This window comes from Bos grunniens, chromosome 2, assembly GCF_055505025.1.
Source record: "Bos grunniens cultivar Pamir isolate PY7600 chromosome 2, Bosgru_T2T1.0, whole genome shotgun sequence".
Classification (NCBI taxonomy): domain Eukaryota; kingdom Metazoa; phylum Chordata; class Mammalia; order Artiodactyla; family Bovidae; genus Bos; species Bos grunniens.
In genome coordinates this window covers 112,081,675-112,145,943 of record NC_141166.1, presented here as the reverse complement: position 1 = coordinate 112,145,943, position 64,269 = coordinate 112,081,675, and the positions used below count along the sequence as shown (strand labels likewise).

Here is a 64,269-nt window from a genome sequence, read left to right as displayed (position 1 = left end):
GCTTTTCAATATGCCATCTAGGTTGGTCATAACTTTTTTCCAAGGAGTAAGCGTCTTTTAATTTCATGGCTGCAGTCACCATCTGCAGTGACTAATCATCAGAGAAATGTAAATCAAAACCTTGTATGTTAGAACGGGTGTCATCAAGAAGACAAAAGTTGTGAGCATGAAAGGATAAGGGAACCCTTCCTTGTACCCTGTTGCTGGGAGTGTAAATTGGTACAGCCACTATGGAAAACAGTACAATTCCTCAAGAAATAAAAAACAAAACTACCTTAGGACCCAGCGATTCCACATCTGGGTATATATGCAGAGAAATGAAAATAGGATATTAAAGAAAAATATACACTATGTTGACTGCAGCATTATTCACAATAGCCAATATACGGAAACGACCTAAGTGTCCATCAACAGATGAATGGATAGCACAGTTATACAGACATACATACAATGGAGTATTAGCCATAAGAAATGAGGAGTTCCTGCCATTTGTGACAACATGTAGCTAATGCTAAACCTCTATCACGCTATACCTACTTATATAAAGCAATATATAAACATATCAAATCAATACATTGAACCCTGGCCTCCTGCACTGCATGTGGATTCTTTACTGTCTGAGCTACCAGGGAAGCCATTGTACACCTTAAACTTATACAATGTTATATAGTTCGCTATATACGTCAGTAAAAATTTTAAAAATTGTACTCTATTGACTTTAGGAAAAAGCCTAGCACTACCCTTAGCTGCCTCATTTGAGAGGGCCTCAAATCATTTCTGTGCCTAGGCCCCATGTAGCTGTATCCCCATCTGCAGGGCCAATAGGATACGACCACCTGGAGCCCATTTCATTTCAATCTAGGTCATGTTTAAGGTACCTGGGACTCAAACTTCCTGCCTAAACAGCTCAGCTTCCAGGCTCATTTTCCCAAAAATGTAGCCTTAATTTAAGGGTGGTCAAGAGGTGGCTCCTTGCAGGGGGGGACAAAACTTAGGCATGTAGGCTGAAGAACCCACAGATGTTCCTTAGTGGCTATTAAGAGATTGAATGGTGGAAGACGAGGAGAGGAATGGGCTGTGTGCTGGCTCTCCCCTGGCTACCACCTCTGGAGTTCTGAGAAATCAGAAAATTCTAAAATCCAAGCTGCATGTGCGTGTTGTGTGAACATAATAGCTGTCAGCTTGATTTTATAACCTCAAAATATTTTGACCTGTTTCCTCAGGCCCTGCAGATATTAGGGGGAGGATTTAGGAAAGAGAAAGGCAGTGATTGCTAAACAGATTTCAGGCAGAGTCCTTCTTACCAGAGATGTCACAAGGGAGTCCTGATCAGTTGTAGGTAAGTCGACTACTTAAGAGCCACCACCATCTTCAGCCAGTGAGCATTTTCATTCCCATATCTAATCCGTTTCTTCCTGAAGTTTGAGTGAACCAGAAGGACAATAGAAAGTTATAAAATATCTTTATAGGTTCCTCAAAGCCAGAACACTAATCCTATTTCCTCTGTCACGAGGTTATTTCATGGTCCTTTTATGCCTGTGCCACTGTACGCAAGCTTATCTGAATAAAAAACTGATGTGTTGGTAGACTAAGATCATAAACGCAGTGTGGTATAGTGGTTAAGTACACACCTCTATAATAATGTTTAGTTCCTAGATTGTGAGTCAGTTAATGTCCCCAAGCACAGTGACAACATGCTGGACGCGGCTTGCACCAGTGCAGGGAGAGCCCATTACGTGTTTATTTTCCCAACTCCATGTTCAGTGACGTCATTGGTAGTTTGCCGTTGGCCACGGTGGAAATGTTTACTCCACAAATTGTTCAAATTAGTTTCTGTTTTTTAAGTTAGTAATAACAGTAGTTCCCACATTATAGGGGAGCTTAGATAAATGAGAATGTGTGTGTGTGAGAGAATCGTGTACCAAATGCTCAATAAATGCTACCAGTTATTAATACACGGTCAGAATATACTAAAGCCAGAGTTTACAAAGCAAACAAACTTTGGAAACAGGCATATACTTCCACTAAGTATAAAGTGTTAGTACAAGATCTTTGTACTACTGATCTTCCCAGTTCTATTTCTTTGAAACTTATTTCATACAGGTTTTGTGGTCTTTCTCAGTAGAGAAAGCAGGGGGAAGGGAGCTAAGATAAGATTAGACAGTAATCCTAACTGGTCAAGCCAGAAAGCCCTTTGTGGTAAAGCAGAGGTGGTGGTAGAGATCTCTGATTTCTAAAAGCTTGTTTTTAACCTCTAACAGCCAAGAGATAGAACCTACAAACCTGTGGGAGCTATTGAAGAGCAGGTAGTAAAACTGTTGGAAGTTATCATCACCTCCCATTATAACATGCCTCTTATTTGTACAGTGCTTCATTTTTACACAGCCCTGTGAAGTGGGAGATGGGGAAATAAACTTAGATGAAGACATTTGCTCGAATGTATGGTTAACTGAGTTTCAACACAAGTTGACACTAAGTCTAAGACACTGAACTAGAAATACAAATCTCAGGACCCTCATTTTTGAAGGGATTTACCAACCAAACATTAGGATTTAGTTAGTTTCCTCTCAGTTGATATAATTCAAACTAAAGCATAGTATCGTTCATAATTAGCCTTTTAGGGCTTCTGATCTATGTGGATGTATTATTCTAGTTATTCTAACACTGATATTACAGCAGCATCCATTTTGCAACAGAGGATGATGGTCTAGAGAAATGAAAGACTTGCCTAAAATAAGGAGCAGGAAAACCCAGGGATAGTCTTCCATGAAGAATCACACTGTACTCCTTTACCTGATTTTTCAGCACAAAATATACAAGTCCTTTTACTCGGTCAACACAAATTCTACTTAAACTCCTGAGTTTCAGAAGGGCTAAGGCCATTTTTTCTGCCTTTGGAAGATGAAGCATCCTCCAAATCCATCTAATGACCCTCAGTGTACTGACAAATTCATTGATTGTATCAAACATTATTGGAAGTGGGGACAATCAAGAAGGGCATAGTTATTTTACCAAGTATTTGTTATCAAGTCAGATTTTGACTTATTTCTGGAAATCATAACTTGGATATAATGTGACAGCACATATCTGCTAATGAATTAGACAAAAGCTATTCCTGCAAGACTAATTTTAGGGCTTCCTCTAAGCCTGGCAACTACACACAGGTTCTTTAAGACTAAAGCTCCTCTTTCCAGTGACCATCTTCCTACAGTAAGCCCATGTTACTTCCAAGGGGACAGACCCTAGGGAGGAATGGGTACTTCATAAGTTGTAACAGTTGAGTAACTGCTGTTCCCCAGATTTTTGTGGGTGTGACTGACTCCAGGAGGTAGCTGGATCACCTTTGTTTTCTCATTGATTTGAAAAAGGCATTCCACCTCTTCTAAGACTCCAGATATTGCAATCCACATCTGAAACTAACATAAGTGCAAGAGCTACATATTGACTAGAAATTGATTGGGTCTTTTTTCCTACTGGCATAATTTGTAATTTTACCACAGAATGCAGTAAGAGAAAGTACTCCTAGGAAAAGTATCATTAAGGACAATAAATATTTCTCCCTCAGTTCACTGATACTCTTAAACATCTGAGGATTCAAATTGTGATGTGATTTCTTAGAATTAAAAATTTTTTTCTTCAATACCAAGCCACCTAATCCTTAGATTAGCTGGGTTACATTACCCAGATGGCTACATAAAGTGCTCTCTCTCCATTCTTATATTCTTTAAAAAAACAATCCATTATTTGTATGGCACTTCATAATTTACAAGTCTTCACATACATAATATCTCATGTAACCTTCACACAAAGCAAAAATTTTCATCACGTAACAGATGAGAATACTGATCCTTTACCCAGCTGATATTACTGGTAATGGGGAGTATCAGAACTAGAACTTGGGACTTTGAGACCAGTATTCTTTTCTCATATCAAGCCACCCTTAAGTATAAAAGATTCTGTTCCAAAGCATTTCTATTTGTTCATAAAAAGTTTTTTAAAAATCTAGTACAAAAATCCAGAAAGATAAAGTGACTTGCCATCAAAGCCTTACTGGTGGCACACTGATTTCCAGAGTCACACAGTCACATCTCGGCGTGTTCAGCACCACGTAGGTGTGTTCTACACCCTACACAATCACTGCCCTACAGCTTTCCGATCAAATCAAGTACATTACGAGAGAGGCAGGATAATACATTACCACGGACCTGAATACATGACCTCACAAAGTGAAACAGACCTTTCTGAAAGCTTACCTGAGTGCAAGCTGTTCCATCCTCTGACTGGGAACTGGTAATGGAATATTAAGAAGCTAAAACTGAGATTCCTGCTATGAAACTAACAACACAAAATACTGTAATTTTAGAAAAGTTTGTAAAAGATTGCTGATTGGCTACGTTCAAACTATCAGTGGCCGGAAACTACATTCTGAAAATTTAAATACCAGAAATCCATTTTAACTTTTAAGTTCAGGGATTGTGAACATGGAGGGCAGAAGAGAATCTGTACATCTAAATTCCAACAAAAGGTCTGAGAGCACTGGCCTATTGAAAAAGGGTTACAATATGATGACTATTCAAAGCCTTCTAGTTGGCATTCTGGCTAGGATATAGGATCTTTTTCTAAAACATGTTTCTTGTATGTGAAAAGGATTCAAAAATTATACTACTATATATTAAGTGCAAGCAAATTATTACCTTAGGGCATTAAAATTGATTAGTTAAAATAATGTTAATTGTAATCCTCTTCTTCAAAAGAAATCATAAACTTGCTGCTCCCTTCTTGCCTTTGGGGCAAATTTCCTCTTCTTTGGTAGCACTAGAGACCCCCAGTCTGTAAGCCAGATCTCTAAGTAAAGAATTTCCTGCTGCTCCTAAGTTTCTTCAGTTGTGTCTAAACTCTTTGCGACCCCATGGACTGTAGCCCGCCAGGCTCCTCTGTCCATGGGATTCTCCAGGCAAGAATACCAGAGTGGATTGTCATGCCCTCCTCCACGGGATCTTTCTGACCCAGGGATGGAAACTGCATCTCTCATGTCTCCTGCATTTGTAGGCAGGTTCTTTACCACTGGTGCCACCTGGGAAGCACTAAGTAATTTCTTCAGCACATTTTTTAAATGAATAAAAAAGAAGATTCCCAGGTATTTTTCCCAAACCTGTAAGGTCCCTAGTTGCCTAGCAATTAGCAAGATAATAGCAGGAAAGCAAGAACTCCTTTCTTGCCTCTGGCTTGGCAGAGGGGCTGGACCTCAATGGGAATTACCATCCCTTAACTAAATGATCAAACAAGGCAAAGCTTTAGCTTTTTAGCTATAAGCCCAAGATTCAGGCATAATACTGTCACGTTGGGTACTATGTTACATTTGAAATAACTTGGTTCTCACAGCCACTGGAGCAGCTGGATTTGTAACTGAAGCTCTGTTCTCTGCAATGTACTTAATTGTAGTTTTTTCTAATTATGAAATATCACAATGCCAATGCTGAAATACCAGGATTGTGGGAAAGACATTTAAAAAGCATTGCCTGAGGACTTCCCTGGTGGGTCTGTGGTTAGGAATCTGCCTGCCAATGCAGCGGACACAGGTTTGATCCCTGCTCTGGGCAGACTCCACACGCTGTGGGGCAGCTAAGCCTGCGCACCACAACTACTAAGCCCACACGTGTTAGAGCCCACGCTCTGCAACGAGGCGCGACTGCACGAGAAGCCCACACGCTACGCTAGAGTAGCCCCTGTTACCACAACTAGAGACAGCTCTAGGTCTTTATCAAGACCTAGTGCAGCCAAAAATAAATGTTTTTAAAACTCTAAAAAAATGAAAGCGAATGCCTGACAGAACGGAAAGATGAAAAATTATATTCTTCACTCCAAATTTTTATTCACTCATTCAAACACCTTTTCCACGTGGTTCAAGTGGTAGAGGTTACAATTTATTACTACTAGTACAAAACAGAATGAATCAACATTCTTACAATATTGAAAGACTAGGATCATTCCTAAAACTACTTAGCTTTACTTCTTACTCCTAAATTTTAAGTCATCCATTCTTTCAATATGCAATATCTCAGCATTATGGAAACAATGTTTTATATCTAGAGATTTTCTAAACTTTGTAGGGAACTAGATCTATAAACTGGAAGATTTTTTTTTTTTGGTTATTAATACAAAAAAAAAAACACGATTATTTCTGAGGTTTATAAGCTGTCTTCTGCAAAACTGAGTATTCTTCCTCTATTCAAAGGTAACCAACTTCTCATTAGAAAAGAAAATAGCCAAACAACAAACACAAAATAAGAAATTAGCCAGAAAGCTATGGCTTGTTTCCCACTCAGGAAAAAAGTATAACTGGTAACAAATAAGGTACAATTTCTATAAGTGGATATTTTTTAAACTTGTAAGGTTTCCATTTCTAAAACAGAAGAATTGAGACACTTTTCTAAGCAGCTTAATCTGTCAGAAGATTTCATATCAATATTTACACCCTCAGTACTTTGTATTTTGCTTTTACACAGTTAACTTTTATTTATTTATTTTCACAGTTAACTTTAAAAGGCAATTCCTCCTATTAAATTCGTGTTACTAAAAATGTAGGCTAAAGTTAAATGGGTAAAGATAAAGGCCTACACTGTATTTTGGGGGAGGAAAGAAAGTTATTTCCCAAAAGCAAGAACTCTTTGGTGAGAAGTGTTTTTTACTAACACTTACCAATTTTATTCTTTCACAGTTGGATGCATCAACTTGAGTCCAGTGAGCATCTGGGTTTGCCTCATCTTGTGATTTCCAACCTTAATCATAATTGTGTCTTCTTTTTTTGTACTCATTTATACAAATGGAGGGCAAGAATACAGTAACTATTTAGGTGATTACATGAGTTCTATACTAAGACAGTGTGACCCCGCTAAGATTGAATTTTTGGCTCACAGACATTACTACCATGAGGTAACTTATTTGCTGCTGATATATAACAGGCAATTATGGGGTGTAAACCTATGAAAACTGAATATATAAAAATAGAGAATTGCCTGAAGTAATTACAATCAATAATTTTAGAGCTGGAAGGAAATTTAGAAATCATCTAATCTTAACTCCTAGATAAAAAGTCAGATATAAAGACTTAGTTGGCAAAAACCATACTTCTCATGAGTGCCAGAGCTAGAATTTGGGGTTGATATTCCAGGTCAATTATTCCTCACAGTATACAATACTCATAGTTAGGAATAAATTACTTGGAAATGTATTTCCAAACAGACCTTTGTTAGATTAAGAAAATCCAAACAAAAATGTTCAAAATCTGCTATCTATTCTTCATGTTGCTGAATAAATAACAGTTAAACTTTAGAAGGACAAAAGGTCAAGGAACTAGACAACTTAAAGTGAATAAATTCAACATCTGAGCATAATCTTTTTCTCTAGTCCTGAAACAGGTTGATTTCAACACAAATTCTTAGAATATTTGCCACTTAACTTTCAGGCTTATAGACAAAGTTGTAACAGATCTCAAGATGTGGAGTTGATTCAATGACAAAAACTGAATTTGAGCACTTTCTTTCATAGCTACTACAACCACAAAATCAATTTCTCTCAAAGGAGGTTTCAGTCTCAGAGGGTTCACATATAATCTCAATTAGCAAAAACAACAGGCAGCTTTCTGTTTATTCTTTATGCCATATCTTAGATGGGAAGAAAAAGGGAGTGAAACAAAAATTAATCTAGAAGAAATTTTTTCACTTAGATTACCTAGACATCAGCTCATAATGAACTGGGAGATCTATAGTATACTGTATGGTAATTTAAGGAACAAAGCTTTCCAGGACTTGAGGTAGCTGCTTACAACAGGAGCTTAAAGCAAGATGAAGACAGGATACCTTATGAGAGAGACAGAATTTAATAACATTTTAATTGCAAGGAGTAAATCAAAATGAAAATTTGAAAAGTTAAAGCATATTTGTTTTTATTTATAGACAGTTATCACAAGAATTGTAAAGAAAAAGAGAGTATCAGAATGGAACTGGATAGTTTTCATGCTATAGCTAAGAATAAACAATGTTCCTACATATTATGGTTAGTGAGCACATTATCAGTATAACAGTGAATCATGGTTATTTAAAAATATGTGGACCATAATCTGTGCTTTAGAAATAACTGTATATAGTGTTATAAGCTGAAAAGACGTCAAAAGAATACCAAATATACACCTGTGTATAAGAATTCAGTAAAGGTTGCATTCTGTAAAGTCAATCAACTGTATTAAAAATGACACAAATTCAAAACAAAATGCATGTTATATAAAAAAGGACTTTGTAAGACTTGCTTGCTGCATTAAATCCATAGTTTAATCCACGAAATTTCCTTTTAATTATCATTTAGACAGAAGCATGCAAATAGTTCTAGGATCTACTTCGAGTCTTCCCCAAATCCACTAAGGCTACATATTCTCTCTTCAGGAGCTAAGCAGGTATTCGGGTAGCTGCTTCCTCCTCTGCATCCGCTCGGTTTGCGTTAATTTCTGCAAGTGTTCGGCCAAACCGTGCCCATTCATCATTTCGGGGGACAGCAATCTGCTGTGAAAAGAAATACAATGCTTTATGTACACTGAAATAAAAGATCATCTTACCCACTATTTTTCAGTGTTTTCAAATAATTTTTCCATTAAAAAGTAATAATTGACTTGAATGTCCCTTCCATAATTACAGCTACTATACCAATAATTTATAACATTTCAAAACAAAAGATAGTGTTTGAGAAGTGTGTTGTGACAGCCTCAGAAATGATTTTGCTATTATCAGCATCTGTGCAAGAGAGAATGACATGATGCTCTTTAAATATAACTCCTATGCACTATCTCATGGATTTTCTGGTGAGCAGGAAGGAATTTCTGAAGAATTTTTACTTCTTGCACATGAGTATGAAATAATTTTTGAAACATGGTTCATAAGAGGCTGATTTCTTGTTTAAGTATTTTTGTTTGGAGTATAAGATAACCTTTCTTGATGTATCTTAAACCTTTCGTCAAAAGGTATGCTGCTACTTACCAATTCAGTGACACATCAATAGTAAAAGGGGAAAGGACGCTTGGGATATATTTCCCTCACTGAAGCAGTTCAATAACCAAAAATTTTTGACAGCTGTCATTATAATATTGGAGGAATCTAGTATGCCATATACGGAGAAGGCAATGGCACCCCACTCCAGTACTCCTGCCTGGAAAATCCCATGGATGGAGAAGCCTGGTAGGCTGCAGTCCATGGGATCACGAAGAGTCGGACATGACTGAGTGACTTCACTTTCACTTTTCACTTTCATGCATTGGAGAAGGAAATGGCAACCCACTCCAGTGTTCTTGCCTGGAGAATCCCAGGGACGGGGGAGCCTGGTGGGCTGCCGTTTATGGGGTCGCACAGAGTCGGACACGACTGAAGAGACTTAGCAGCAGCAGCAGCAGCAGCAGCAGCAGTATGCCATATTAGGGCACAGAGCATTCGGTGTGGCAAATGGATGTGCCTGCTTCTAAATCTACTGTACGACTTTAGACTAGATGGGACAGTGATACCCAGTATTGTAGCTCCCAGACAAATGTGGCTATTTACATTTAAATTACTTAAAATGAAATAAAACTGAAAATTCAGTTATTCAGCTGTTCTAGCCACATTTTAAGTGTTCAGTAGCCAAATCTGGCTAATGGCTACCATGTTGGATGGTGCAGATACAGAGTAATTCCATCTATGCAGAGAATTCAACTGGCTGCTCTACATGATCCAATTTACCTCTCTCCAGATGTAGTTGCTAGAGGCTGTGGGATTTCCAGACAGGATGGAGAATCATAAGGCACAGCAAAAGAAAAGAGTGACTAAGGCACTAGCCAGGGCTAAAACATGAGGATACCACTCCCGAGCACTGTGCACAGTCAACCCAAACAGTAAAGATGAGAGGGCTGCAACTCATCCTGTTGGGTTCATTCATAATGGCTTTGCAATAAGGCTCAAGGAGTCAAGAATGACATTTCACACAGTCATTAGGTAGCTCTTAAAAGATACTACTTTTAATTTGAGCTACCTGGTCCAAACAAATCTACGAATATAGAAAATAAAATCTTATCTCAATGTCAATTCTGTAAAGCCCCCAAGTCCAACTATAACTAAATTTCTTCTGCTTGAAGAATTTCTAATTTCCAGCAATGCATGCTGGAAAGTACTTTCGACATATGATACTACCCTCAAAATTTGTTGCATAGGGACACAGGACATTCAGTTTAGAAAGGAAACTAATCTCAAGAGTTGCTTCTGTAATGAAAAGTAAGTTTTATCTTTACAAACACATGGGTTATTCAATTCATGAACCTCAAAGACTAGATTTAACCACAAAGATACTGTCACTATAGTTCCATGAAAGCTAAATAGATGTGTCAAAATTATAGGCAGTGAGCCCCATACCTCTCCCACATCATATATAACAATCTGTCCTTCAGAATCACCCACGGCAATCTCTCTTCCAGAATGGGTCCATCTTACACGATTAAGAGCAGGATTACCTTCCACAGAAATGCTTGCAGTTGGCACCTAAAGTCATTTAAAATACAGTTCAGTGTTAAGTTTCATCAGGATTTCTATAAACATGTAAAATAGTAATTCCTTTTCCTCCAATCTGGCTAGGTTTTTGAAAACAAAGATGAAAATAGATAAAGAATTTTCCCAACTTTCTTCCTGTTCAGTGATATATTTTGAATGACATTACAGTCAATCCTTGAAAATGGTTTGGGAAAATAACTTAAGTCCTTTCATAAGAAATCTTCACATGACTGGACACATCATTTTGAGAAATCTTCTCTTTAATAAAGGATTCTTTGTTGTTTTGACTTTTTTAAGAAGTCAAGCCGTTTGAAAACAGATGGCCAAAACCTCTTTTAAAGAAACATCTCAGAAGCCCGCATAAACAGATTATGGTTCAATTTTAGAGGACAGGAGTTACTTTTGTAGCTTGTGTCTCTGTTAGCTAAAACCTGTGATTTGATCCACAGATTCTACAGTTCATACCAAAGATGCAGTATGGGTCATTCCAAAGCCCTTGTTCCCATGAACTATCTGGAGCAAGGCAAGATGACAGCACCAACACAACGGAACCATCCCTCGGATTATGACCGTACCCTCTGCTATGCTGAGGGAAAAGAAATTATCTGCCACTCACAGAGCAAACCTTCAATGTTTGACTCAGAACAGAATCACAATATTTTTAAATTTCTGAAACCTGATTAAAAATAATCTTTCTATTTGACATAAGTCATCCCCAAATGACTAATTTAACCTTCTAGAATGCCAAAATAGTTGTAAGAGAAAAATTATAACTTAGCTTTATTGTGAGTTAAATTATAGAACAGATCAAAATTGAATTGTAACCACAAATGCCTAACATGGAAATCCAAATTAAGAAAATTGGTACCACTCTAGATAACCAGAAATGTATAATTAAGTCCAGTCATGTATCCAGGACTCAATATCTTTCCCTAGCAGTATCTGAATGTTGCTCTTCAAACTACTAGAGCAGAAGTTAGCATGATGTTAAAATACTTGTATTTCCAATATATAAATTCCTTGTCCTGTATAATCAACTAATTTACTTAAAGGATTATGATAACATATATTTAGCCACTAGAAATAAGAAGAGATGTGAGAAACAGTGGCTGTGGGAGAAGGCACCAAGAGACTTTCTCAATAACTTTTATTGATAGAACTACTAATGTACTTCGTAACCACCACGTTGCAATACAGAACTCTAAGAACACTCTAAGCCTCTGCCTACATTGGTAAAAACAAACATAGTTAAGAATAAATAATAGCTGCAGTTAAATTTCATTCCAAATAAGTCATTTTAGTATAATAATTATGAAATTTGATTTCTATATTAATGTTATAGTAACAGTAACACTGTTTTTAATCTTTCACAGAGCAAGTCATGAAAATACATTTTGTGTCACTCAAGTCAGCCTAAGACTAGTATTTATGGATAATATACAATTCTACCAAGGCTAAGAGATGATTCAGAAATTCAAAATTAAGGTTAACGTATGTCAACAGCCTGAAACTATCTGCTTTCTAGCCTATGAATGAAAAATATCCCAGTTGCCTTATGAATGAGACTTTGCCAGGACATGAAGAGATGTGACAATGCTTTTTAGAAGTAAAAGGAATGCCCCAGTGGTCCTGGCAATAATATTTCTCCCTTCAGTTCTGCACAGCAGGCTGTTTATTATTTAGGGTACAAAGCTTATTTGCTTTCTTTGTGATGAAGCTACAATCACAGAGTCCTTTCACATTCCTTGGGATAAAAGGAATTTCACAAATTATTCAATAAATCTCCAATTTTCCATTTTTCAGTGCAATTTTTGTTATTTTCCTGCTCACCTCTGTATCATTATTGAGATTCCACAAATCCAGCCTACCCATGCCATCCACACAGGCAAACAGGGCTGGGTGAGTGGGTGACCACATAACATCATAAACATAGTCTGAATTATCTTCAAATGAGTACAAAGGCTTGTTATTCTGAAAGGGAAAAGTTGATTTTTAGCACAGCAAAATATGACATACATTCAATAAGTATGATAACATTTTATGATACTTAACTCAGCCTAGAAAAAGTTCCTATAATCTGTTTCACTATAGAATTACCTGAAGTTATGAAGTACGAATCAACAACTGGACTGCATTCTCTATTTACCTTGTAGACACCATACTGTTTTTAAAAAGGAATAGGATGTGCTGAAGATTCTGGAAAGATGAGAGCAATGGCACTATACTTTTTGAATCTCCTCTAAATCTCCCCATAAACCCAGACAAAGCACCAAGGATAGCAAAAACCAAAGATTCATAAACAACATCTACAACAAAATCAGGAGACAAAACTTCAAATGTAAACAGGTGGAAACCTTGGCCAACTATGAGATCTGCATGGCACATCTGTGTAGAAGAAGTATAGGAAGGCACGAGGGCTGCTCACAGCTGGAGAATAGAACAGAAAAGCCTTTCAGTACACAGCGGGTTATCACTGGACAGCATGGGGGTCAGTCTGAGAACAGCAGTAGAGACTGGGAGGGAGTCAACACAATTCCATTTACACACCGAAGGCAGACTCCGTTGTGACAGAAGTAAGGTCTAATGATGCAGTCTGAGCCCCGAAAAACTCACAAAATTAACAAATCAAAGCTCCCTTTCCAAGACAAAGTCTCACCAAAAAGAAACTGAAGGGAATGGAATCCAAGTTGCGGAACACAGCACAATAGAGACAAGGGAAAGAGAAGGTTCAGATAAGGTGGTGGAGAGGAACGGAAAAGATACATTTCAGAAAGTACAAGACACAGAGAGATATATATCCACTTTGCAAAAAACCTAGGAGAGCTTTAACCTAGACTACAAAACTAGAAAGGACTTCCCAGGTAGCTCAGTGGTAAAGAATCCACCTGCCAAAGCAGGAGACACAGGTTCTATCCCTGATTCAGGAAGATCCCCTGGAGAAGGAAATGGCAACCCACTCCAGTATTCTTGCCTGGAAAATCCCATGGGCAGAAGAGTCTGGCGGGTTATAGTCCATGGGATCGCAAAGAGTAGGACACAACTGAGCCACTAAACAACAACAACATGAAACTAGAAAAGTTATCTATGCCCGTTCCCTCCTTAAACACATAGAAAAACTCATTTCACTACTAGATAATAAGGAACAAAAAAAAGGATCTCAGTCAAATCTCACACAAAGTTATTGTGACAGATCTTTAACAAGTGTAAGGATGTCATGACAATTATATGTGAAAAGAACAGTCTTTTCAACAAGTGATGCTGGGACAACTGTATATACACATGCAGAAGAATGAAGTTGGACCCCTCCTTCCCCACATCAAACCCAGAAATTAACTCAAAAATATCTTAGATCCGAATATAAGAGGTAAAATAATACAACTTCTAAATACAAGAGGTAAAAACAGTAAAACTTAGGAGAAAGCACAGGAGTAAGTCATTGTGACTTTGGACTTGTCAATGATTTCTTAGATGAGATAAAAGCACAAATGACAAAAAAAAAAGTATATATATTGGGGTAAATCAAAATTTAAAACCCTTGTGCTTCAAATAATGCCCTCAAGAAAGTGAAGAGAGCCTATACAATGGGCGAAAATATTTGGAAATAATATATCTATAAGTAACTCGTATCTACAAATCTTAACAATACTTGAATAAAAAGGCAAACAACCCAATTAAAACTTGGGCAAAGTTTTAACAGGCATTTCTCCAGAGAAGATCTACAAATACAAATAAGCACTTGAAAAGATGTCCAATATCATTATCCATCATGGGAATGCAAATCAAAACCACAATGGAATATCATTTCATACCACCAGGATGGCTTAAATAAAATCCCCAAACCACTGAATTGTACACTATTAAATGATGAATCTTATGGTATATGAATTATATCTCAATAACACCATTATTTTTTAAAAAAAGAGATAAACTGAATTTTTTTCAAAGTGATAGACAAATGAGATTAACAAAGATATACCTGTAATGGTAGGCCCTAAAAAAGAAAATCAAAGCAATACTATAGAATACAAAAATAATAATTTTAGAGAACTCTCCTAAAATAAAAGACAGCCTGAAATTCATATTAGAGTATCTTGTGTATCTACACAATCAACCCTTAAAAAAAAAGAAAAAAAAATTTGATCATCCAGATTTTTAAAGACCAAGTTATGAGGTAATGAAAAAAAATAGGATTGTCATCAGACTTTTTGACAATGCTTTTGCCAGAAAACAACAATAATATATTTAAGGTAATCAAAAAATGTAAACTGTAGATTTTATATACAGCCAAACTGGTTTCCCCGGTGGCTCAGTGGTAAAGAATCACCTGCAATCCAGGAGAAACAGGAGACATGGGTTTGATCCCTGGGTCCGGAAGATCCCCTGGAGGAGGCCATGGCAACCCACTACAATATTTTTGCCTGAAGAATCCCATGGACAGAGGAGCCTGGCGGGCTACAGTGCATGGAGTCACAAGAATTGGACATGACTGAAGCGACTTAGCAGATAGCACAAACTGACCTTCGTAGACAGACTCTTGTGAATACAGGAATAACGCACCCATGAGCACCTCCTGAGGAATCTACTGCAGAAGAAGCTCCAGATGACCAAAAAGAATGAAGAGATGTCAACATAAGGACTGGGGGACACTAAGCTTCTCCTTACAGAATTATAAACAATCTGCAACTATACACAACAGTATGAACGATACCACAGAATGCAAAATCCAGACTGTGAGAAACTAACAGGACCACCAAACTGGTTTCTTCAACAGCAGTAGCAGCAAGACAGAGAAGGAAACCCTACTTTTAAGAGAAGGACTCAAAGGATGGGTTAATCACAAATAAATGAACCTCATCTGGATTCGGCTTCAAACAAATAAAAGGTAAAAAACAAAAAAAAATTTTTTAATTGAGTACCGATCGCCTATTTGATGAAATTAAGGAATCACTATTATTCATTTAGGGGGAGAGTGCAACAGTGATATGGTAGTATTACAGGTTTTTTTTGTTTTGTAGATATAATACTGCATACTATGTCTTTGTTTAAAATAATCCAGCGGTAGGGAGGGAATGTACGTAGGAATAGATCAAACAAGGTTGGTCACGTGTTGATAATTTTAGGAGCTAGGTAATGAGCACTACAGTTTAATTATACTCCTCTTTCTGCTTTTGTATCTATTTGGAATTTTCTATAACAAAAAGTTTAAAATTATAAATCTAAAATTTTCCAGGTATCAAAGTAAATGTCAACTGCATGATTATCTTAAAAGCCAAAAAAAATCTGTTTGTAATTAAGAAAATAAAAATTTTAAACAAACTTAAAAGTAAGCTAAAAACAGAAAGTAAGAGTTTTTTTCCTTAAGATCATTATTTTCCTATAACTCCCCTTGGCAACAATGCCAAGGCAACAATGAGTATCACGATCATTTGCAGAGCTTTTAAGAAATTCAGACGCAGGGCCCCACCTTCCCTGTGCATCCTGAGTCTCTCTGGTGTTGCTCCACTAAAGGTTCTGATGCACATCAGTGATTAACAAACACCCTGCTCAGAAATAGCAAGGAAAGATAAAAAAGCTTTCTTAAGTGAACAATGCAAAGAAATAGAGCAGAACAATAGAATGGTAAAGACTAGAGATCTCTTCAACAAAACTGGAGATACCAAGGGAACATTACAAGAAAAGATGGGCACAATAAAGGACAGAAGTGGCAAGAACCTAACAGAAGCAGAAGAGATTAAGAAGAGTGGCAAGAATACACAGAAGAACTACACAATAATGTCTTAATGACCCGGAGAACCACAATGGTGTGGTCATTCACCTGGAGCCAGACATCCTGGAGTGTGAAATCAAGTGGGTCTTAAAAAGCATTACTATGAACAAAGCTAGTGGAGGTGATGGAATTCCAGTTGAGCTATTTAAAATCCTAAAAGATGATGCTGTTAAAATGCTGCACTCAATATGCCAGCAGATTTGGAAAACTCAGCAGTGGCCATAGGACTGGAAAAGGTCAGTTTTCATTCCAATCCCAAAGCAAGACAATGCCAAAGAATGCTCAAACTACAATTGTGCTCATTTCACATGCTAGCAAGGTAATGCTCAAAATCTTTCAAGCTAGGCTTCAATAGTACTTGCACTGAGAACTTCCAGATGTATAAGTTGGATGTAGGAAAGGCAGAAGAACCAGAGATGAAATTGCCAACATCTGACGGATCATAGAAAAAGCAAGGGAATTCTAGAAAAAACATCTACTTTTGCTTCATTTTCTACACTAAAGCCACTGACTATGTGGATGACAACAAACTGAAAATTCTTAAGAGATGGAAATACCAGACCACCTTACTGCCTCCTGAGAAACCTGTATACAGGTCAGGAGGCACCAGTTAGAACTGGACATGGAACAGTGGACTGGTTCAAAATTGGGAAAGGAGTATGTCAAAGCTTATTTAACTTATACGCAGAATACATCATGTGAAATGCCGGGCTGGATGAATCACAAGCTGGAATCAGACATGCAGATGATGGCAGAAAGTGAAGAGGAATTAAAGAGCCTCTTAATGAGGGTGAAAAAGGAGAGTGAAAAAGCTGGCTTAAAACTCAACATTCAAAAACTAAGAGTGGGAAAACATGGAAAACAGTGAATATTTTCCTGGGCTCCAAAATCACTGCAGTGACTGCAGCAACGAAATTAAAAGACGCTTGCTCCTTGGAAGAAAAGCTACAACAAAGCTAGACAGTGTTTTGCGAAGCAGAGACATCACTTTGCCAACAAAGGTCCATATACTCAAAGCTATGGTTTTTTCAATAGTCATGTATGGATGTGAGAGTTGGAACATGCAGAAGGCTGAGTACCAAACAATTTGATGCTTTCGAATTGTGATGCTGGAGAAGACTCTTGAGAGTCTCTTGGACAGCAAGGAGATCAAACCAGTCCATCCGAAAGGAAATCAACTCTGAATATTCACTGGAAGGACTGATGAAGCTGAAGCTCCAATACTTTGGCCACCTGATGTGAACTCATTGGAAAAGACCCTGATGCTGGGAAAGATTGAAGGCAAGAGAAGGGGGCGACAGAGGATGAGAAGATTGGATGGCATCACCAACTTAATTGGCATGAGTTTCAGCAAACTCCGGGAGACAGTAAAGGACAGGGAAGCCTGGCATGCGGCAGTCCATGGGGTTGTAAAGAGCTGGACACGACTGAGCGACTGAACAACAAGGTCTATAAATCCTGAGGTGATTGTATACTTCAAGAAAATCCCATTTTTAGGCAATTTTATGGTCTCTCATCAAAGACTTAACACAGTTGTTCACAGTCATGTGTACATACATGTTCAACTCTGTAAGAATATATATTGGTCTACAAGATTTTTTTAAATTTAAAATACTGGTAAAACTATTTTGGAAAATTGCTCAGCAGTATCAACTGAAAGTGTGCATATCTTATGGCCAAGTATTTCCCTAAGTATATGCCCAACAGAAACAAGTGTTTATGTTTACCAAAAGACACCTACAACTATGCTCATAGCAACATTATCCATAACCCAACCCCAAACTACAATTAACCCACATACCATCAGCAGCAGAATGGATAAATTATAGTATATTTACATAAGGGAATACTATATATGTGAGACAATGAACATCTAATAATCTACAACTACATTCAACAAAATGGAATGACCCTTACAAATATAATGAACAAAAAAGCCAAACACAAATAAGTACATATCATGATTCCATTTTTTATAAAATATGAAAAATTTAATATACTAATTTGAATAAAACACATAAAATTATATATAAAGTGAAAAAGAATATTGTGGAATGTCTCAGGAAATTATTAATAAAATTCTTCATCTAATTAAGTGGACTATGATGCAGCCAGAGAAAAAGAGCAGGATGCATTAAAACTGGGTAAAAGATATTAAAAATAAAAATACAATAAAGGCAACATTTCCAAATTTATAAAATGTAATTAGAAACCTTTGGTAATTTTTTCAAGTTTAACAGTCATCCAAGGATTAACAATTTTGCCCCTCAAAGAGAAAGAAAGAACACACACAATACCAAAATTGTTCATTAATATATTAATCTTATATATGACACTGCAAATTAAAATCCCAAATGGATCACTTGAAATACTTTTTAATAGTAATATCTTTTCTTAATTTGATGAGAACTTCTGCCTAAATGGAAGAGAGGCAGCAGGAAAGAGCTGAAGAGGGACACAGGACCTAGACTCTTATTTCAGGGCTTTAAGGCTTTGGAGAAGTCATCTCATCATTGCAGGCCCCTGCTTCCTTATTTGCAGAACAAAAGTTCTGTATCAGTGGTTCTGAACTTTGACTATACATTGTAATCCCCCTAATCCTGGAGAGATTTTCAAAATTATGCTGTTGCCAAGTCTCCTTAGATACTATGATTTAATCAGTCTCAGGTGCCAGGTGAGCACTAAAAGTTTTAAAAATTGCCAAGGTGATTCTAATACGACCAAAACTGAGAGCTACTGAACTAGATGATGTCTAAAGGTCACTGCCGCTCTAAAATTCTTCCAAACAAAAGGTTCGCAAATACATTTGCCAAAAAGAATTAATCAAAAGAATGTATTGTTTCTTGAACAACAGACAGCATTTGAATAATCAAAGGCAACTCGTTGTAGTACATGGTGAAAATAAACACTGAATGGTCAAGAGACAAACCATATATATATATTTTTTAGTTCTTTACAGTTATGTATTGGGTTAAATAGTGTCCTGCCCACCCCAGCCCCACAACTCCCTGCCAAATTCAAGTCTGTTTGGAACTTGTAAATGTGACATTATTGGAAAAAGGGTCTTTTGCAGACTTAATTAAACTGGGGTTATACTGCTTAGAGTAGGCCCTGAATCTAGCATGACTGTTGTCTTAAAAGAAGAGAAAAATCTGGACAGACATGTAGGGAGACTGCCATGTGACAACAGAGGCAGAAACTGGAGTGATGCACCTGGAAGCCAAAAGGCACAAGATTGTTAGCAACCCTGAAAACTAGAAAAGAGACAGGGGAAGAGGGATAGATTCTCCCTCAGAGCCTCCAAAAGTAACCAACCTTGCCAACACCTTGATTTCAGACTTCTAGCCTCCTGTGAGAGAATAAATTTCTGTTGTTTTAAGTTACCCAGTTTGTGACAATCTGATATGGCAGCCCTAGGAAATGTATACAGTAATTCTATATTTTTCTGGGGGCATCTGGGGAGTTCTAGATTAATAACCAAAGAGTCCCTATAGTAAATCCATGAACATAACGGTAAGGTACTCTCCAGAGAAGTGGGAAATAAGTACGTCCTCACTTGAATCAAGATAGAAATAAACAGATTCTCATGAAAAAGAAACAATTCCAAGGGCAGAAATACCTTTCTATATAACCTGAAAGAAGATACTAACTTTTTGAGAAGGAATGTATGTATCCTAAAAAGAAATGGAAATATAAAGAAGCAATCTTATAAGAAAACTGAAGAAACGCCTAATTCAAGCACTGTCCTGGAGACAGTGTCTCTGTCAACGGATTCTGAGGATTACCATCTATGGCAGGGTTATCTCTATGTGAAGATGAACGAATCAGGCTATCTTTGCTTGATGCCATTAAACATTCAAATTAGAAAACGTCTTTTGCTCCAATTCCTTGCTTACCAAGCAACCTTCTAATTATAATTTGGCTTCCCATGTGGGTTGTCCAATACAGGGAAACAATGAACTGGTCAGGCAAGTATGAGTATCTGGGCCTTCTGGCAGTTGTTTCTCAGTGTAAATTAATAAATTGACCTTCTCCCACGTATCAGTGTCGTAGACACCTGTGAGTTCTAATTAGTACTCCCTAGCTAATCAACTCTAGTAGACTGATAAAACTGAGTTTCTGAATATGCAAAGAACAGGCTGGACACTGGCCAACAACAAGTTATTACAGTAAATGTTGCCCTGGAGGACTGGGTCCTGATGGTCAGGCAGCATTTTCCAAGAAACATCCCAACTTCAGAGCATTTCTTCATTTTAATTTGTCTAATAGGTGCATAGTTGCTATTAGAAGCATTAGTAAAATCTCTTTAACCCTGTTTTAAAGCAGATATTTTCCAAGAGTTAAATAGGTTAAAGCTTTTCAAATAAGGAGGGAATTTAAGACATCAGAAACTGTGAAATAATTTTAAGGTGTATATGGACTATAAAAGTTCAAGAACTACCTATTCTGAGAAATACATTAATGATTTTAACTTTGTCACTTTATGGTAAATATGCTCCTGAAAGGCATCAGTTCTGAGATTAGAATATATTGTGCATATATTAATATTTTGTCCTCCAAATAAATAATTCTTATATTTTAAGAGTAATCTGTAGTAAGTACAGTTAAATGTGGTTGGAATATTAAGCTCATTTATTAGGTCTACCCCTAATCAAGTACTCATGGAATCCTCAAGTTATCTTCAAGATAACCATTCTATTCCTCCTACCATTCTTCAGGACTGCCAAAGTACTTCTGCTGTGAATCTTCAAATTTGGTATTTTAAAAAGTTAACAGTGTCCTTATTTTAGAAGCAATATCTTGGTTGGTTTAAACTTCACCAAAATGTGGAGAACTATCTATCTTTATCTTCTTTATTAAAAATAACTGAGTTCAAAAAAGTAAAGAAAACAATTTGATGATCCAGAACCCTGTCACTGCATTAAAATCCCTGACTCTGCAAAAACTAGAAGATGACAGAAGATAGATTACTTAAATGAAATTTGAGGCAGTACCAATTGAGATTTCAAGTGATAGAGGATTTATAGAAAGGGAGAAAAAGAAAGAATCTTGTTTTGCTACTGGGGCAGAGTCACCTCTTAAAGGATACAAAGATACAGCAATATCTAATGATTCATTCCTCCAGTTTATGGGGACCCAATTCCTAGAGTCAGAAAACACTTAAAAAGTAGAGGCAAAGAAAAAAACATTTAAAGTCTGTTAAATTTATGAATTTGAAGATACTGGTTTAAAAAGCTTAAAGCTTTTTAAGCTGGAACAATGTTTTTAAGAAGAGATTATCTTAAAATTTTGCCTATTATTCATTATCATTGTATTGGAGAGCAGAGAGGCTCTACCAAGTTTTTAGAGAAGAAATGAAGACCAGTAACACAATTAACCATGAAGTATAAATCCAAGATCAAAGCAATAATGACTTTGGGAGTCATAATATGGCCAAACAAAAAAATACTTAGCAGATTGTTGCTCTTTCTTCCTTCATAGACTAGAACTATTTGTGTGATGAAAAGTAAGATTAAAAAGGTAATTCTTCTGATACAGTGTTGAGGGTGGGAGAAGGCAATGGCACCTCACTCCAGTACTCTTACCTGGCAAATCCCATGGACAGAGGAGCCTGGTGGGCTGCAGTCCATGGGGTCACTAGGAGTCGGACACAACTGAGCGACTTCACTTTCACTTTTCACTTTCATGCACTGGAGAAGGAAATGGCAACCCACTCCAGTGTTCTTGCCTGGAGAATCCCAGGGATCGGGGAGCCTGGTGGGCTGCCATCTCTGGGGTCACACAGAGTTGGACATGACTGAAGTGACTTAGCAGTAGCAGTTAGCAGTATTGAGGGTATGTGATTTATCTTCTATAAAATCTTCACTAACATTGGAGTGACCAAAGAATAGGGTGGTGGGGGGAAGGGAGCCATGTATTACAGTTGAATGAATAAATGAGTCTTCTATATGAAGCATAAGAAGGAAGCAATGCCTAGCTCAATTAGCAAAGAAAGAGATATGGCTGGCTGTCATTCTTATTCAGTAGGCAGTTTTATGTTGAAATACAGGAAAATACAAAAACAAAAAATATCAACCACCATGCAACCAGCTGTGTAGTACAAAAAAGCAAGCACCAGTCAGTCCACTATCACAGATGTAGGTACTGTTCTTATTTAAGCAAGATGAAGTCTTCATTTTCTAGTCCTATTTAGTGGTATATTTAAGAATGGAAACCTCAAATTTAAAGATAAAAGGATGGCAAACTGAAGCCCTGAGATATTAAAAATAACAAATCTACAAATAGATAAAAGATTCTTTTCAAATACTGAAAAAGGGTACTGACCAACAATCTAAGATGTAAGGTATCCAGATATCCAGAAATCTAGCCACTTAGGTGGCCACCTACAGCTAGAGAGAAACAATTGGCTTCATCTCTCCAATTTTGCATCTTGCTTTGGTTTTGCTAGCTGGATTATGCATTTCTTTGCTTACAGACATGAGAATCTTCTACCTCTACCTTTCTCCACTGTATAAATCTCATTCAAAAGCAAAAATTCAAGAGCAATCCAGGGAGGAAAACAGATGATAAACAAAATGTATTAACACTCTGCCTGATCTCCATGGAGGAGAAAAGCAGGAACTGAATGAACACTGTGAAGTCTCTATCATGCTAGATAGACACTGTGTTAAACAGTTTTTAATCTATTTTCCTTCATTAGACTTAAATGCTGTTTTTAATGCCTGCTAATTAATCCCAGAGACATTACTTTGCCAACAAAGATCCGTCTAGACAAGGCTATGGTTTTTCCAGTGGTCATGTATGGATGTGAGAGTTGGACTGTGAAGAAAGCTGAGTGCCAAAGAATTGATGCTTTTGAACTGTGGTGTTGGAGAAGACTCTTGAGAATTCTTTGGATTGCAAGATCCAACCAGTCCATTCTAAAGGAGATCAGTCCTGAGTGTTCTTTGGAAGGACTGATGCTGAAGCTGAAACTCCAATATTTTGGCCACCTCATGCAAAGAGTTGACTCATTGGAAAAGACTCTGATGCTGGGAGGGATTGGGGGCAGGAGGAGAAGGGGACAACAGAGGATGAGATGGCTGGATGGCATCACTGACTCGATGGACGTGAGTCTGCGTAAACTCCGGGAGTTGGTGATGGACAGGGAGGCCTGGCATGCTGCAATTCATGGGGTCACAAAGAGTCAGACACGACTGAGCGACTGAACTGAACTGAATTAATCCCAAATGTGCTTAGTCGCTCAGTCATGTCCAACTCCTTGCGACCCCATGGACTGTAGCCTGTCAGGCTCCTCTGTCTAGAGGGATTCTTCAGGCAAGAATACTGGAGTGTTGCCATGCCCTCCTCCAGGGGATCTTCCCAAACTAGGGATAGAACCCAGGTCTCCCGCATTGCAGGCAGATTCTTTACCATCTGAGCCACCACAGAAGTCCAAGAAAACTGGAGGTGGGGAGCCCATCCCTTTCTCCAGGGGAACTTTCCCACCCAGGAATCAAACCAAGGTCTCCTACATTGCAGGCAGATTCTTTACCAGGAAAGCCAATCCCAAACATGAAAATGTTGAATTTTAAGAGACAATTTGCTACCTCACTTCCTACTACACTGAAAGAAAGCATCAGGAAAGGACAAGAGTGAATAGTGAGTTCATCCCTGATTTACAAGATCAACACTTGATAAATAAATGATTCCACTGTAATAGTGAAGAAAATCTCTTAAAAGCACCAGGTTTTCTCAAAGAAATTGAAGAATCAAAGTTAAGGCAGATGAAAACATGAAAAAACACAGCTTAAAATTTAACTTAATTTAAACAGAATATGATATTCTAAGAACGGGACTTTGTCAGCAACAATGTAATACTACAGAAAAGATAGACAGCAAAGTAAAGGCACTTTGGATTTGCCTTGAGACTTTTAATAATTCAGGGCAAGTCACATGTTTCTGGAATTGCTGGAGGATCAGGAAGCACTTCATAACATAAAAGGTTTTCCAAGGGTTATTTAAACACAAACAACTTGTATTATGTATTGTGGTCAACAAAAATAAATATGCATCCATAAGTATAAGGATTTACTTATGTATAAGTATTTATAATAAATTTACTTATTTAATATAAAATAATTTAAATATGAAATATAAATAAATTTACTTATACTATAATAATTTACAAGTATTTATACAATACTTTCCTAATGACTCAAGTTTATGACATAGTCGTCTTGTATAACAGTTTTTATCTATCTTTTCTCCAGTTTCCATCAGTTCTGTGAATCACTGCAGTTCTGAACATCTTCTAAAAGCTCTTCAAAGAGCAAATGCACAGCTTTTGTGCCAGGCTATAGGGGAGCTATATGAGAGTCATGTGAGATCTTCAGAGGCTTTTCTCCCAGCTCAGTTCAGAATAACAATTTCTATGCTTGAAATGCCAGAAGTGGTGGGACAACCGGTCTTGGTTATGAGTGGAGTTATCATACCTGTAAGCATATTTTTTAAAAACTTCAACATCTAGTTTACACTCATGTTCTGTGACTAGCTTTATCAGTAAATCATTCCAAGCTATTAGGAGGCTTTTCGTCTTTTCCATGTAGTATTAGAGCACCACCTTGTGTCAGAAACCTGAGCACCTGACCAGACATCTGTTTTTAGATACCTTAGTTGTCCAAAGTTTTACTGTCCAGTCAAATGATGAAGTGACAAAAAGATGTGAGAAGTCCACTGCTCCAACAGCTGAATGACAATGAATGCCAGTAATTGGTCCTTGATGTCCCTCGAACATCTCACTGATTCCAGCTTTGCTATTTCATAAGAGTGAAAACAGGGAAATCTCTTGTAAGTAGATCACTTACAAATATATGTTATCATAGATTTATCTATTATTATGCTTTGACACAATTTCAATAAACTTAACTCTGTGCTCATAACACATCAAAATAATTATGTTGAGTGTTACTCTATCCATATTTGATAACACCACTAAAGCAGTAGTAAGTACATTTTGGAACCATAATCATGATGCTATTGATGACAGAACTCAAAAGTCCAATATCCAAGGTTCTGAGGTGGTGGAATAGAGACAAAGGGATGCTACATGTAAGACAGAGAACCTAGGTTACTTTTAAAACAAAAGCTTTCAAGTGAAGGTGATCTGTATTTGCAATGAAATCTGAACACTCAATTTTTTTTTTTAGAGGAAGCAATTGATAATTGTACAGCTAGACAATTTCAAAACAGATTGAACAGCAGGAGAAATACTAGTCAATTTAAAATGTGTACGTGACATTACTGTACAATTATCAGGAGAAGTGAACTTTGAGCCAAGAAGGCTCAATGTCCAAATAAATCGAAACAGAAAAACAGTTGAAAATCTTATTTACAACTTTAAAGGTCAGTATGTAGTATATGAATTTTTGTATTTGTAACTGCAGAATGTTACTTCCTACCACTAACTTTTGTGAGCACGTCCACATATACGAAAATCACAACACACCACACCCCTCAAAATCTATTACTAGAACACATTATGATCTAAAATGACCTTTTATTTTTAAAAAGTATTTAACTTTACATACCTGAACTTAAATAACTTGTCACAAATAAGTGGCTCTAGGAGAGACTCCTACTTGAATTAAGAGGCAAATTGTTTTCATGAGATTATTCAAGGGAGAATTTTAAATAATTGCAAATTCCAGTTTAGATTTACCTGCCATGGCGACATGCTGTGTACACAGAACCTTCCTCACTTCCAACAACGAAGTTGTTGACATCTCCAACAGGGAAGGACATAGATGTCACAGCGACTGCCTTTGACTGTTTATGAACCAATTCCATGCTATCCTACACAGAAAAAATTGAGATTATTTTGTAAACTTACAATTAAAAAATTTTTAAGAACATTTTCTAGTCTTAGTTTGTAAACCTTCTTTTACTATACTGCTTACATAAATTTAATTGATTAAAAGCAGGTTTGAAAATGAAGTATATATATCACAGATTATATTTAATACATGCTTAGATTTATAAACTGTTACTATAATACTATTATAAAACATTTATGAAAAATATACGGGTTTATATAGACTTAAAAAAATACCAATATTTGCCTCAAAACTTCAGAGTTTTCCTAGTTTAACCTACCTGTGGATGGGAAAGCATGTCCAGACTCCACGAACAAATTTTTCCATCAGTAGAGATACTAATCAGATTGTGAGCATTCTGTGTTCCAACAACATTTACACAATATACAGGATGCTAAAGAAAGAAATATTAAAGAAAGTTTTCTGGAACTATTTTCACCAAAAAGATGAAATAATTTTTACTGTATCATCACAGGTATTCTGTTTCATATCCAAACAGTCTCACATCATAAGGGCATTTTTAATGTGAAGTTTGATCTTATTCTGTGGATTAACAATAGATTATCTTAGAAGAGAGATAAGTTTCTAATAAAATAGATTTCCAAAAATAAAAAAAAAGTCCTCATTCTTAGTTGCTAAATGATGAGGAATTCATACATCAAAGGAAACATATTTTGAGACTATTTTGACAGACACGACTAAGTATTTAATGATGAAGGAAATCTAATGGAAATAACCTCTTTACTTACTGTGTGTGCTGCAGCTGACAGTGGAGTTCTTTGCACTGGAGTTCTTTTATTGCTACGGTTATCCCACAGCACAATTTGGCCTGAATATGTACCACCCACAACCAGATTTGGATGAAATTTTGCAAATGTCGCAGACATAACGGCTGACTGTAAATAAGTAAGATTTTTATATTCAAGGGTCAAACGAAAGAAATGTGACAAGTTATAAGAATAAATCTATAATCAAAAACATTTTCCCTTTTATTGTAAGCTATCAGAGATTAAAACCACCAGTAAATACACACACTTAAAAATGTCATATTGTTTAAGAACATAAAGATACAGCTCTAGAATAGTTTTGCTTAAAAGTCGAATGTAATGACTGTTTACAGAAATATTTAAGCAATTTATCCAACAAAGCAAAAACTATTTGAATACAGCATTAAATCAAAAGATAAGTGGCTCTACTTTAGCCTTTGACAGAAATCTGACAACAGAGTATAATGCTAGTTTTGATTCAGTTAAGTGTTTTGCAGAATTATTATATTATTAAAAGATTATAACTTATGCAACCAGAAAGGCTTGCAAATTCTAACCTCCCACTAAATCCACTTTAAAAATCTGCATCTGTTTCCTACTTCAAACATATGTTTCTACTTAAAACTATCTAGTTCCAACTCCTCAGGCCATGTATAAGTAATTCAGTGGGCCAACCATCTAATTGTATATTCAGCAAGTAAGTTCCTGAGAAACTCCCTGCAGAAAAGACATTTTATAAAAGATTCCTTTTATACAATCAATCACAATAACAGAAAATCACAACAGCAAAGGACTTTAGGTGTGATTAAACATAAGAGACACCAGAAAAGCTAGAAAACACAGATCATGTTGAATAGAGAAGTCTTCAGTTTTTTGTTAACATCTGTTTGCAAATATGGGGTGGTTTAGTAAATGCCAATCCAATGAAATCATTATGTTGACAAGAAAAGAAAAAAGGCACTGTCTAAATTCATTAGTGAATTCTTAAACTGGGAGAAGACTGCTAAAAGACTATCTTACCTGGCAGTGAAACACATACTCTGGAGTAGTTTTTTTGTATTTCATATTCCATACAAGGGCCACACCGTCAGGCTCATGAGGAGCATCTTCGTTGTTGTTATAGGAAGCCACCAGTAATTCTGGATACTGCTCGCAAGAATCAAGTGGGGAAAAAATGCTATGCATAATAACTGTTTTACATTCCTAGTTACTCAACTTTTTTAATTAAATTATTCTGAAAATGCAAATTCCTAACACTTCATCAAGAAATACATCTCTAGAGTTATGCTCTCTGCAACATCAGTAAAACTTTGAATTAGTAAGGTTATTTTAAAGGTTTTAATGTTAAAATATTTTATTAAAATGTGTTGCAATTCTATCCAAAGGATAGAATTAAAATAGGTAAGCAATTAAAATAAGTAAAACTAAGTTGTGGCATAAATAAAACCTTGAGTTTTAAATAGTGTTCCCAATCCTTTCTTCCTAAGTACATAAGGCAACCATAACATTAGAGCCATCATCCATTGTTATAATATACATTGATTTAATTATACAAAGTTTCCATAATTAAAATACAACTACCTGCTTATTGTAATTCAAAAATGGGTAAACAGAAACCAATTTTGTTATTGTAATTTACCTGAGATGACCAATCCAAACAACTAACGACTCGATGCTTTGACCAACGTTCGTCAAAAAACTGTCGATTTAATGACAGTTTAGCACCTGCTTGAATCTCTCTACAGAAAAAAAACAAAAACAAAAAACCAACAACTGTGTTATAACTTCCCACTCTTAAAGTAATTAAACATTGCGGACACCATAATTTTAGCAACTATACTTACCCTTCTTTGTCTTCCAAATCTCTTCCACTGTAGTCAAAGAAGATGTTAATCTGCTCTGAAAGAGCTCTTTCTACAATTCTTGTGGAATGGTCAAAGAAACTTAAAAATTCCTCAGAGTGCAAGATTTGCTGCTTTTCTTCTTCAGTCAGCTCATGAGGAGGAGCTGTAAAACAAATGTTTTTCTAAAGTCTGATATATGCCACTCAAATCATGTCACTTCACTATCACAATTTGGATCAATGAAAGCGACTCATTTTTTAAGCAGATTCACCTCTTTGATTTAGAGCATTTTATTCTACTTTAGTGCATAAATAATAAAAAAAACAATCTTAACAGGAATCAATAAAATTGTTTAAATTCTTTTAAGTTAAATTCTTTAAGGTACCTTTACTATCACTTTCTTCATCTTTCTTTAAAGTTTTCTCTTCCTCAGGTTCAATAGGTGGCTTAGGAGTCACCACGTCATCTTCTTCTTCTTCATCTGAATAAAAACAAAGCAGTAACACAAAAATTATTTTTATGACAATAACTGAAAGCTCTTGAGGTAATTATTTCAGAAAGTATCACAACTTTTTAGGTAGAAGCACAAGTGAACCACTCATAAGATAGAATGAGGAGAAATAATGAAAATTTTATCAATACAGTTTTTAAAAAAGAATTAAGTGGACCTTCTTTATCCATACCTAACATGGTAAGTCAGCAACAGCCATATCAAATTCTGTAGCTACATAAACTGAAATAAGATATATAAGCAACTAGGATGAGTTCCTCATGTAAATCTCTAAAAGCTTGCAAGCATTTATCATTCCAGACAGAACAACATGCAACTCCTACATAGTTTTATGTAGCATGCTGACATATTAATGCTGTAAAATGAAAAAAATCAAATGTCTAAAATAGCCTACAGAGTTGGCTGCTTACTTGTGATCTGAAACCATCAGTGTCTAATGGATCTTCATATGGCATAAAGACGGCTTACATTAACTCTCAGGTTGCTATTTGAGAGGCAGATTTTAAAGATAATAGCTACGAGACCACATTTTCTATTCTGTCATTTTAAATGCAAGTCTCATTATCTACTGTTATATGATGTGGCAATAAGCACTTAAAATAATGTTTTCTTAACTTGAATAAAAATACACATTGAGACAATAGACAATGTTTATAAGACTTGTAAAAATGACTAACTCTCCTCTTACACAACCAAACCAGGAAAATAACTTTACTTATTTTAAAATGTTACAGAACATACAACTCTTGCCTACCTTCTCTTTCGCTACATACGGAGATGGATTTTTATGAAGAAAATGCTTATTTTTATTGCCTAAACAGATGCGTCATTTGTCTATGAGGGAATGGCAGCAGGCATCTGTAGCAGAGTCCATCTCAAGTAATGAGAGCCTATTCAATAAGGGGACTTTACTTGTTATAGTCATTTCCCCGACCCATGTTCAAAATTATCTAAAACACACTAACATACGACATACACAAAAGAATGGTCAAGTATGGGAACCAGCTGCCAAGTCATGGTCCCAGCAGCCAGGCCAGCTGACTAGATAGCAACAACCAGATGGCACTGCTGGGATTGTGTCTTTCTGCTACAAGGTGGCAATGGGATGGCATAACATTCTTCCGCTTGACTGCTTCCAATCCTGTCTCTCCCCAATGGCGAGCCTGTGCAATTACCCACACTCCAGGAGGCCTACAGATAAGCCTTTACCCTGCAAACAAAATGCAGCTTGTAGGCCACACCAGCTGCCAAACCACACACATAGTGTTAGGTTTGGAAAGCTATGAAAATCTTTCTAACTCTATAGTATAAGCAATAAAAATATAACTGTACCTTTAGGAAAGAAAGCTTTAAATGACACTGTATAATGCACACAATGATACAACCTCCAACTTAATCAAAATGATAATGACGTATGCCAATCCTACATTACTTGAAATTGAGCGATTTTTACGTTCTGACAAGTTTACAGAACTAGGATAAATGGCACGAATGATTTCAATATATGCTCATACTTTTGAACCAAATGGTGAAGGTTAAAATTTTTCCTTTCAAGGGCCTCAATCAGCCACAAAGGAAAACAGTAATCACTGTCTTTTCAGCCAGCCCAACCGCATTTGTCAGCCCTTTCTCCGTCAATGCAGCCAGAGCAATCAACCTGCCAAACATTCAGAATGGAAAAACAATCTGAAAATACAGGGTATAATGCACCTGCCAGTGAAAATGGCCATTTCAAGAAAAGCTAGTGATCTCAGTGACCCCGCTGAGGAGGCGGTGGTGCAAAGGGGAAAGAACACGCAAAAGAATTCTTAGTGATCGCCACTCTCTTGCACATTGACACTTCCTTACAAAGCATGCCAATTACAGCTTTTGTGCTACTTAAAAAAATGAAAGCTTTTTTGGGGGCAAAATAATCACACAGAGAAACAGAAAGACAGTACTCCCTTTTAGATGAATTCTCATATACAATGGATTATTAATCTGAGAACAGTGTATCTTGTAAAGTAAAGTAAAGTAAAGTAACAATTCTATACTGTACTGCTCAAACATTATGATGAAATTCTACCATCAAGTCACCTATCAGTATAATGTAATGAAAATAATTTAATTACACTTAAGCTGACTTTTAGAATAACAAGATATTTACTTTAATTAAAAACTAAGTCTGAAAATATGTATTTTTCCATTTTCTTCTAATACTATCAGTTATCAATTTTGTTGACTAGTAAGTTCACTGTATGTAAATCCTAAAACCAAAGACAGGGAATCTGAGTCACCCTGGACAGGTCATCCTGAAGCGTTGTGAATTATAAATTACAGCTTCCTATCCACATCATATCTTCCTCCCTCAACTTTGTTGCATTATACGGCTTCTAAGTACCATTTCCAATGACAGGTGTCAAATTCCTGTCATAATGCATATGGTCAGTACTTTAGTGCTAAGTGACCTCATAATCTACACATTTAACAGAAAAGATCATGCTTACAGACACTCTTTTCCTTTTAAAATTTAAAATGTAGATTAAGTATGGTAGACAGTGATCTAACTCTGCCTACTTCATGGCATTTGTCATGCTTATTTGCCCATATAGTTTAGTTGTAGCTGAATGATGACTACAATATTTAAATACTTGTTTTCAGGATTTTATTTTAGAATGAATGTACTAACTTTTTCTATTAAAAACTGATTCAAAAACTCAGATACTTAAGAATCAAGCTTCATTAAATGGCTAACACTAAGAAAAATTCCAAGAACATTACAAAAATGATCTGCTTTTAAAATATTTTTATTATTAAGCTGATTATCTACACATACCAAATATTTGGCCCAAAAATGCCTAATATGGAATGGAAAAACAATCTGACCATTAGAGAGTACCATTAGAGACTGTTCCTCTGAAACAAATACTCTTATTAAAAATGAATACAACTAGCTACCAAAAAAGTTATTAACATGACCAAAAACATAATATTACAATTCTAAAGATTCTCTAAGCTAGTCCCTATTATATGATAAGCCATAATATATTTAAAACTGAAAAACACTACAACAGAGCAGGAAGACTGAAAAATGTGACTGCCATGTCACATCAATTTATTGATGAATATTCATTGCAGTATGCTAAGTAGTTAACTCCATGCTTTCTCTGACAGGGAATCTAAGATTATAAACTGAGCAATAAAGAATGCATAAAAGTAGCAGTTACTTTTAAAATGACAAACCTCTTGTCAATGAATGCTAAGATTAGGTTTAATGAACCATTGAATTTTTACTGAGTTAACATCAAAATTGTGATGTATTTTGGTGAGATGGAAAGAAAAGCGGTCTATAAATTAAGCTGCACCTAGAAATAACATGAAAGAATGAAATTCCAGTTGTTGGAATAATCTGTTACAATGGAGTAGGTTAATCAAAGTTAAATCATCTGTGAAATGGGTGGCTTTTGTTAAGCTGAAGGAAGGAGTCTTCAGAACAAGTTTTCTCATCTGTATGTCACACTGCGTTAAAGAGATATCTAAGAATAAGCCACAAAGCACACTTTGAATTATTTAAAAATATTGTAACACATAACAAGGAATATGCAAGATCCTAGAAAATACTCACTAAAAACTGATACTCTAACCTATCACTTATCACAATTAACTCTTAGCATGAGGTCAAAATCTATATCATTTGTGCATTAATGCTATTTAGGAAACAGTTGTCTATAAGTTTATTAACTAGTTTCATCAAACTGATGTACTCTATTTTAAGACAGTTTAATATCCTAATGAAGAATTCCTAATTTACAAAGTAGCGTAATTACTCACTACAAAGGAAACTGCCAATGAATTCCAAAAATCAGGAAAAATATGTTGCACATAAAGTCATAATTTAATTTATAAAAATTCTACTTGTAAGTAACTTCACAAACAAAATGAGACTATTAGAGGGAAATACTTTAATCTTAAGTTTAAAATTATATGTTAGATACAAATGATTTTCCTTTAATATTTTCAAAATAAACCTTTTTCTGGTTCAATATCCTTTTGAATCACTTCATTTTGATCCATTTGTCCAAAATTTCATATTCTTTACTCTTTAAAAATCAATATTAAGAAAATATTAGGACAAAACTTTAGGAATGTATCAGTGGAATTCATTCCTTTTATTTTTTTAAACACCTAGAATCAAACGCAAGGTCACTTGTTTCTTCACAATTTAGATATTGTTAAATTTTAATCAGGAAATATTTTGAATATAGGTCTAATGCTAATTTGGGAGATAAATAAAAAGAGGGTAATACTTTAATTATACCATTTATTTTAACACAGAATTTTCTCTCTACATTGTCTCATTTTATGTAAAATTCAAAATTTTATTTAGGCAGTACTGGCATCATTAACACAGATCCTGTTATCTGTGATCTCATAAATATTACATTTTTCTGAGGCCACAATTTTAAATATGCTGATTAAAGTCTTTCAATCATGGTTAAGAACAAATGATTCAATTTTCAATTATTTTTATATTCTCACAGATTCTTTGAGAGTTAAAACTAACTTATTACATATGTTATTTATTCCAAAAAGTTTTTTTAAAATCCATTTTAGACAAGAATAATATTAACCAGAAGGCCTTAACAATTTAGTCTACTTGGGAAGTGTGGATTCCAGATGTTAAGATCATGTAATAAAAAATTAAGAGCTATTTACATATAACATTTTTCTACACATTATATATTCTAATCAACATGTACCTGAGGAAAAATATGATTACTAAATCAATACCAAAAACCATTACGAAACTCCACACAGATAAGAAAGTAGAATGATATAAGAAACACAGCACTCCAATGGAAATCAAGGTTCTGACTGTAGCCAGATATTCTTTTATATTGTGACCATAGGGTCATCAATGAACATTCTTGGGTCTCAGTTTCCTCAGGTGTAAACAAGCTGATTAAACTGTGGAATTTCCTCTTTAAAAATCTGTGTCTAAAAATTGCAACAACAACGAAAAATCCATGCTGATGATTTCTGGTGAATAAGAAAAGACAATGCCATTTTCAAGAGAGTTAAAAACTTCTAAAAGAGAAGAGAAGAAAGTAACTTTTCCAGGCCTGTATCTGTGGGTATTACACTCCTGCCATGAGTTTTTTTTACCTGCCGGGAGCGAAATTGACTAAGGTCACATGTTCCTAGTCAATTTCATTCACAGTAGGTGCTTTAAGACAGCAAAGCACCTCAGTTCAGAAATGGTACTATCAACTTACAGAGTAAACTTGAAAGCAAGAACATGTGCTTTTCAAAAGAATAGATTCAGCCATTTTCTAAAAAATGAAAAAGAGACCTAAGTCTAAGACCAATTTTTATCTTCAATTTGATAACTAACATTACTTCTGTACTAATTACACTGCCTACCCAAGTTCAATTTACTGTCTTTTACACTCAAACTGTAAATTTCGCAATTTTTTATCATGGTGAGTTTGGGAATTTATTACATATTCTTAAATGTGAGACAAGGAGGCTAAGTTTGAGAAGCTCTGTATTAAACCAATGGAAAAGCAGAGGTAGAGTTAAGCACAAAGTGTCCTCATTATAAAACTTGAAGTGTAGGGGTTTTTTACCCCTCTTTCTTAAACTCCCATAAATTGGGAAATGAAACAATGTAAGAGCCCTGGACATGAAAATAATGGTAATGATACAGACAGGAAATCTCATTTTTATAAACAGTTCTAAAGGCTAAGGACAGCCCCATGGTCTTACAGTATGTCTCTCAGTCTCCTTCACTTATATGCCTCAGTAGTCGTGAAGTGTTAGTCGCTTAAAGACGTCCAACCCTTTGCGACCCCACCGACAGTAGCCTGCCTGGCTCTTCTGTCTATGAGATTCTCCAGGCAAGAATACCAGAGTGGGTTGCCATTTTCTTTTCCAGAGAATCTTCCCAACCCAGGGACCAAATCTGGGTCTCCTGCTTGGCAGGCAGATTCTTTTTCATCTGAGCTACAGGAGGCCTATATACCTCAACCTTAAACTAAAAAAATAATCAAGTAGACAGCATACACTCAATACACTACTAGAATCACTGAATTCTTGTTAGGTTGCAAATGAATAAACATGGATCTTTATAAAACTAATATCTAAGTCTAGTCTACAGAGGAAAATTTTAAAGAGAGTGGTACATAGGTGTACCCATTAGAAAATGGGCTCAGTTTATGTATCTTGCCACTTTTACCCTCTATTAGTGAAGATAAGAAAAATTCTATTTAACAACATGAAAGATCAAAGCTGTTTATTCATTACTCTGAGCCAATCACTATAAGATATTATCTGATGCAAATTTACCAATAAATAAGTGCAAATTTATGAATAAATAAGCCATGCTATTTTTTAATAAAATGTTCTTCAAACTACAGGTCAAAGCCAACAATTTAGTCATGGCCAACAATGAAAAAAATGAAATACAGTAAGAGCAGAGAAGGTATTATTTCAAAAAACTTTTGTATCAGTTACAAGACTCCGCCCTCCCCGCCCCCACCCCCGCCCTGCCCCCGCTATCCAAAAGTAGAGCAGTCCTTGAAAACTTTAAGCTGAAATGGTGTAAACTGAAGAAGCGATTACTTTAGGACACATCTTGTTACCATGTGCACAGAGTAAATACTGCAGATGCTCAGAGACAGTTTAAAGCTACGGCAGCTTTCTGCTGAGATGCTGAGTGTAGTTTCCAGGGAAGGAGCTTGGGTTTGTCACACTCCCTAAGTGGCATAAGTGAACTTTTGAAATTCAAAGGATATCTGTACACATCTGTATCTACATTTGTACTAGACTGTAATTAATATGAATTGAATTTCTTACCACAGGTAACTATCATAAAAGAATGAAACTGCTGCTTCAGTGACAGCGTAAGAAGGAAAGCATATGTTGGAATCAGCCAAACTTGGTTTAGAATCTTACCCTTCATAAGCTCTCTTTCAGCTTCAGCTTCCTCATATGTAAACAGAATTGGTATTTAACTCTCAAGGTTTTGATAAGAGGATTAGAGATAACGTAAAGTGCCTTACACTATACCTGATATGTAGTAAGCACTCTGCTGTTACAATTTTCAGTCACCAATTTAAACATGAGGTTTGAAGAACTGTAACAAACAAGTAGCTAAGATAATATATGTGAGAGATGCTAATAGGTCCAATTTGCTCACAGCATTCACAGGGATACACAGAACACAGAGTAACAGCATATGTTTGTATCTAGGTCATCACGGAATTAGAGAAGGCTATAAGGGAGGATGTATGTTTCATTTATGGATCTAAGAGCAAATAATGATTACAACATGATATAGTCATATTAAAATCAAGAACCGAGACTATACTTTCTCACCCAATTTCATCAATATTGTTACTGTAGTATTAACACTGGAAAATAATACTTTCCCAGCAGTTACTTCCCAAGAAAAGGCATTATTTACTGAGTTTGTACTCACTACACATCATGCATTCTCTAGACCAGGCATTATAGCAATGAAGAAGAAACAGTCCCTATTGTGTTCTGGAAAATTTGGCAAAAAAGCTGAAGTACGATGGATGGTAAAAGCCTTGCCCTAAATAGAAGAACCTGCCTGCAATGCAGGAGGCATAAGAAACACAGGTTCAATCCCTGGGTCAGGAAGATCCCCTGGAGGAAGGCATGGCAACCCACTCTAGTATGCTTGCCTGGAGAATTCCACAGACAGAAGAGCCTGGTGGGCTACAGTCCATGGAGTTGCAAAGAGTTGGACACAACCAAAGCGACTTAGCACTCACGTAACTAATTTTCAAGTGAAAAAATATGGTTTATCTTGAACTTCTGGGTTATTAGCCTACTTTACAAATCACAATCTTTTAAATTTTCCCATTAATTTCAAAATAAAAATGGAAAAAAAGCATTTTTTACAAAACTGCCAGTCATATACTAGTAGCTATACATTCAAATTAGCTCAAAGACATTATTACATGTTCACTTTAAAATTTATATGCATGTCAAGAATAAGGAACTATAAACAAAAAATTTCAGGTGGGATATACAACCATATGTGTGCTTGTATATGTATACGTATATAATTTTTGAAAAAAATGTATCGTAGAAAACAGACTGGAAACAAAATATTAACAATGGGTACTACACAGTGGTATCATAGGCATATTTCCTGTCCTTTCTGTCTTCTCTAAATTCTCTATGATATATTGCAGTAATTAGAAAAAATTATTTTAAAAACTGGAAGTTTTCTTTTAAACAATACATATAATTATAGGTGTGTTACAACAGGCATTACCTAAAATTGCTTCAGAATTGCTTTATATTCTAAAACAATCTAAAATGCATTTCATAAATAAAACTAAATCTTCATATTATTATTATAAGGAAAAAAGCCTAATTTATGTTTTAAATGAGATACTGTACCCTCATTTTGGCTATTTTGCTTATTTTCTATTTAACATATCTAACATTTCTCATTTAACATATCTAATTATATAGCTCCCAAAAGACAGACATTTCAGTACTTTGAACATATTAGTAAAATAATATTTTCTGGAAATTATAGAATCCTATAGTATTAGCTTTCTCCATACTGGTAGTTCAGCACTTTATCTTTCCTCTTTTCTTTTTTTAAAGTGGCTTATGTCTCAAACAAATCTATCATCAAGGACTTTTTTTCTGGTAAGATAAGGGATTTTGCACATGTGAAAGCTATTTTACCAATCGATAGAGCAGCAGGAATGAAAAAAAATGTATCCATAGAAATGAATAGTCACACGGTCAAGTTCTAAAAAAAACTATTGGACAAAAAACTTATTCCTATTTCCTCAAAATTTTTGAGTTTAATTGTACACACGATAATGTCAAGTCCTTTTGGGACCAAGAAGAAAATCAAAGGAAAAGTTAATGATATTTATTTTATGTCCATCCTTAGGGGGATGGACAGGAAAGGAGAGTTGTTAAAAGTACATGTGATGATCTACTATTAAGTTTAAAAAGTCTATAAAGAGTTATAATGGCTCATTTTCTTTTGAAGTATATATAAGTATGAAAATTTAAAGATGTTCATTGGTAATAAGCTAGGAATTTCAAGGATTCCCCCCACCCCCCACTCTTGCTTACTTGTATCTCAGGGTTTTCTGCAATGAATATTACTTTTGCTTCTCCTTAATGGAGAAATGTGGTAATTTAATTGAAATTTTAGAGATAAATTAACTTAAACATTTGATAAAGTGCTTATGCTTAATATTCTATAATTAAACAATAATAAATTTTTCTGGCTGAGAAAAAAAAGTGTTCTTTATGTACAGACTGCTTAAAGGATTACAATAGGCCCACAATTCCAAAATATCACCAACTCTAAAATCCGTAATTCTTTTGGTGGTAAACTCTAACATGACCAGAAGTAAAGGTATCTATAATCATTATTTATCTCACTCAGTTTGAATATTCATATCTTTTGCTGTTGAATATTTATGCCCAAGATGCTGCTGGAGTGTTTACATATAGTACTTACATATAGTACTTAACTTCTTTGAAATGTAAAAAATTCTGAATCCCTATATATATATACACCTCCATAGGTTTCAGATAAGAAATTGTGAATTGTATTAGGGATCTTAAGTAAACTTTTATATCAAACATAAATTTATTAGCTTCCCTTGGAAAAACAAGAACTATCATATTAAGTTTATGCTTAAATCATTAGCTATTCAATGAGATATTTAAAATTAGTCCCCACTGTAAAAATGGTCAGCTCCTTTTGATTTAAGACACAAAGGACTCCACATTCAATATAATGTCTATGTATACTCCTTCTGTTTCACAGAGATTACAGGCTGCTATATAATCAACATAGTAGAGCCCTTAGATCATAAAATAGGAAGTTTATGAATTAGGTCTAGATTTGTTCATTAATACAGATAACTGGCACTATATCAGAATATAGTATGCACCAAAGACAATAATTTACGTTATTTCATTTACTATTGGATATACTCCCATTTTCAGAAGAATTACGTTCATGACACAGAAATAGAACATTCTTAAGTTTATTTTTTGCTTCTAAAGCAGCACATAGTAACAACAAAATGAGAATGGAAGTATTTGTATTTATGCCAACAAAATTAAAAATATACATATAGCTTATACTTCTATTAAATTCTACAAGAAAAAGTTTTCAAACTCTAAAGAGCAAATACATAAATATAGAAACCCAAAGTATTATTTTTATAATGTTCCTCTAAGAAAATATGCCAAACAACCAAGGAGAAAAAAAAAAAAAGAATCACCTTATTTAACATGGGGATTAATGACAATCATATTTAACGGCAGATACTCACCTTCTTTGGGTTGAGCCATAACTGGAGTCTGAGTTTCCTTTGTGTATGTGACAATTTCACGAGGAGGAAAGTCAACTTGTGTAATTTTAGCCATTCCAAGTTTAATAGGTCCTCGTCTAAATAAAGTGAACACAAATACTTTCAAACACTACAAATGATACACTTTAACTACATCAAACCATGTTTTTTGGGAAAAGTAAGAATTAAATATCGTATATCCAACAGTGTAATTTAAACCCCTGTTTTATTCAAGAAAATTTAAATGAACAATTAATTGGCTTTATTTTAACAAAAGAATTAGAAGGTAGCAAGAACAAAAGAGATTTCTGAATCATTCAAGGTGTTTATTTTTCACTTTAAAAAAGCAAATAATTTAGTTTCTTAGAACAAATGTGTGGGTAATAACAGAGGAAGAGGATGGGAATTTCAAAGTAGACTGCTGAATATGGTTGGTTATGAGAACTGTTTTTAGCAGGGATAGGATTCTGGAATTTTTTGTTAAGAGTTAAATATATGGATCTCATTCATACCACATTTAGTCTCCTTTCAACATTAGAAGACATCAGCTTCAAGAGTGAGAAATAACTTTCTGTTGAAAACAACTTTTTCTACTTATATTTTGCAGAAATTGAGAAGCATACAGTCAATTTAGACTATAAAATAAAATATTTAAACTTTAAGTCTCTAATCTCTGTGTGATCAATACTGTCCTTGATTCACACATGGACAAACTATTGTGCAGATTATTTTAGATCTAAACTAAAGCTATATATCTTCTGAATATCATGAAATTACTCAAGTCACTCCTATCTTAAATAAGTGAAATACACTATTTTTTGACAAACAGAAGAGTGTTGTAGATAATGAAAATGTACCAAAAGAAAACTATATTTTATTCTATATCTCGGGGAATTTTTTCTTATTATAGAAGATGTCTAAATTCTAAACCAAATATAGCATGCTTTCAAACTCTCAAAATTCTCAATAATGAATCTGTCTTACAAGAATATAAAGCTGGATATTTGAAATATATATATATATTTGGTAATATTTTTGTCTTATATAAACATCCTTTTCAAAATCCTGTACAAAAAAGTTTAATAAAATTAGTACATTTAAAGAGTTAATCTTCTCTAAGGTCCCAAATGTGGGCCACAAGAAATTTTTCATGTGTTTTCTACCTTGGAAATATCTTAGAGAAAAAAAAGCATAGTCAAAGAATTAATTAGAAAAATTTAGTAAGATTTGAAGTGACTTAGCATTCTAAGAACAAAATCTGAAATAAATTTTATATTCTAATTTTCAAGATGTAAACCATATGAAAAATAAATTACTCATATCTGAAATATAATTTCAGATATTTATCATATCTGGAAAAAAGTGCCTGAGTCAACATTAAGAACAAGTTACTAAGCTGAGTACATACAGGGTTTAACAGATTAAAAACCACAATACACAAACAAACAGAGTAAGATTTAGGGATAGATTTGGGGAGATAATACCTTACTTATCCAAAGCCACTTTTACTGAGAACAAGCAAGCAGTTGAGGGTGGAGGAGCCTCAGGGTCAGCCAACAGAGAGGACTTCCAGCTAATGTACAAGAAGCCCATATACTTTTCTTACATGGCCTAATTCAAGGTTTATTTAAGTGCTTCCCAGGTAGCACTAGTGGTAAAGAACCCAACTGCCAATGCAAGATACATAAGAGATGTGAGTTTGAGCCCTCAGAAATAAGAGATGTGGGTTCAATCCCTGGGGTCAGGAAGATCCCCTTGGAGGAGGGCATGGCAACCCATTCCAGTACTGCCTAGAGAATCCCATAGATAGGGGATCCTTGCAGGCTATGCACAAAAAGTCCCAAAGAATTGGACACGACTGAAGCAATTTAGCATGCACATAAGGCTTATTTACTCTTACTTTAGACATAATGTCTAAAGGTATAGGGACACATGCTTCAGAAGCTGCAAACTATCAAGGGAAAAGAGCTATCTGAGTCAGGCACAGTGGCAGAAGTAAACATTTACAGTTTGCATCGGAGACTAGAATAAATAAGTAAATGAATAAGCCAACAGCAATCTGGAGCCACAGTGTAGAAACCAACAGCTCTGTTCCTCTCAAAACCTTAAATATCATCAGGAAATTTTAATACAGGAAAATAAATTTTCATGTTGAGTAACCTAGAAAAGACTGCATGTAGAGTATGTATTTTTAAAAGTTTAAAAAAAAATTAATAAAATAAAAGTTTAGGAAGTTTGTAATACACTGTAGAAAAACTTACATAAAAAATATAGCAATAATAAAAGTAATTTAGACATTTAAATTCATAGATTTAGGGTACCTATAAAATCAGATACATAAAATATTTCTTTCACTAATGATAGAGGATAAATGAGGTGTCACAGTGAAATATCACTCTTTGTATTATCTGCACGTTAGAAATTTAAGAAAAATAAAATTAGGACAATTTCACAAAGAATCAAATTAATTACAAAAGAGGGAAGGTAAAAAATCTATTCAATACCCCAAATCGGAATCTGAGTGAAGCTGAAGAACTGATGGATCTGTATCCCAATGCAGCGTCCTAAATGGTTGTAGGACAACCATGAAGCATTAGCAAAAAAGGCCATAAGTTAGTCAAGCAAATACATTCTATGAATAGCTAAAGCACTGTTCACAATTAAAAACCACATGTTCCGGTTAGTACAAAAAAACATGAGATATCACTCAAATGCTCTAGTTCATGCAATGCAAACATATAACCTAGAATAGTTAAAAAGACAGTATTTTCAGATTTTAAGAAACTAATCTTGCAAAATAATGGATAAGAACAGACAAAACATCCAACATCCCAAATAACACATTATTTTTGGATGATAACAAGCTAGGCTATACATATAGTTGAAATTTGAAATTTCCTAATGAAAAAAGCTTTAGTAAAAACATCTTAGTTAACATATCATAATCTTGCCCAAAGCATTAAATGTGTGCAGGAAATTGTCATATTGGTAAAGGAAATGAGTCAACACATAAGCCTTTTGGTAAGAAAACCAAAGACTATTCCACTGGGATACAAAATAGCTTAAGTTTCCAAAATGTGACCCTTATGTAATTTATGGGTTAAGCACTGCCTTGGGCTTACATGTCATCTGCTTTAGAAAGCAACTAAAGATTTCTGTCTCTAGGAAAAAGCAGACTTTTTTTTGCCAGGAAAAATATTTTATGTTCCAAGAATTTATCTAAACTAACTAAGCTTTTGGAGAATATCAATCCTAAATAAATATTTGGTTGTGTTTAGCCTTGCCTTTTGGGTAAACAACTTCCACGGGATCTTTTCCAAAAGATTTAAGGAAAATTTAGTCATTACTAGAATAAAAGGTCCTTCCCACACTGGTACTCCTGTAGATTAGCAATATGTAAGATAATTATGTACAGTACCATATGATGCTAGAATCCCTATTAAAAAGTTAAGCACAATACATTCAGTGCTACCATCTTTGTCAAATATATTTGTTTCTCGTTTATGCAACAAATTATAATGTACAACTAAAACTACTATAATATTTAAATATAAGAAATGAAATCTTTACTTGCCTATACAACTTAACAGTAAAAGCAATCAAATGAAATAGAGAAATGCTTCATTTTAAAAATATAAAGAAAGATTTGGGGATTTAAATGGTAAGTGTATACACAAAGAAAGAAGGGGCCACAGTGAAGATTTACTTTATACTAAGCAATGAATAGCAACAAACTCAGGCTTTGTTAAACCAGAAGAGGTTCTATGAGATGCTCTCCAAGGAATGTTCTGTACATACCCTTTACATTCTCTAAGAGTTCGAGCTGTTACCAATGACATAGAGCTCCTTGTTAAGGATGTCATTTTGGTCTAAAATAGAGTAAAACTCTACCTCAGAACAGAGCCAGTACTGAAAACATATTGCACAAAGTATGGGATTATATTAAAGGCATCTCCAGACATATAAATTAAAATTTTAATATAATCCTGGCACATATAATTAAAAGCCCAAAAGATAAACTGATCAAGAATGTAAAAAAGGAATAAGGAGCATGGATTACTCATTGACTAACTGTTATCTAAATCTCAGAGTTAACAGAAGTGATTAAGAAAGTGAACTAGAATCTTAATGATATGCAACTTGCCAATCAGCAAAGTTACAGAAATATCATTTTTCATGGCCTCCTATGTATTTATTCATAAATTACCACCAGGCCAAATAGAAACTTTTGGCATTGAGAAATTGTGATTCAGATGTTTTGATATCATACTTGGTAATGTCTAATATGTTTTTTTCCTACTCCCCAAGTGCAGTAATCGTCGACCGTCTTGGCCAGCTGAAGGAGTTGAGTGTATAGGTTTATACGTCTCACATGTCTTCATGCATTTCGCTGTTTATTTTTTCATTATCATCATGGCAGCTCAATTTATATCCATTCTTTTTCTTTCTCAGACTCTAGCATTCTTTTAAAAAGTCACATATTTTAAAATGCAACTTTACTGCCAATATCATCAATTAATCAACAATATTAATTATTTCTCTATTATGGAATCTGGAGATGATTTAAAGGAATTCATAGTTTTCTCGTTGTGTGTACATATATATATTAAAAAGTGAACATATTTAGTCCTCTTGAAAATTAACAATTAAAAATCAGTTTGGATTCTCAAAGGAGATGACATATATATTAAGACTAAAAAGGTATCAAGTCATCTCATTTAAAAAGAATTTATTTTCTCTCCCATTAATCTTGTACTCATTCTCTAATAAAAAAACAAATACCCTTTTTAAAAAGTATCTTTGATATTAATTTCTCATTTTGATATTACTTTCTCAAATGTTTTCTCTGCAACCACCCTGTGTGATTTTTCAGTCTTTTAACTTTACTGAGGCTTTCAATAACTAAGTCAAAGATCTCTCTTGGTAATTGTCACATTGCATTTGAAAATATGTGCATTGTTATAAAATATCTTTGATCATGATTTCTAACATAATTTCACAGTGATAACAGACTTGAGAGCACAGGTATGATTTCAATATCTTTAGACCATGAAATTTTTGCATTTTGTTTTATGTCCCTGGATATGTTCCAGTGTCTCTAGGTCTACAGTCTATAGGAACTGAATAGAATTTGTATCCTGCTGTTGTGTGAAAATTGTATAAATTTTAATTATGTTGAATCGGTTCATAGTGCTTTTCAGGTCTACTATATCCTTCTACTTTTCTGTCTGTTCATTCTACTAATTTTTGAGAGTTTGACATTGAAACTCCAACTAAAAATACTTATTTTAAAAAACTGCAATATAGTGGAACTATATGTAACTTTGTTCTGCATTTTCCAAGTCTCCTGTAAATGTTATCATATTTTCATAACTTAAAAAATAAAAACACATATCCCTAAAGATACTTAACTACTCGTTTTCTTGTTTTACATCTACAAATCTACACTTTAAACACAAGTTAGTACATTATTCTTAGGATTTTTCAATACAGTGAATACTATATTTAAGTTATATAAATTAATGAGCATTAGAATCCAAGTTCCATGAAGGCAAAGACCAGGAACATTATTTTCTTTGCTAGCCTATAGCACTTAACATTAAATTGGCAATTCAATTAATATGTATTCTAACAAAATAAACATATTTCTTAAGTTATTTATTTCCTATACCAATTTACAATATTCCAATTGGGTCTCTCTAATAGTCTTTAGGTTTTTCAATGAAACTCAGGTGATCATATTTTAATTTGCATATGCTACACAGTATTTTTGAAAGCAAACTAGCTGATGCTGCATTATAATCTTTCTATTCTTATTCAAAATCAAGAACAATGAATTAACACAATATAGTATATGCATTAAAATAATATATAATATCAAGTAAGGAAATTTAATAAATTTTTTGTGTTTTTTACCTTGGGAAATATTTTTACTTTGATAATGTATTATAAGGGGAAAATAAAACCCTTCTGAAAATGCCACTTGTTTTACTAGGAAAGGAATACTAACATTTGTATAAAAATACAGAAGTACAAAAGCATGAAACAAATTTAGCCTTTAAAAATGCATTTAGACTAAATAAATTCAGCCTTTAATCTACAATATATTCTTTTATCATGTCACTTAACGTCCAAAAAGAGTATTGTTTAAATCTGCAGTTTCAGTTCTGTAAACAGAACAGGTTTGGAAAGCACATCTCAAATTCAGATTGGTGAGCCTTTTGTGTCTTCTAATTGTTAATGACAACTTGATTATTCAGAACTGATTAAAGGACTGAGTTTATGGATTAGTTAGCCCCTTTTCTTCTTTTTTTGTCTTGTCTTTTAGATACTCATTACTTGTTTGCAACTTCAATCGAGGTGCCTGGGCACAAAGAAGATAAAACTTCTTAGCTTACTTCTCATTAAAAGGTGTTTAAGTTTTCCTGAGGAAGACATTTAACTTCCTAGCCCAAAATAAGGATTCTGAACAAAGATTTTTAACTGGCTGTGTTTAGTTTCATTTCAGTTGCAATAAGAAATAAAAATGTAAGATTTGTTAAATAAAGATTTGGTATTATTGGCAGTGTGACGAAGAGAAGTAATACTTTTCTCAGTATGGTATTTGGAAAGAGGTTGAAATCTTACTGAATGTTTGAAAATCAAGTCCCAACATGTATGCAGGATGATAAAACAAATGTGAGATACTGTTTTACAAGGAAGATGCAAGTTCAGGAAAACTTGGCAACGAACTTTTTTTTTTTAAATTGAGGTATAACTGGCATATAATATCAGTTTCAAGTATATAATATAATGATTTAATATTTGTATATATGGTGAAATGATCACAATAAGTATAGTTAACATCCATTTTACATAGTTACAAAATTTTTTCTTATGATTTTCTCTTTCTCTTTAAGACCCAATCTCTCAGCAACTTTCAAATATACAACATACTATTGTTAACTACTGGAGAAGGAAATGGCTACCCAACTCAGTATTCTTGCCTGGAAAATCCTATAGACAGAGAAGCCTGGCAGCCTACAGCCCATGGGGTCACAAGAGTCAGACATGATTTAGCGACTAAAGCACCATAAGGTGTGTTTATATATACATAAACTGCTGACTACAGTCTCCATGCTGTACATTGATACCGCCATGACTTAGTCTATAACTGCAACTTTGTACCCTTTGACCCCCTTCACCGCCTACCCCTTACCTCCCCCACCTCTAGCAAACATCAAAAATTTTTTAAATGAAAATAAAAATGAATCAGTCTCTTCTCTGTATCTATGAGCTAGTTTCGTTTTTTAAATTTCACTTATAAGTGAGATCATACAGTATTTGTTTTCCCTTTGATTTCTTTCACTTAGCATAATGCCCTCAAGCCAGTAAATACTTTTTAAAATTTTTATTGAAGCACCAGTAAACACTCAATGTTTCCTTAGCAATTATTCCTTATTCTTGATATTTTATGCATTATTATTTTCTACCTAATTAGAATAACTTAATAGAATAGAATTAGGCTGTTTATTTGAAATAAACAATTCAGTTAAACAGCCTAATTCTATTATTTCAATTACCAAATGGAAATTAAGCATAAGAGAGATTTTACACTATTTATACCCAAAACGCTCACATAATAACTAATACAATGCTGCTTAAATAGAAAAAATAATTTAATGAATTAACACTTCTATTTTTAGTATAAGAAAATCAGCATAAATCAGTTAACTAGTCAGTAGCTAAATTAATCAAGTGTAACAGTAAAATAATGTTTTTAAAAAATTTCCCCCCAATTTACAACAAACAATTTCTGTGTCATTTAGATTTCAAAATGTTACAACTACCTCAACATAACTATTTAGAGCTGCTCTATACCACTGACAGTAACTGCGTAGTAAATGCATTCTATCATTAAAATATTAAAGGAAAATTACTGTACCTAGATCCCACGGCGCCATCTCCAGAGTCCTGGCTCCCAGCTTCGCTTGGTGTGCTCACAGATTTGGAGGATGGAGACATAGGAGGAGGGACTAAATAGTGAAATAGACAGGTATCCGCTGTTACTACACGCAGAGGTTGCTCAGCTTATGACGTTTCAAAAGTAATTTAATATGAAGTAATTAACAAAAAAGAAAAAATAATGGCAAACCAAAAAACGAAAGTACATGAATGAAAATGAACAGTAAAAGAAGAGGAGAAAGACAAAGTTAACAATGCATGCTGACGATTCATGCAATTTCTCTGGCAAAATGCATTTGGGCTTTATATTAAAAAAAAAAAAAGGCAAGATTATGAAAGGATGCATTTTCATCTCGGCCAACACCAAATGTGGGTACTAATTTTCAAAGGAAAGCATTCCTTCTCCCCTTTCTAACTTTTTGCTTTTAAGATCACCAGATCATTTATTTTTTGTCAATCTTTTCTTTCAAAAAAAAATTAATGTCTTAAATGATATAATTTTCCCCTCCAAAAAAATAAATAAAAAGAGCCAATTTAGAAAAATGACTACCAGTAAAGGAATGACTCCTTTAAAAGTTCATTAGTTTCCAGCAATTTGGGTGAAAAATGCAAACAGGCCATAAAACAACATGCCTTCTAGACATGATGCATAACATAAAGTGATGCATGCAACTTAAACAAGGCAAGGCTTAATGGTAACTTCCTTACCCCAGTATTCAGAAAAAACTGAAGTGTACAGACAAAGATACAGACACCCAAAATATTCTTAATCCCTTCTTATAGAAAAATACACATTTTTCACAGTATATAAAACAAACAGCAAATGCTCTCCCCTAACTTGTTACTTTTAACATTAGATACCAAAAGTTGAACATGAGTATTTCATGCTATTACACTTGTAAACTTTTTGATTACCATTTCAGGGAGTATAAGAGGATCATCACTGCCATCTTCTGGTTGAATTTTACCATAAATGCCCCCAACCCCAAGTATCTTTTTAAAATAATTTTTCAATGTACAATATCAAGTGACTCATACATTTTATGTTGAACTACAAGCCCTTCTTTTAAAAGTTTACTGAAAAGAAGGTTAAGTTCCTAGTTATATAGGAACCAATCTAAAGAAATATGTACTTAATTAAAAGTCTGTGTTTTTGGAATAGTCACATTCACTGAATCCTTAAAATTATGTTTAAATGTTTACAGATGCTTCAGTAAAAACAGTGGGTCTGCAAATCTAACAAAATGCACAACTATAGTATGATGACTTATATCTTAAACATAGGTACAGAACAGATCAACCTTATTTTTCAATGCCAAATTCTACTGGAAACCAATAGGAAAATTAGAAGGAAAAAAACATAGCTAGTATATTGATTTCCTGAGATACTGTGGTTAATTCTTGCTCAAATTTCAAAAGACCATAAAAACATAATAAAAGGTTTCTAATTTTGCAATTAAAATCTCTCAGAAACAATGCTGAAACTAGACTGCCTGTATATAATTCACATGTGGATAGTACTGCACCAGGGACTGCACGTATAACTCAGAGTAGCCAAACATGACTTGTATCTGAAGTCAAGAACTTCAATGTCCCCTAACTTCTCTTACTTTGCCAACAAAGGTCCATCTAGTCAAACCTATGGTTTTTCCAGTAGTCATGTATGGATGTGCGTGTTGGACCGTAAAGCTGAGCGTCGAAGAACTGCTGCTTTTGAACTGTGGTGTTGGAGAAGACTCTTGAGAGTCCTCTGGACTACAAGAAGATCAAACCAGTCCATCCTAAAGGAAATCAATCCTGAATATTCATTGGAAGGACTGACGCTGAAGCTGAAGCTCCAATACTTTGGCCACCTGACATGAAGAACTGACTCATTGGAAAAGACCCTGATGCTGGGCAAGATTGAAGGCAGGAAGAGAAGGGTCAACAAAGGATGAGATGGTTGGATGGCATCAACTCAATGGACATGAGTTTGAGCAAACTCAGGGAGTTTGTGATGGACAGGAAAGCCTGGCGTGCTGCAGTCCATGGGGTCGCAAAGAGTCGGACACAACTGAGAGACTGAACTGAACTGAACTTAGGTTAAGTTTTTCCTCATCTTTTTGTCCAACTCTCAGTGTGAGGCTTCCCCTTAAGTCCCAACTGATACAGTAATAAAAGTAATATCTAAGAATGGTTTGTCTACTGTGCTGTAAGCGTAAGCACAAATATGTGTATTGAGTTATAGTGAGGTACTACAATGTTTTCATATTAAAGATTTCCAAAGAAGAAATTTTTAGCTTTTTAAATTACATACTTAACTTTAGGCTTAGGAAAATAATTTTTCTAAGTATACATAAATGAAAGACTTGAGGAAAATAGTGATATTACTATCAATCTAATTTTGATAAATTATAAAATTCTTTTCCAGTTAATGTTTTTTTCCCCTTTCTGGTGACTTTAACTCTAATCAATAAGTTCCTCGCCAGTATTTTAACTAGTTAAGACTGTGCTGAAATAAAAAATAAACACAGGGGTGATGCAATCAAATTATCACAGATCTTCAGCCAAAAGCAAAATAAATCACAACTTCAAGTTTGTAACTAGACAAAAATCTCTTTCTCAGAACTATTCCTTCAACCAGTAGACAGTTTTCACACCAGCTGATAAAGACACTCATTAAGGACTCAAAGTTTTATCTGGCCCACCAAACTCTTCTTACATCAGTTTATACCACAGAAGGGACAAATCTAGAAAAAGAAGATGACTATCTTTGAAAAAGGAAGAATGTAAACAGGAAAAAAGGGAAAGGAAGCATTATTTGGTGACTACCTTATTTTAACCTAATTAGTCTAGAAAAGTCAAAGAATATAGTAACTGCACAATAAGGCAATGTCACTATACTCCCAGCCTCCAATAAACAACACCCAAAAATGAATAAATGCGTGCACTCAGGAAGGCTTAAAAAAAAAAAACACAACTAAATAGCTCATAGCCACTCAAATTTCAGCAAAGACTTGAATCTAGAATTCATTTTTAAAAATGGTTTAAGAGTACAATCAGCTTTAGAATTAACGTAAGCTTTATTAATTAGCCTTTGCCAAATACCTGAAATATGATTTGTATGATTAGAACAGTGATTCAATCAGATTACCTTCACCATAGAGTTCTGTATATAGTCTAAAATAAGGCTTTAAAAATAGCACCAAATAAAAGATTTAATATTAACATATGAGTGAATCAGGGGAATGAATTTAAGTTTCTTAGAAGTTTAGAGCAGAAATATCTAATCCTTTCTTCAAAAACCAAGGAAGAAATGTGAAGTAAACTGAAAGACAAATCTACCCCCATTAACTGCACCAATCATGCAAGTAATACTGAAAGGCTGTGACACTGATTCTTTACGACAAAAAGCTAACCAAGAACTAAGAAGGCCTTTCCTACTAGCCTAGAGCTTGGCCTTCCTTCCTAGGATATAAAATTAACACTGCTGCCAACTGGTCTATGAAGAAAACAACTAGAAATTTTAAAACTACAAAGGACCTGGGTATGCACCTAGATTTAGAAACGAGAGTCAACTTTGAGTCAACCACTGAGAACTACACAGACATGAACAAGGATGGTGCACAGCCCAATTATCTTCAAAGAAAGTCTCTAGCAAGAAGGGGCTCTTGCCAGGAAGAAGAACCCAGAAAAGGTGGAAAGCCAAAGAAAGTAAATGTAGGGAGTGTTGGCAGAGCACAAATGGGAGGAATGAGATTCTGTGATAACCAAACATAGCTCATCTATGACACTTGGCACTCAAAGGCTGAGTTACATAGTAATGCCCTCTTGTGGCTATAAGTGTTTCTAGAATATTAACATTTAAGTAACTGTTTAAGTTTTCATACTTTATCTTTTTTGTCTTGAAAGATGATGCTTTAAACTTTAATTTTCTGAAATATCAATTTCTTCCTTTCCTATGACCCCTTCTGCTGATAGCATTAAATCCCTCCTCTGCTGCTAAGTCGCTTCAGTCGTGTCTGACTCTGTGCGACCCCATAGACGGCAGCCCACCAGGCTCCCCCATCCCTGGGACTCTCCAGGCAAGAACACTGGAGTGGGTTGCCATTTCCTTCTCCAATGCATGAAAGTGAAAAGTGAAAGTGAAGTCGCTCAGCCGTGTCCGACTCTTAGCGACCCCATGGGCTGCAGCCCACCAGGCTCCCCCGTCCATGGGATTTTCCAGGCAAGAGTACTGGAGTGGGGTGCCATTGCCTTCTCCGAATCCCTCCTCTAACCTCCCCTAAATGTTTCCTTTATTCTCTTTAATGTTTCAGAGCACATGTAAATTTTCTAAAAGAAATTAATAAAATTTTATAGTTAAAATACTATAAGGAATCATTAAAATTAAGCTAAACCTGAAAAAAATGACTTGATAACATAGATATTATTCTATCTAAAAATCAGAATTACTAGTTATTAGATAAATAAGTGCTAGGGAATGTTGTACATGATGATTAGAGTTAACACATACATAACACTGCTGTATGATACATAGGAAACTTTAAGAAAGTAAATCCTAAAACTCATCATTAGGAGAAATTTTTTTCTTTTTATCTATATGAGATGATAGATGTTAACCAAACCTACTGTAGTAATCCTTTCACTATGTGTGTGTCTGTGTGTGTATATATATATATACACATACACACACATGCATATTACATATACACATAAATCAAACCATCATGATGTACACCTTAAACTTATACAGTGAATCTGTCAATTATTTCTCAATAAAACTGGAAAAATCAGATTTAAAATATTGGAAGTTACAAGAGAGGGAGATAAATGAAGCTATACTTATTCTGACTACCAAACTTCATTTATTCTGAATAAAAAACTGATTATCACAGTATACAAAATCAATATACTATGCCCTACTGATACAGATTCAGGCTACAGAACAATTGACAAAATCTGTTTTCATCTCTTTGTAAGATGGTTAAAACAGCAGTCACACATTCAGAAAGATTCACTTTTTTGGGAAGTGCGGGAGATCAGTGTTTATTAACTCTACATTTGATAAAATATGTCTTGAAAGTTGTGCCTAAAATTAACTTTCTTAAGACTGTCCACTTAAATGTCATTAAAAAAATAATCAAGCCATATTTCTTTTGTGAAATATTCAAATTTCAATTTCCACTATGCACTTTGCTTAAATTTAAACAAGATTTTGTTGTTATTGTTTTTAAAGCAGATGGCTTTTATTGGTCTTACTAGGTGGAAAGACATATGACCTAATAATAATTGAACAATCATTTAAGCGTCCAGTCTGCAATGGACACCAGGGATAAAAAATGTAACATGCTATCACTGCTCCCAAGGACCTCTGACAAAAAAACAATCAAATGATCAAATAAATAAGAATCTATCAGCAAAGAGAAGCTAAGAGCAGTCTTATTAGCTGTATCTCTTTAAAAAAACTAGTACTTTTCAGTAGAATCTTTTCAAAAAAGGGAAAAAGTCCATTTTAGCTAAAACCAGACTGATGTTTTTAATAAATCCTTTTGAATATTCTTGTGGTGTTTTCATACTTCTATGATTTAAAAATATTTAATAAATACATTTCCAGTGAAAATAAAAACAAGTATCCATCCATGTTATGATACAGAAACTATTTTTATTGTTACTAGCAAGAAAGTTTGACAGCCAATGCTTTCGCCTGTATCCTTTATTCTCCAGGCCTAATTTCAAATAAATACTAGAAAGATCTTTAGATACTTGTGAGAGAACAGAAGGTGGAAAACTACACAACTCACTTAATGAGATTACTATAATCATTATAATAAAACCAGACAAAATATAGTAAAAGGAAAAAAACTATAGGCCTGACTCTGAGTTATAGATGAATCCCTAAATATTAGTGTTACGTAAGAAAAATATTCTCTCATAACTAAGATGGATTTATTCCAAAATGTAAGCATGCTTATACATTTGAAAATCTAACAATATAAACTATATTAACATTTTAAAAGACAATAAAAAGCATATAATCATCTCAAATATGAGGAGATCCATGAGTTTGTCATACATAGTTTGGTGATTTTAAAGAATGTCAAAATTCTTTGTGAATGTGGGCTGGGACTTAGTGACTCTTCCAACAGACAGACAATGGCAGAAGCCATGTTCTCTGACTTCCAAGGGTAAGTCATAAAACGGACAGCTTCTTCCCAGCTCTCTTTCTCTCTGGACTGCTGACACACTGCAGCCAGGTGACATGCTGCAAGGATACTCAAGCAGGTAGTTTCATGGAATGGCCCACAGAGATACGAACGCAAGCCACCCACTAACAACAGAAGCCAACCTGCTGGCCAGATGACTGAGCAAATCATATGGCTGATAAAGCAAATCCTCAGGCCCCAATCAAGGCTTCAGATGACTGCAGCTCAGACTGATCTTGACTTCAACCTCATGAGAGACCCTGAGCCAGAACCACCAAGCTAAGCCACTACCAAATTCCTGACTGGCAGAAACTATGAGTGATAATAAACCTTTATTATTTTTTTTTTTAAATCAAACTGATACAAGAACAAAAAACTTGAATAGACTATACCCATTAGAAAAACTGAAATGATAAGTAACTCCTGCTCTCCACTATCCTCTGGGGACAAAAAGCATAATCTGAGATAGTTTTACAGTTGAGTTCTACCAAGTGTTTAATGAAGAGACAATAGCTATCTTTTACAACTGCTCCACAAAACAGCAAAAGAGAAAGCTATCCAATTTATTTTAAAACCATAACCACGGTGGCCACAGAACATGAACAGCATAAGAAAATTACAGGCAAATTTCATTTATAAGCATACATAGAAAAACCCTAAATAACATAACTAAACGGAGAAAAATTAGGTTGGATCTCTACCTTCTACTGTATTAAAAAAATGTAACATAAATATCTAAAGGTTTGAAGGCTAAAATAATAAAGAAAATGTAGAATATATTTGTATTCTCAAAATAGGAAAGGATATCTTTTAAAAGACGACCAAAAAAGGGGGGGGGGTTGTCTATAATAGATCTGACCACTATTAAAATAAAAGATTTAAACATATCAAAATGTTCGATCCTTGTTCAGGGATCTAAGATCCCACATGTTCCAGAACAACTAGCCCCGTGCTGCAACTACTGAGCCCATATGTTCTGGAGCCCGTGTGCCACAACTAGAGAGGCTGTGTGCCACAACCACCGAGCCCAAGCACCAAACTAGAGAGTCCATGCGCTGCAAGGAAGACCCCTCATAATGCAAAGAAGATCCCAGGTGCCGCAACTAAGACCCAGTGCAATCAAATGAATAATTCTTTTAAATGAAGGATTCTGTTTCAATAAAAGATACTATGATGGAAGCAATCTAAATGTCCACTGACAGAGGAATGGATAAAGAAGATGCATTACATATATACAATGGAATATTACTCAGCCACAAAAAACAAAATAATGACATCTGCAGCAAAATGTATGGACCTAAAGCTGTCATACTGAATGAAGTCAGACAGAGAAAAACATATCATATGATATCACTTATATATGGAATCTAAAAAAAAATGGTACAAATGAACTTATTTACAAAACAGAAATAGAGTCACAGATGTAAGAAACAAACTTATGGTTACCAGGGGGAAGAAAGAAGAAGGGATAAATTGGGAGATTTGGACTGACATATACATAATAGTACTGTATAGCAAAGGGAACTCTTCCCAATACTCGAACTATATGTGAAAAGAATCTAAAAGAGTGACATACGTACAGGCATAACTGATTCACTTTGCTGTACATCTGATACTAACACAACATTTTAAGTCAACTATAATTCAATAAAAATTTTTGTTTAAATACTGTAGATAATAAACTAGGAAAAGGTATTTTTTAAAGGACTAAAACAAAGAAGTCCTCTCTTAAGTATACAAGGAACTCTTACAGCAAGATAAAAAACCCTAGTAGTAAATGGACGAAGAACATGAATATGCAATTTGTAGAAGGGAAAATGTGAAAAGTAGATAAAAGAAAAAATGGTCATTCTCACTGTAAACAGATAAATGTATATTAAAACATTTTGACATACTATTTTATACCCATCAAGTAGATAAAAATTAGAAAGTCGGATAATATCAAGTGATGTGGATACAATGAAACAGTTACTTTCTCACACACTGGTAGCAGAAGGATAAACTTAGTTATTCTTCAGAGTGGTAGGTAGGACCTGAAAAATGTAAGTCTACAATAACATACCAAGCCAATTCTTCAGCATACATTCCAGAGAAACTCTTCCACAGTCCTTTCAAGGGAAAAGAATATATTCTTTGCAGTGTTGCTTGTGAAAGCAAAGCAAAGAGAGAAGAAATCACTAGGGAACAGATAAGTAAAATAGAGTATATGATAGAATATTATGTATCAGTCAGAAATAAATAACTAGATGTATATATTAACAACATGGGTAAATCTCAAATACAAACCTGCTTTGAAAAAAAGGAAAAAAAAAAAACAAAGTGAAACACAGAGCACAATACCACTAATGCACATAAAACATATCCACACGTAGATATATAAAAACTTGAAAAATGTCAACACGCGCCAGACTGATCAAAAGGATGTATGTTAAAAACCCAAGAATCAGTACTTAATGCAAGACTGTGAAGGAGAATGGAATTGGAGATGGGTAATGAAGGAGAAACACACACACAACTAAAGAACATTCAAGAATAGATGATGGAGGTAGGCCATAAACTGAGAAATATGAGCAAGTGAATTTAGTGAAACTGAAGTCCTAAAAAGAATAGAAAAGAAAAAAAAAATCCTACGGGAGAAAACCAAAGCCAAAGGCTCAGAAAAAAATGATCACTTAAAGCTTATACAGCAAACAAGCAACTTGGTTTAGGTTCTAAGGTATTTTTTTCTTAAACAAGATAAAAGTGTTTTGATTCATTTACTTTTAAAATTGCAATATGCAACATAAGTTTATTAAATAAAAGACATAAAAATTAAAGTATTTCTACCTTCAAATTTTATCAATAAGAAAAAGACAAATAAGCTGAAAGGGCTTCCCTGGTAGCTCAGCTGGTAAAGAAACCGCCTGCAATACAGGAGACTCCAGTTTGATTCCTAGGTCAGGAAGATCCCTTGGAGAAGGGATAGGCTACCCACTCCAATATTCATGGGCTTCCCTGGTGGCTCAGATGACAAAGAATCGGCCTGCAATGTGAGAGCCCTGGGTTTGATCCCTGGGTTAGGAAGATTTCCCTGGAGGAAGGCATGGCAACCCACTCCAGGATTCTTGCCTGGAGAATCTCCATGGACAGAGGAGCCTGATGGGTTACAGTCTATGAGGTCGCAAAGAGTTGGATATAACTGAGTAACTAAGCACAGCACAATAAGCTGAAAGAAATAACAATGAACCCAAACCATGAAAGTAACCAGCTTTTTTCACTTTAAAACTTTTTAGAAATAGTGACTCTAATAAGACAGGTATAATACTTAAAGACTGTTATGCTACCGTTCACAACAATAGGCATACAGCAGGTACTACCTCTGTTATTTGTCCTCTGGACTAGATGGAATTAGCCCACAAACTAACCCTGAAATTTTAGGTCCCTGAATGACAAAAGCCACATCAAACTAAAATACTATGTAACAGCACCCAGTTCAGAATTATTTTAAGTAAGCATTTCATGTCTATATGTAACAAGATTGTCCTCAGTACTTTTACTATTTCAGCTTTTTGGTCTAGTACTGTTATAAAAATGAAGAGTCCAGAAAAAGAACAAGATTAAGTCAAACTGCTGCCAAAATCAGCTACCAATAGGATTTCCCTTATTGGCACTGACAGCAGAAGGTTATAGGCTTCTCCTTCCACTCCTATACCTTTGAACATCAGTACACTTTTAGAACTTTGATTCACTATACCTCTCTTTAACTTATAGAAAGGATTATAGAGTTAAGAAGATCAGAATCACAATCATCTTTGAGCTTAACACAGTATGGCACAGAAAACTAGTTCAAATGTCTGTTGAAATAAGTTACTGATTTAACAAGAAAAGTCAATTGGCTTATGTTAATAAATATAGTCTCACAGCTCTTCTGAACAAACAAAATAACTATGTATTAACACATCTGAAAAAAGTCAATTCCTAACATTTTAAGATTAATGCTTTTTTTGAGGCACAAATAAGAAAGATATACAAAATACACTAAATCAACTCACTCATCTCATGTATATCTGAGCTGAGTAAGATCTATGCCTCCCTTTTATTAACAGATATAATCTTATCCTTACCAATGGGGGATTCTGCAGTTAGACCCATGCTTTGAAGCAACGCTTCAGCTTCTCTTCTTTTTTTTTCAAGATCTGATTCTTCTTGCACAGGAGCAACTGCTTCCTTCTTCTGATCAGTCTAAATTTTTTAAGTTAAAACTTAAATTTACATATGGTATGAAACATTTCCATTTGCAAAAATACATAGGTTTTAAATAATGTGCTAACACTGTATACATTTGGAGGTGGGCTTAGTTTTGAATACACATTATAGTCACTAAATGAAAATCATTCTCAGAGTTTTAGTAAAAATCTCCAAATGATATGTATTAAATTGATTCATTTTTATATGTAAAAGAAGTTCTCACAAAAACATTCTGAACAGATATGTTCAAAAGTACAGTCAATTTCTATTTAATTTATAATATGAAATTGCTATCCATGGTCAAGAATTGTGGAAATCTCACAAATACATAAATATCACAATGCTATGAAAAAAAAATAAAGACTATCATTTAAGACATAACAAATTTTAAGTAAATGAACAATTTGATTTGTTGAAAAAGTACAAGTGCCTCAAACTTCTATATGCAGTCTTCATTGTCTTTATGCAACTTTATGTAGAGGATGTTTGTCAAAAATTCATCTAGAGAAAGGTTTTATTTTTATCAACTATTGGTCTTATTTTCACGGTTTGGTAAAATTAAAATTTACTCTTGCATAGCACAAAACATTTTTCGTTACTGAAATTTTTACCAACTTTTATTTTAGCCATTTATAGTTTTAGCAAAATCTTCCAGTTATAACCCTCAATACTCTCAGATCAATACTCTCAACATCTTAAGGGAAATTTAAGCCTTAAAGGGAAAAGTCTTATGTATACACCTCAAAAGTCTATTTCAGCTAAGACAACCATTACTCATACAACTATCGGCAGTGAACTTTTTTTAGTCCTAATATTCTATCATACCATTTTAACTTAAAAGAGTCATCAGAAAATTTCATTAAAATAGCCAAATAAACTATATATTATCAAGTAAACACTGTATCGATATATAACAATTAGACTTACTGTTTAATAGCACTGATTTAATGTCTCTTGTAATGTTTGATAAACTTTAAATTAGATATAAGTCATGTAATAGATATTCTGTACGGCCACTTACGGCCATGTTTAGAAAACAAATACCAAATTTGCTCAGTTCTGAAGGGTTCAAGACTACAGGTACTGGTTTGGAATGGTTCTGCCAGTCTTACTCATGCTTCTGTCAGTTAGTTTTTAATCAAATAGCTAACCGAAAGGTCCAACACTCTTACAGTAATGGATCACAAAAAGGTTCAGAATAAACTAGAAAATTCTTCAACTGTAGGCCTTTACAGCATCATAGCAATGCTGCACATAAATTGTACCTTTGGTTTTTCTTTTTCCCTAAGAGATTCCAAGAAGTCTTGGCTATTATTTAGGCCAGTGGTCCCCAACCTTTTTGGCACCAGGGACAAGTTTCATGGAAGACAATTTTTCCATGGACAGGGGGTGGAGAATGGTTTCAGGATGATTCAAGCGCATTGCATTCATTTATTTCTATTATTATTACATCAGCTCCACCTCAGATCACCAGACATTAGATCCTGGAGGTTGAGGGCCCCTGGTTCAGGCTATCACATAGAAAAACTTCATACTAATGTCACATTAGGAACAAACTATCTTAACACTGGCCATTTAAAACACTGAAGATAAAAATATACAAATCTGTCTACACAGGTTTCATAGGGACAAATGTGCATTTCAAGACAGGAGCAAGTAAAATATTTCTAGCTCAGGGTCAATGGATATTTGCCATACATAATAAAATCGTGATGCCAAAAGTCAGATCTAAGTATCTAGCCCATCTTCATGATAGTATCAAACCCACTTACCTGGTAAAAATATTTCAATGACCAACTCATGACAAAGGAGAGACAATCAATTAAGTAACCCCTTAATCAATTAATAATCTAGTCTGTATTTCTCTTTGCCATTATTTATTCTGACTACTAGCAGTTCTGACTGGTAAAATATTCAGATAAGCTCAAAGTCCAAAGTAAGCTATGATGCATATCATATTTTAACAGTAATTACAAGGCAGATGCCCCTTAGTAAACATATTCCTAGAAGACTAAATATGTATATTGAGCTTTTCACCTAGAGTGCTATATGTGCAGTCACAACTGCTGGAATTTTAACTATTCTGAAAGTATTAAAGGTATAAGCACTTAAAATCCAATTATTTTATATTATCTTAAAAAAAAAAATCAAACATACTTCCTTTTTCTTTCTTTCTTCTTCTTTCCTCTTCTTTTCCTCTCTGATTTGAGCCAACCGCTGCTTCTTACGTTCCAACTCTGCCTTTAATTCACTTTTGTCAGACATGTTTGCAACCTTAAGAAGCATACAATCATTTACAATCATCATTAAATTGGTAAAAGGAGCACTCTTCTAAAACTCTGTCTTTCAAGAAGAGAACTGTCTTGAAAGGCCATGTAATTCAAGGTCATCAAACGAGAACATGTACACTCTACTTTTAAAATAAAAGAAGCATATATACTGCTGAGACCTGAAAATCATTATAAACAGATGTATATAGGAAATATTCACAGTTGAGCATAGTAATTAGCACTCAGTAAACTCTATAATGTTCACACGCTCAAATTTAACACAAAGTCTCTGGCTCTTAAAACAGAGGACGTGGATTGCCATTAAAAGCCAAGACACAGCAAATCTGCTACCGGTTTTGCATTCACTCCTAGAAATCTGATAAAACAGGCAGTCAGACAGAAAATTCCTATAAATTCTAAGACTACCATGCAATAGTAATACTATGGAGAAGCAAAACACAAATATACCTATCAATTGTACTTAAAGGTAGAGCTTCCCTGGTGGCTCAGGCGGTAACAAATCTGCCTGCAATGCATGAGACCAGGATTCTATCCCTTTGGAAAAGGAAATGGCAACCCACTCCAGTATTTTTGCCTGGAGAATCCCATGGGCAGAGAAGCCTGGCGGGCTCTATAACACACAACATACAACACACACACACACACACACACACTTTAAGTATGTTGGGGTCGCAAAGAGTCGGACATGACTGAGCGACTCTAACACACTTTGAGTCAAAGCCCAACAACAAAGTCTGATTGAATAATTGCATACAGGTGACAGAACCGCTCATCCTGCGAGAGGCCGGAGCCTCCAGGCCTGACACATTCACTTTCTTAAAACTCCAAGAAAGATAAAGTCTCAGGAATTTTGTGCTACAATCTCCGCGTCTGGGTACTTTCTAACACACACCGGTTGAGCAAGGCGAAAAGGAGTCACTTCTCCCCTGGGTATGGACCAAGAGGGCGCGGTTCACCTAGGGCGTCTTAGGGAGGTGGCCTCGAAAGAGCATCAAGGCTTCTCGGGGCCCCTCCGAAGGGTCCAGAGAGAAGTGAGTGGGTTCGTCGAAGCCCCGGCCTTCCTGACTCACCCCGCCTCTCCTTCCCAGGGCCGGGCTGGGCTGGGCGGCACTGTCAGCAGGCCAAGCCGCCCTTAGGGCCGAGACACAGCAGACAGAAGGAGACGGAAGGGCCGTCCACCCACCTGTTCGGTGGCGGGATGGGGAAGAGTCCGCCTGCCAGCAACTTCCCGGTAACGTCCCTCTCCTTCGCCCGCAACAGCAAGAGCCGCCACCACTAGTTCCGCGGCTTCCCCCAGCACACAAAGAGGGATGGGCGGCGGCTGCTACGGCGAGAGCTTAGAGACAAACAGCTTCGCCCCAGCCAAGGCGCTCCCAGAAAGCAAGGCAAGGCCCCAGCTGCGGGGAGGAGTAGCCCCTCTACCACTTACCTAGGTAAAGCAGTAGCCAAGAGATGAGACAAAGACTCCACGCAGGGACCCGAAGCGTTTCCCCTTTGCAGAGACTGGAAGACTAAGCCTAACAGCCTGGGGCTGGCTAAGAAAACGCCACCCTCGCCGGATTGGCTCCAAAGAGAACTACAAGCCCCAGCTGTGAGGGAAATCGGCATTCGGCGAGCAATGCACTCTGGGGGTAGTAGTCAACGGTAGTCGCAAAGCATGCTGGGACGTGTAGTGTTTCCTAGTCTTTAGCGTTCCCTCTTTGAGGCCTGCCTTCAAGATTCCAGAGACAAGCTTCCAGCTGTTCTGTTTAATGTAGTCTCCTTGGTTGGTCAGTTCTCACAATGTTGTATGTGTTCTATCTTAAGATATTTGATTCCACATTGGCCTAATTTTAAAAAGTGGTGAACTTAGGTATTACACTGCACATTTGGTGAACATTTCTAAAATATTTATACCGGTATTAAAAAATACCTTATAGAGGTTTAAGCAAAATCTGTAATACAAAATCTAAATTTTGAAAATGTAGTGTAACCTCACTGTCAAAAAATGTGAGAAATTGTCTTTAATTATGTAAAGATTTGTAAATCTTTACTCAGTTTTCACCAGCGTTCATGGTTGTAAACTTGATTAGCTGGATTATTGCAGTTATGAAAATTAACAGTAAAACCTCTGATTGCTATATTTCCTCTTAAATTTCTTCCTGTACACATGGAATGTCTATTTGAGCCTGCAAATAAAATGATTACTGTTGCAATCAATGGATCAATAAGAATATGATGTACTCTTTTCCAGCCAGGGACCTAGAAATATTAGGAACGGGTCAAAAAGAGAAAATTTGTGTACTAGAAGGTACACAAATAGTTCCTGAAGGAACTATTCAGGATGCAATATGGAGAGACAAAAAAATAATAAGAAAGATTTAGAAACGTGGAGGATAGGAGGAGTAGGTCTAACAAACATCTCATGAAATTTTAGATGAGAAGGGGAGAGAGAGTAGAGTAGAGGCAATTTCAGATGAAAATACAGTTTTCCATAACTAGTGAAAATCACCAATTCACAGATTCAAGAATTCTGGTTAGTTGCAAATAGGATAAATGAAAAGAAATCCACAATTTGATACAGCTGAATGTAACTGTAAGAAAGAAAAAAAATCGATCCTGGAAATAACAAAAATTTCCATTAACTGATGAATGGATAAAATTGTAATATATTCATACTGTAGAATACTATTCATCAACCAAGAGGAATGAACTACTCATATACGTAATGGCATGAATGAAACTTGAAAACATCATGCTGAGTGAAAGAAGCCAGACGTAAATGGCTATGTACTGAGCTCATATTTGTGAAACCCTAGACAAGGCAGACTTGTCAAATAAGTCAAATAGTCATAGACTTATTGACTATGCCAAAGCCTTTGACTGTGTGGATCACAATAAACTGTGGAAAATTCTGAAAGAGATGGGAATACCAGTCTACCTGACCTGCCTCTTGAGAAACCTATATGCAGGTCAGGAAGCAACAGTTAGAACTGGACATGGAACAACAGACTGGTTCCAAATAGGAAAAGGAGTATGTCAAGGCTTATTTAACTTATATGCAGAGTACATCATGAAAAATGCTGGACTGGAAGAAACACAAGCTGGAATCAATACTGTCGGGAGAAATATCAATAACCTCAGATATGCAGATGATACCACCCTTATGGCAGAAAGTGAAGAGGAACTCAAAAGCCTCTTGATGAAAGTGAAAGTGGAGAGTGAAAAAGTTGGCTTAAAGCTCAACATTCAGAAAATGAAGATCATGGCATCCGGTCCCATCACTTCATGGGAAATAGATGGGGAAACAGTGGAAACAGTGTCAGACTTTATTTTTTTGGGCTCCAAAATCACTGCAGATGGTGACTGCAGCCATGAAATTAAAAGACGCTTACTCCTTGGAAGGAAAGTTATGACCAACCTAGATAGCATATTCCAAAGCAGAGACATTACTTTGCCAACAAAGGTTCGTCTAGTCAAGGCTATGGTTTTTCCTGTGGTCATATATGGATGCAAGAGTTGGACTGTGAAGAAGGCTGAGCGCTGAAGAATTGATGCTTTTGAACTGTGGTGCTGGAGAAGACTCTTGAGAATCCCTTGGACTGCAAGGAGATCCAACCAGTCCATTCTGAAGGAGATCAGCTTGGGATTTCTTTGGAAGGAATGATGCTAAAGCTGAAACTTCAGTACTTTGGCCACCTCATGTGAAGAGTTGACTCATTGGAAAAGACTCTGATGCTGGGAGGGATTGGGGGCAGGAGGAGAAGGGGACAACAGAGGATGAGATGGCTGGATGGCATCACTGACTCGATGGATGTGAATCTGAGTGAACTCCAGGAGTTGGTGATCGACAGGGAGGCCTGGCGTGCTGCGATTCATGGAGTCGCAAAGAGTCGGACATGACTAGCGACTGAACTGACTGAGACAAGGCAGATGGAGAAGGAAATAGCAACCCATTCCAGTACTCTTGCCTGGAAAATCCCATG

The 64,269-nt window shown here is 35.2% G+C and overlaps 1 protein-coding gene across 12 annotated transcripts; it reads right to left on the bottom strand.

Moving 5' to 3' along the window:
* Positions 1-7,919: 7,919 nt before the first annotated feature.
* On the bottom strand, positions 7,920-61,882 carry DYNC1I2 (dynein cytoplasmic 1 intermediate chain 2). Of its 12 annotated transcripts, none has more exons than XM_086358105.1 (17): positions 61,734-61,882; positions 60,171-60,287; positions 57,890-58,007; positions 47,582-47,672; positions 42,162-42,221; positions 39,640-39,755; positions 29,177-29,272; positions 28,792-28,954; positions 28,587-28,686; positions 27,968-28,093; positions 26,930-27,076; positions 26,461-26,574; positions 26,027-26,160; positions 24,977-25,121; positions 12,390-12,530; positions 10,425-10,550; positions 7,920-8,555 (listed from the first exon to the last, which is right to left on the bottom strand). In XM_086358105.1, exons 2-17 carry the CDS (start codon positions 60,276-60,278, stop codon positions 8,442-8,444), a joined length of 1,899 nt encoding a protein of 632 aa, XP_086214231.1. In that variant the 5' UTR covers positions 60,279-60,287; positions 61,734-61,882; the 3' UTR covers positions 7,920-8,441. The 12 variants fall into 12 exon arrangements, with proteins under 12 accessions (XP_086214231.1, XP_086214254.1, XP_086214249.1 ...); XM_086358128.1 differs by having other exon boundaries at positions 7,920-8,552; XM_086358123.1 differs by lacking the exon at positions 61,734-61,882 and adding an exon at positions 61,375-61,607.
* Positions 61,883-64,269: the final 2,387 nt, after the last annotated feature.

What these genes read in the sequence shown, in the direction of transcription:
- DYNC1I2 (XM_086358097.1), bottom strand. Translation starts at nt 60,299, where the DNA reads ATGCTTCTTAAGGTTGCAAACATGTCTGACAAAAGTGAATTAAAGGCA. An exon ending in GATGGCGCCGTGGGATCTAG is followed by an intron (nt 42,222 to 47,581) that starts GTACAGTAATTT and finishes ACAACCATTTAG; the next exon opens with GACGCTGCATTGGGATACAG. An exon ending in ACATGCTTTCCCATCCACAG is followed by an intron (nt 26,161 to 26,460) that starts GTAGGTTAAACT and finishes TTTTCTGTGTAG; the next exon opens with GATAGCATGGAATTGGTTCA.